Below are 72089 nucleotides of genomic sequence, written 5' to 3' on the forward strand. Positions count from 1 at the left end.
AGGCAAACACTGCTACCAGCTAACAGGCTGACCTCAGATAAGTAAACATCAACTTTCTTGCCTCAGATTCCCCATATGCAAAACAAATGCTGACAGTACCTGTCTCCTTAAGCTCCTGTGAAAACCAATATACGTCTATCAGTAAGTCAAGAAAATATAAAGGTAGATCAAAGACCTGAAATATGATGTAAAAGATTGGTTTAAGCAAATGAAAAACCTATATCCTACAATTAAAAGTATACATGTTATGTCTACACGTTTAGGTACTAGTTGTAAAACTCACCAATGATCAGGTATATGGGGTCCAGGCAGAATCCAGCTGCGTGTAGAGCCCCCCTCCCACCCATAAATAAATTAAATAGAAAAACAAGCCAGATGTGGTGGCACATGCCTGTATTCTCACCTGTTTAGGAGACTGATGCAGGAAGATTGTTTGAGCCCAGGAGTTTGAGTCTAGCCTAGGCAACACAGCGAGACCCCCATCTCAAAATAAATAAACTTAAAAGAAAAACAATGAAATATCAATAGCAGCTTAAACCAATAATCAGTTTTATTTTTTCTCATGTGATAGAAGTCTGGAAGTAACAAGTCCAGGGCTGGTGCCGACACTCAAAGGACCCACAGGGGAGGCCAGGGTCGCTGTGGGCTTTCTGCAGTCACTTCCTTAGACTATGGCTTTTACCTGCATGGTCATAAGGTGGATCTTCCGATACGAGGTACTGGATCTCCTTGCAAGGTGAGAAGTAGGGGGTAAAGCAAAGAGCCAAACATACAGGGAAAAATTCAGGTTTAAGGACGACCCCTGTTCAAGAGCTTTCTCGGAAGCCCATGCAGTGACATCTGCTGATTTGTAGTGGCCAGGGCTGTGGGACATGGATGGTACTAGTTGCAAGAAAACCTGCAAGATATTTTAAAAAATAGTACACCTTACTAATCTGACAGAACCCGGATTCTTTTGATATTGGAAGAAGATGAGAGTGGATACTGGGGAAGCCACTAGAAGTATCTGCCACTCTTGGCTGGACAGCAGGCTGCAAATATACCACCACTTGATGACCATCATGCTGTGGTCATAATGCATGTGAATTAGGTACCAGTAACAATCCAGTACTGAGAAATACCCACATGTCACAGATCTAAATATGTGATTGGTCAAGCAGGTTGTCCAAAAGGAAATCAGGATGCTATCAAGGATGAAGCTATATATACAAACCTTTCGTGATGAGGCTTCAGGTTTATTTAGAGGAGTGTAATGTTAAAAATAAAGATGAAAAATTTATGAGTGGGGGTCTGTTTTCATGATGAGAGAGTAAGTGCAATCCCGTATTCACTGGAAAACCCTGCTGGGGCTTCTCTCCCAGTGACAATATTCACATGCACAAGTGAGGGGACCATGGCTAGAATCATTTCCACATACAAATTATCAGCACTGATTGTATTTTACAAGTTTTGTAAAAGACACTTCTCCCAGTGTAAGTGCTCACAAGATGCAGAAAACGGAGGGATTGTTACAGACAATAATTGAGAAATGACTGCATGATTATTTCCAACCTCAGCAACAGAGACATTTGGGGGCACATAACTCTTTGTTGTCGGGGGCTCCTGTGCACTGGAGGGTTCTTAGCAGCATCCCTGATGTCTCCCTACTACAAGTCAGGAGCACTTTCCCCCAGTTCTAACACCAAAAATGTCTCCAGATACTGCCAAATGATGCCTGGACAGCAAAATTGCCACCTGGCTGAGAACCCCTGCTGTAGATGAAGGGTTAGCCAAGTTTCTCTGGAAAGGGACAGATGACAGGAATTATTTCAGACTTCACTGGCCACATATGTTCTCTATCACACATTCGTCCTCTTTAAAGATGGAACAACTATTGTTAGCTTGCAAGCCATATGATTGCCAGCCAGCCATGGTTTGTGGACCTGTTCATGACCTTCCCACATTCCTTACATCACTGATTTCTCTCTTCAGCGTGATTTCTGTCATGAGGAATCGAGTGGGACCAGGAAGGGTTTCCCCAGCCCAGCATTACAGAGATTCTCACTAGTGTGCTTATTATTACTCGTGGGCCCCGAGGCTAGAAGTCGAGCTGAAGTCATTTTGACATTAAATGCCAAGCTGGGGTTTCTCGCCTCCTGTGTTTGTAAAGAGCTGAATGTATCCTGAAGGCTTCTCCATGCTACAGATGTACACTTTCATCCCCGGTGTGAGTTCTCACAAATCTCCTATGGGATGAGAACACCTTGTCTTCCCACAGTTTTTTTTTTTTTTTGAGATGGAGTTTCGCTCTTGTTACCCAGGCTGGAGTGCAATGGCGTGATCTCGGCTCACTGCAATCTCCGCCTCCTGGGTTCAGGCAATTCTCCTGCCTCAGCCTCCTGAGTAGCTGAGATTACAGGCACGCACCACCTTCCCCAGCTAATTTTTTGTATCTTTAGTAGAGACGGGGTTTCACCATGTTGACCTGGATGGTCTCGATCTCTTGATCTCGTGATCCACCCGCCTTGGCCTCCCAAAGTGCTGGGATTACAGGCTTGAGCCACCATGCCTGGCCTTTTTTTTTTTTTTTTTTTTTTTTTTTTTTTTTTTTTTGAGATGGAGTTTTGCTCTTGTTGCCCAGGCTGGAGTGCAATGGCGCGATCTTGGCTCACTGCAGTCTCTGCCCATCCCCCCCAGGTTCAGGTGATTCTCCTGCCTCAGCCTCCTGAGTAGCTGGGATTACAGGTATGTGCCACCACAGCCAGCTAATTTTGTATTTTAAGTAGAGATGGGGTTTCTCTATGTTGGTCAGGCTGGTCTCAAACTCCCGACCTCAGGTGATCCACCCACCTCGGCCTCCCAAAGTGCTTAGGTTACAGGTGTGAGCCACCGTGCCTGGCCCTTCCCACAGTTTTTACAGGAATTGGGCTTCTCCCCAGTTACACAGATTCTTTTGCACCCAGGAAGGTGTGGGCTTACAGAGGCTTCCTTTTACACCATGAGGTCTGTTTTTGGTCTGAGTAATCCTGTGTCTCTCAAGCAGACAGCTCACTGGAGCCTTTTCCACATGGATGAAACAAAGAGCTTCTCTCCCTGGTGAGTTTTCACATGGCTCCTGAGGGATGAATGATCGCTGAAGGCTTTCCTACAGACAAGGCATTCGTAGGGCATTTCCCTGGTATGGAGACTCCTGTCCATGTTCAGGTTGGAGCTGATGCTGAAGGCTTTTGCACAGTGATCGTATTCCTACGGTTTCTCCCTTGTGTGGCTTCGCATGTTCATCTTCAGCATTGACTGGTTCCTGAAGGCTTTGCACACTGCCTACATTCCACACATTTCTTTGCAAGCGAATGCCCATGTACTTCCTCCAATATAAACAATCACTGAAGACTTTCCTACAGGCGGTGCATTCATTATGTTTCTCTTGAGTGTGTATTTTCCTGTGTGTGGTGAGGTTTGAGCAAGCAGCCGAAGGCTTTCCCACAAAGATCACACCCGTACACTTTCTCTCCAGTGTGAGAGTTCATGTGAGTCTTAAGGATGGACTGGTTTCAGAGGGTTTTCCTACACTGCTGACATTCCACAGGTTTCTTGACAATATGAATCTCATGTGTTTCCTCTGGGACACGAGATCGCCAAAGGATTTCCCACATTCTTTGCATTTGTAGGTCTTCTTCACCATGTGGTTCTTCTTGTGCAAATTAAAGTTTGACTTCCAGCAGAAAGCTTTGCCCCACTGTGTGCATTCATAAGGCTTCTCCCCTGTGTGATTCCTCACATGTCCTTTGAGGTGGGAGGGGCACTGGGAAGCTTTCCCACAGTCGTGACACTTGTAGGGCCTCTCTCTGGTGTGTGTTCTCTTGTGTGTGATGAGGTGGCAGCTCTGGTTGTACAGCTTCCCACACTGATCACACTTATACGGCCTCTTGCCAGTGTGAACTCTCTTGTGGATTTTCAGGGCTGAGAGTGTCCAGAATGTATTTCCACACTGACTGCAGTCAGAGGATTTCTCTTTGTGGTGAGTTCCTCACCTCATTGGCTCCTAGGGGCTGAAGGGCTGTTAAGGCTTTCCTGCGGTTGCTGCATTTGTAAGTCTTCTCCCTGGTGTGTACTCTCCTAAACCATCCATGAGAAATCCACCTCTACAATCCAATCACCTCCCACCAGGCCCCACCTCCAACATTGGGAATTACATTTCCATATGAGAGTTGCATGGGGATATACATGCAGACTATATTAGAGGGTCTCAAAGCAATGGTGGCCCTGAATACAAATGCAAAAGATTTCAGTATCTAAGTGACCCTGGCAGGTTGTGGAGCAGGGAGTCTAGAACAGCTGTAGGATCTATGAACTCAGAGACATTCTGTCCCGTTTCTATGTGATACATGAAACAAAACCAGGATGATCAGAATGCTGTCACCATAAATGAGTTAGAATAGATAGGTTAATTTTTCACAGCTGTTAAGGCTGCTTAATTTCTCTTTTATTTTCTCTGCAGCATGGCAAAAACAGTTCTATCTGTCTATTTCTACAAATCTTACTCTATTCTTATTGGGATCTGTTTTTCCTCTCACCAGGGCCAGGACTGGGATGAGGTAGCCCAGGCTGCTCGGTAAGTGTGTACATTTAAGAAGGCACTTTTGGTGTCTGACAAACCCAGGGCAGGCTCAGAGTGAGTGGCTGTTCCCTGGCTCTGCACTCACAAACCTCACCCTCACCCAGCCCTGCTCCTCAGTTTTAGAAGATCTGCCTCCTCCATCAAGTTTGTGGTCCAAAACAGATGTTACTCAAAACTGTTCCATTATGAGCTGTCTTGTGACCATAATTCTCCCAATATTTGATTTTATCCCTATATTCAGCTTAATTACAGTGTCCCAGGATATTCAGATTTCACAGATGTAAATATTTACAGAGAGAATAATTCTCTTTGTTACTTATATTGACTGGTATTTCTGCCCTTGCCAGGACTATTTTTACCACTGTTATTTACATAAACATAGGCCCAGCATGGTGGCTCATGCCTGTAATCCCAGCAATTTGGGAGGCTGAGGCAGGAAGATCATTTGAGGTCAGGAGTTCGAGACCAGCCTGGCCAACTTGATAAAACCCTATCTTTACTAAAAAAAAAAAAAAAAAATTAGCTGAGGGAGAGGACTCAAGATGGCGCTGTGAGAACAACCCAGGATTGAAGCTCTCTCTGGATGCACGGAGAGGGTGAGTTGGGGACGCATTTCCAGACGGATCTTAGTTGCCCACAGAACGGGGAAATTCCCAGGTATAAAAGAGTCGCGGGATGCCAAGCAGAGGTTTTGGCTGGTGTAGGCGGCAGCCGGTGTGGCTGCGGCCCACGCCGGAGTGCAGAGGCGCTCCACAGTGCTCCATACAAAAGCGCACTGTTACAGGTGCCCTGTTGAACTGGCAAACTGAGACCTGAGAGGGCTGAACTTGAGACTGAACAGGACTTGGACAGTAAGCCAGCCCAGGAAATCCCAGGTACACAGCATTTGGGGTAGCACAGTGCGACAAACAAAACGGCGATTTCAAAAGCTCCCGGTGAGGAGGTTCCCTTAAAATGCAGCTCCATGGGAGAGGGGCGTCCGCCATTACTGAGGCAATCAGCCCCTACTGAGATACACGCCCATTGCTGACGCAGCCTGCCATTGCCGAGGCAACCCGGTACAACAGAGAGACTCTGCCGCAGGGCATAGCCCATGGCAGCAGGGTGGAGACTGCAGCAGAAGGGCAGAGCCTGCAGCAACAGGGCGAACCTCACACCAGCAGGGCAGAGCTTCGGCAGGCAAATAGTGACTAGACTACCTCCTAGCTGGGCAGTACAGCACAGCGGACACTCAAAAATAAAGCCCCAACCCCTTCAGAAAGAGCAGCTGGGAAAAAAAGGGGTTTTTTTTTTTATGAGTTCTGTTGCAGCAGAATTAAACATAGCAGCCTAACAGCCCTGAATGAACAATAGAGCTCACAGCTCAGCAATTGAGCTCCTATAAAGTACAGACTGTCTCCGCAAGCAGCTCCCTGACCCCTCTATATCCAAAAGACTGACATTTGGCAGGCATCATTCTAGGACAAAGATAGGAGAAAAAGAAACTGGTAGCACCCCTCACTGTTCCGCAGCTGCTATAGGTGCACCCCAGACAAGCAGGGCCTGGAGTGGACCTCAGCAGTCGTACAGCAAAGGGGGTAGACTGGTAGAAGGAAAACCAAGTAACAGAAATACTTCATCATCAACAATCTGGGTGTCCATTCAGAGACCCAATCGAAAAGTCAGCAACTACACAGATGACAGGCGGATAAATCCACAAATATGGGAAGAAACCAGTGCAAAAAGGAGGAAAACACCCGAAACCAGAACACCTCGCCTCCTAGAAAGGACCAAAACTCCTCACCAGCAAGGGAACAAAGCTGGACGGAGAATGACTGTGACGAAATGACGGAATTAGACTTCAGAAGGTGGATAATGAGAAACTTTTGTGAGCTAAAAGAACATGTTTTAAATCAATGCAAAGAGACTATGAACCTTGAAAAAAGATATGAAAAAAGATTCGAGGAAATGATAACAAGGATGGATAACTTAGAGAGGAATATGAATGAATTAAAGGAGCTAAAAAACACAATACGAGAACTTCGCGAAACATGCACAAGTTTCAACAGCCGAATTGACCAAGCAGAAGAAAGAATATCAGAAGTCGAAGATCAACTCAATGAAATAAAACGAGAAACCAAGATCCGAGAAAAAAGCGCAAAAAGGAATGAACAAAGTCTCCAAGAAATGTGGGACTATGTGAAGAGACCTAACCTACGTTTGATAGGTATACCAGAATGTGACAAAGAGAATGAATCCCAGCTGGAAAATACTCTTCAGGACATTATCCAGGAAAATTTCCCCCACCTAGCAAGACAGGCCAACACTCAATTACAGGAAATACAGAGAACACCACAAAGATATTCCGCAAGAAGAGCAACCCCAAGGCACATAATCGTCAGATTGAACAAGGTTGAAATAAAGGAGAAAATACTAAGGGCAGCCAGGGAGAAAGGTCGGGTCACCCACAAAGGGACGCCCATCAGACTCACAGCAGATCTCTCGGCAGAAACTCTACAAGCCAGAAGAGAGTGGGGGACAATATTCAACATCCTTAAAAAAAAGAATTTTCAACCCAGAATTTCATATCCAGCCAAACTGAGCTTCAGAAGTGAAGGAAAAATAAAATCCTTTGCAAACAAGCAAGTACTCAGAGATTTTGTCACCACCAGGCCTGCTTTACAAGAGCTCCTGAAAGAGGCACTACACATAGAAAGGAATAACCAGTACCAGACATTCCAAAATCACACTAAACGCTAAAGAGCATCAACATAATGAAGAATCTACAACAACTAATGGGCAAAACAGCCAGCTAGCATCAAAATGGCAGTATCAAATTCACACATAACAATATTAACCCTAAATGTAAATGGACAAAATGCACCAATCAAAAGACACAGACTGGCAAATTGGATAAAAAGCCAAAACCCATCATTGTACTGTATCCAGGAAACCCATCTCACATGCAAGGATACACAAAGGCTCAAAATAAAGGGATGGAGGAAGATTTACCAAGCAAATGGAGAGCAAAAAAAAAAAAGCAGGAGTTGCAATTGTCATCTCTGATAAAATAGACTTTAAAGCAACAAAGATTGAAAGAGACAAAGAAGGCCATTACATAATGGTAAAAGGATCGATACAACAAGAAGAGCTAACGATCCTAAACATATATGGACCCAATACAGGAGCACCCAGATACATAAGGCAAGTTCTTAATGACTTACAAAGAGACTTCAACTCCCACACAATAACAGTGGGAGACTTTAACACTCCACTGTCAATATTAGACAGATCAACCAGACAGAAAATCAACAAGGATATCCAGGGCTTGAACTCAGACCTGGAGCAAGCAAACCTGATAGACATTTACAGAACTCTCCACCCCAAATCCACAGAATATACATTCTTCTCAGCCCCACATCACACCTACTCTAAAATTGACCACATAATTGGAAGTAAAGCACTGCTCAGCAAATGCAAAACAACTGAAATCATAACAAACAGTCTCTCAGACCATAATGCAATCAAGTTAGAACTCAGAATTCAGAAACCAACCCAGAACCACACAGCTTCATGGAAACTGAACAACTGGCTCTTGAATGTCGACTGGATAAACAATGAAATGAAGGCAGAAATAAAGAAGTTCTTCGAAACCAATGAGAACGAGGACACAACATGCCAGAATCTCTGGGACACATTTAAAGCAGCCTCTAGAGGAAAATATATAGCAATAAGTGCCCATATGAGAAGAATGGAGAGATCCAAAATTGACACCCTATCGTCAAAATTGAAAGAGCTAGAGGAGCAAGATCAAAAAAACTCAAAACCCAGCAGAAGACAAGAAATAACTAAGATCAGAGCTGAACTGAAGGAGATTGAGACACGAAAAACCCTCCAAAAAATCAATAAATCCAAGAGCTGGTTTATTGAAAAGATCAACAAAATAGACAGACCACTAGCCAGATTGATTAAAAAGAAAAGAGAGAACAACCAAATAGATGCAATAAAAAATGATAAAGGGGAAATCACCACAGATTCCACAGAAATTCAAACCATCATCAGAGAATATTACAAACAACTCTATGCACATAAACTAGTAAACCTGGAAGAAATGGATAAATTCCTGGACTCCTGTGTCCTCCCAAGCCTAAACCAGGAGGAAGCTGAAACTATGAATAGACCAATAACAAGGTCTGAAGTCGAGGCAGCAATTAAGAGCCTACCACACAAAAAAAGCCCAGGTCCAGATGGGTTCACAGCCGAATTCTACCAGACACACAAAGAGGAGCTGGTACCATTTCTTCTGAAACTATTCCAAATAATCCAAAAAGAAGGAATCCTTCCCAAATCATTCTATGAGACCAATATCATCCTGATACCAAAACCCGGCAGAGACCCAACAAGAAAAGAAAACTTCAGGCCAATATCCATGATGAACATAGATGCAAAAATCTTCAATAAAATATTGGCAAGCCGATTGCAACAGCAAATCAAAAAACTTATTCATCATGATCAAGTAGGATTTATCCCAGGGATGCAAGGCTGGTTCAACATACACAAGTCTATAAATGTAATTCACCACATAAACAGAACCAAAAACAAAAATCACATGATTATCTCAATCGATGCAGAGAGGGCATTTGACAAAATTCAACAGCCCTTTATGCTAAAAACCCTCAATAAACTCGGTATCAATGGAACGTATCTCAAAGCAATAAAAGCTATTGATGACAAACCAACAGCCAATATCATACTTAATGGGCAAAAACTGGAAGCATTCCCTTTGAAATCTGGCACTAGACAAGGATGCCCTCTGTCACCACTCCTATTCAATATAGTACTGGAAGTTCTAGCCAGAGCAAGCAGGCAAGAAAAAGAAATAAAGGGTATTCAAATAGGAAAGGTGGAAGCCAAATTGTCTCTATTTGCAGACGACATGATAGTATACCTAGCCCATCGCCTCAGCCCAAAAACTCCTGAAACTGATAAGCAACTTCAGCAAAGTCTCAGGATATAAAATCAATGTGCAAAAATCACAAGCCTTCCTCTACACCAATAACAGACTTAAAGACAGCCAAATCAAGAACGAACTGCCATTCACAATTGCTACAAAAAGAATAAAATACCTTGGAATACAACTCACAAGGAACGTAAGGGACCTCTTCAAGGAAAACTACAAACCACTGCTCAACGAAATCAGAGAGGACACAAACAGATGGAGAAACATTCCATGTTCATGGTTAGGAAGAATTAATATCGTAAAAATGGCTATACTGCCCAAAGTAATTTACAGAATCAATGCTATACCCATCAAGCTACCATTGACTTTCTTCACAGAACTGGAAAAAACCACCATGAACTTCACATGGAACCAAAAGAGAGCCCGCATAGCCAAGTCAATTCTAAGCAAAAAGAACACAGCAGGGGGCATCACACTACCAGATTTCAAACTATACTACAAGGCTACAGTAATCAAAACAGCATGGTACTGGTACCAAAACAGAGATATAGACCAATGGAACAGAACAGAGGCATTAGAGGCAACACAACCTATTTATCTACAACCGTACAATCTTTGATAAACCCGACAAAAACAAGCAATGGGGAAAGGATTCCCTGTTCAACAAATGGTGCTGGGAAAACTGGCTAGCCATGTGCAGAAAGCAGAAACTGGACCCCTTCCTGACACCTTACACCAAAATTAACTGCAGATGGATTAAAGACTTAAACATAAGACCTGGCACCATAAAAACCCTAGAAGGAAATCTAGGCAAAACCATCCAGGACATACTGGGTATATATCCAAAGGGCTATAAATCGTTCTACTATAAGGACACATGCACACGAATGTTCATTGCAGCACTGTTTACAATAGCAAAGACCTGGAATCAACCCAAATACCCATTGATGATAGACTGGATTGGGAAAATGTGGCACATATACACCATGGAATATTATGCAGCAATCAGAAATGATGAGTTTGTGTTGTTTGTAGGGACATGGATGAATCTGGAGAACATCATTCTCAGCAAACTGACACAAGAACAGAAAATGAAACATCGCATATTCTCACTCATAGGCGGGTGATGAAAAATGAGAACACATGGACACAGAAAGGGGAGTACTAAACACTGGGGTCTATTGGGGGAAAAGGGGAGGGCCTATGGGAGGGGGAGGTGGGGAGGGATAGCCTGGGGAGAAATGCCAAATGTGGGTGAAGAGGAGAAAGCAAACAAAACACACTGCCATGTGTGTACCTATGCAACTGTATTGCATGCTCTGCACATGTACCCCCAAACCTAAAATGCAATAAAAAATAAAAAAAAATTAGCTGAGCGTGATGGCACATGCCAGTATTTTCAGCTACTTGGGAGGCTGAGGTGGGAGGATCTCTTGAATCTGAGAGATGGAGGTTGCAGTGTGCTGAGATTGTGCCACTGCACTGCCAGCCTGGGTGAAAGAATGAGACCCTGTCTCAAACCACTGATATATAATATATAAAAATATAGAAATCAATACATAAATTAAAAATGTATGATTTCTACAGGACAATTACAATTGCTAAAATAAAAGCAAAATGGAAACCCGCAACAAAAGTCCTAAGTAAATAGCTTTTAGATTACATACAACCAAAAAGAAAAAAAAAATTTGTTTCTTGAATACTATCTGCTGCATAAACATCCCCTGGAGCACTTTAAGTAATTATGATACCCAGATCATACCACAATTCAATTAAGGAAGACTCTTTGGGGTGGGCTGACGAGTCAGCACTGAGACAAACTCTACATGAAATTTTTATGAAAGCGGAAGTTTAAAAGCTAGTTGTAGCAATAAATGCAAGGGAAGCAGAAAAAGAGTTGAGGAGCATAAATATGGCTAAGAACCATGGGGGTGGGGGGGCAGAAGATAAAGAACTGAACCATTTCTTACTGGAGTTACGGATGAGAGACAGAGAAGGATCCGGGGCAATTACTGCAAAATGTAGTGGCTGTAGATTTCTCATTTCATACGGAAAATATAAACAGATTGAAGAGATAAAAAGAAATCTTAGGCACAATGAACCAAAGAATACCAATAGTAAAAAGAATATCTTAGCAGCAGTCAGAGGAAAAAAGACAGGTTACCTTTTAAGCAGCAGTTCTCAAACTTTGAGTTACATCAGAGTCACCTGGAGGTCTTGTTAAAATACGCTGTTAATATCTCTCTATTAAGAAACAAACGAAATCCAGGTTTGCTAGTTCTAACAAGTTCCCAGGTGTTGCTGATGCTGCTGGTCAGGAGACCACACCCCAAGAACAACTGCTTTAAAGAAACAGACGTTAGACTGACAGCCGACTTCTCATTAGCAATGGTGGAAGACAGAAGGTAGTGGAACAATTTCTGAAATAAAATATAAAATCTTCTAACCACCAAACATGTCCATGAGAAAGAGAAAAAACCCAGTATCTTTGGGCTTACAACCTGCAGAAGAGAGACATCATTAAAGATGTGTTTGAGGGGCAAAGAAGTAATCCTTTGATTACTTAACCAAAGCGAAGAATGTAAGAATTACATCAGTGTAAGAATCAAATAAAGCACAGACAGTGGCAAATGTGTAAGTATAATGAAACGAAATGACAGCATGCAACAACAATACAAATTTCTTCTGAAATTTAAAAAGACAGAACTAAATATGTGCAACTATGACATATCAATAAAAAAGAATGAAAATGCATGATTTAAAAAAACCATGTAAATCAGGAGAGTAACATATATCCAAATCTAGATTTAATGAACAAACACAGCTAAGAATTGTTTAGAAGAACCACTGAAATAATAGAGTTAATAAATTCAAAATGTACAGAAATTAAAAAAGAATGACAAAAATATGCAAAAGAAGCTAGAGAAAAAAATAGAAGAAAAATGTAACATTCAAATACATTAATCCAGAAGATGTTAATGGAATAAATGCTTTAACTAAAATATTAATATTCACAGAATAGATTAATCCAATTTTGTGCTATGTACAAGAGACATCTAAAATAGGCAAGTAAAAAGAAAAGAAAGCTGCTTTGAATGTTAGTATCAGACAGAATAGATTAAGGCAAAAAGGCACATAGAAAAAAAATTAAGTATTACATAATAAAAAGAGTTATAAATCAAGAAAGAGGGGTGTGTGTGTGTGTGTGTGTGTGTGTGTAAAACATAGCCTCAAAAAAAAAAAAAAAAAAAAAAAGGGACAGAACTCTGGGGAGAAATGATGAAGCCACCACCAGAACTCTCACAAATATAGTTCAAGCAGGCAATTAACTACATGCAGATTGAACATGATGAAACAGCATTTCCTCACCATAAAATCCAGCCATACATGGGAACATGTTTGTCTCAGACAATGCTTAACCACAGAGCAATGAAGTTAGCAGTGACCAAAAGATAACCAGAAAAAAAGGCATAGAAATAAAAATTAAAAAATAATTCAATTCTAAATCTGCATGCCAAAGAAGCTATATTTGATATTTAGAATTAAAATAAAGTATGATACTGCAATTCTTTGCAAAAGTAATTTTTTTCTTAGTTTTATTGAAAGATAAGGAATCTTTTTACAGCCAGGGGGCAGCAAACGATTGCTTTTGAACTATGTAAAGGGCAAATGAAAATTGTAGAGGTAGCTTTTCTGTTTAATTACAATTAACAAGCCCCCAAATAAGACAATGGAAATCTTCCTTGTTTTTTTCTTTATTCTTTTAGAATAAAATTACTTTCACGATAAAAGTAAAAGTCAGAGGAAAAAATAGAGGTTACTTCTTAGGCAATATTTCTCAAATTTTAAGTTACATCAGAGTTACCTGGAGGTCTTGTTAAAACACACTATAAATATCTCTCTATTAAGAAACAAACCAAGCCCAGATTTGTTCGTTCTAACAAGTTCCCGGGTGATGCTGATGCTGCTGGTCAGGAGACCACACCCAAAGAACAACTGCTTTAAAGAAACAAACGTTAGATGGACAGCTGTTTTATTTTATTGCTTTAAATATTAAATTTACAAAAATGAAATGTGCTATCATCTTGATATAAATCAATATAATGTCAGCATCACTAATATTTTTTCACTTTGAGTTATGACATATTAATATGCCAAGTCTTGGATATTCTTTAAAAATATTTTAATTGCTTTTTTTTTTTTTTTTTAGGGCAGGGATAAATACAGTGCATGTCTGCTTCAGTTAATTGCTTTTATCACAACTAGAGAATGTACTAAAATGGGTATGTATTTATGCTGATATATTTAATTAACAATGCAATTTAAAATTCATGGTCTGGTACTGGGGCTCATGCCACTAATGGCAGCCCTTTGGGAGGCCGAGGTGAGAGGATCCTTTCAGACCAGGAGTGTTTTTTTTTTTGAGATGGAATCTCACACTGTCACCCAGGCTGTAGTCCAGTGGCGCGATCTTGGCTCACTGCAGTCTCCGCTTCCTGGGTTGAAGCAATTCTGCCTCAGCCTCCTGAGTAGCTGGGACCACAGATGTGTGCCGCCACGCCCAGCTAATTTTTTTGTATTTTTAGTAGAGACAGGGTGTCACCATGTTGGCCTTGATCTCCTGACCTTGTGATTCACCCGCCTCATTCTCCCAAAGTGCTGGGATTACAGGTGTGAGCAACCTGGAGGCCAGAATTTTGAGACTTAGTTTGGGCAACATAGCAAGACCTTGTCTTTACAAAAATAAAAATTATCTGGGCATGGTGCCACATGCCTGTAGTCCCAGCTATGCAGGAGGCAGAGGGAGGAGGATCATTTGAGCCCAGAAGTTTGAGGTTGCAGTGAACTATGATCTTACCACTGCACTCCAGCCTGTGACAGAGCAAGACCTTGTCTCGTTAAAAAAAAAAAAAAATCGGCCGGACGTGGTGGCTCAAGCCTGTAATCCCAGCACTTTGGGAGGCCGAGGCGGGTGGATCACGAGGTCAAGAGATCGAAACCATCTTGGTCAACATGGCGAAACCCCGTCTCTACTAAAAATACAAAAAATTAGCTGGGCATGGTGGCGCGTGCCTGTAATCCCAGCTACTCAGGAGGCTGAGGCAGGAGAATTGCCTGAACCCAGGAGGCGGAGGTTGCGGTGAGCCGAGATCGCGCCATTGCACTCCAGCCTGGGTAACAAGAGTGAAACTCCATCTTAAAAAAAACAAAAACAAAAAAAACAAAAAAAAACCTCATGTATTGTCTGGGCGTGGTGATTCATGCCTATAATCTCAGCACTTTGGGGAGGCTGAAGTGGGAGGATCACTTGAGCCCAGGAGTTCAAAACCAGCCGGGGCAACATAGCGAGATCCCTGTCTCTCTCTATAAAAAAATTCATGTATGTAAAAATATTTTTCAAATATTAAAGAAAGAAGTATAAAAAGTGACCACCAACTTAAGTATTAATTTAGGTTTTCTAAGCTGTAAAAAAATATATTTGCCACATACTATAAATAAAGATTTAGGGGGTATCTTTAGAGCATTTTAAAAGATAATACATAGAATAGTATTATCTCTGTTTAGTCTTAGAGAACTTAAAATAGCAACAAATAGAAACTTATTAAGTTTCTTTTTTACAGTTTTTTATTATTATATTTTGTGGGTACATAGAGGTGCATATATTTGTGGGGTACATGAGATATTTTGATATGGGCATGCAATGCATGGTAATCACATCAGGGTAAGTAGGGTATCCGTCTTCTCAAGCATTCATTCTTTTTTATGTTACAAACAATCCAATTATACTTTTAGTTACTTAAAAATGTACAATAAATTATTGTTGACTGTGGTCACCCTGTTGTTCTATCAATTACTAGATTTTATCACTAATTCTTCGATAACCTTACGGGAAAACTGAGGCTTAAATCTAATTTCCTTAAATCAAATGGAAGAATTGGAACTGAGACACAAGATCCCTAGCATTCGAATGGAGTTGAATTTTAAAGCTGAGGAAATCCACAGTTCTCTATTAACCACTGTGCAGACACTAATCCAAAGTGAGGAGGGTAGGCATTACTCTGGAAGAAGAGTAGGGGTGCCTGAGCCCAGCCAGTCAGTGCTGCAGGAAGGGTGGAGAGGGGGCCAGGCTGCTGGGTGATGGGAGAGGTCCAAGTCCTGCCAAAGCTCTTTTTCGGGCTGGGTTATTGACAGCACGAGTAACCGAGAGCCTTATGCTAGGAGGGGGCCTCCTGCTACTCTCTAAATATCTTATTCCAAAATGTCTCCTTTCACAGAGCCACCACCCAGGGTGCATTTCTTTTATTTAGAATACTCTCATACTAGCTGTTTTTCATGATTTTAAAAGAGTAGCTACTACTCTTTAAAAATAAGAAATGTGCAAAACACCAGAAAGGACGTCCAGAGAACCCCACTTGTGACTATCCCAGCCAAACCATTTGCCTTGCAAAAAGAAAAGAAAAAAGTAAACATACCCGAAGAAAAATGCATTATCCTACCATTCATCATGAACACTTTAGGAGGCTGATTTTCTTGGGCCAGCTTCTTCAGATTAGGAAAAAGAGTTCTCTTTCCTTCCAGGACTCATCCCCCACGTCTTGGCTTGTAAATCCCTTGCTCTGGGGGCCTGCGTCTCTCCTCTCCTATGCTTCCACAGCTCGGTAGGTGGCGTTGTTGTAGTTCTGCGTTGTCATTACTGTCGCACCAGGTTGCAGTTGCCTGTTTACTTGTCTTGGCCCCCACCTTGTTGAGGCCAATAATTATTTCTCGTTCATAATTAAATTCCCTAGACCCTAGCAAATGCTTGGCACAGATAACTGAAGGAAAAGGAACCCACGAGCGTGAGGAGGGAGAGAGATTTTTTTTTTTGCCAAGGGAGAGAAGGTATAGATTCTGGACGTAAGAAAGCATGGTTGTGGTAAAGTCAGAGGTCTGTAGTTGGTATGGAGGGAGGTATACATTTCCTGGTACTGCTCAATAGTTGTCTTATTTATTTATTTATTTTTGAGACGGAGTTTCGCTCTTGTTACCCAGGCTGGAGTGCAATGACGCGATCTCGGCTCACCGCAACCTCCACCTCCTGGGTTCAGGCAATTCTCCTGCCTCAGCCTCCTGAGTAGCTGGGATTACAGGCATGTGCCACCATGCCCAGCTAATTTTTTGTATGTTTAGTAGAGACGGGGTTTCACCATGTTGACCAGGATGGTCTCGATCACTTGACCTCGTGATCCACCTGCCTCGGCCTCCCAAAGTTCTGGGATTACAGGCGTGAGCCACAGCGCTCAGCCCTCTCAATAGTTGTCTTTGGCCAAAGGGAGAGAAAATAATTATCTGGATTCTTGGTTTCCAAATTAAGAACTGGATTCCATTTTCTTGGCCCCCTCTCACCCGCCACTTATAGGACTTTATTTTTTTATTTTTTGTGAGACAGGATCTTACTCTGTCACCCAGGCTGGAGTGCAGTGGCTCAGTCTCGGCTCACTGCAACCTCCACCTCCCAGGATCAAGTGGTTTTTGTGCCTCAGCCTCCTGAATAGCGGAGATTGTAGGCATGCACCACCACACTCAGCTAAGTTTTGTATTTTTAGTCTTGCCATGTTGGCCAGGCTGCTCTCGAACTCCTGGCCTCAAGTGATCCTCCTGCCTTGGCTTCCCAATGTACTGGGATTATAGGTGTAAGCCACTGCCCTTGGCGAGGACTTTATATGTGACTAAGAACTTTCCACCTCTTTTTCTCAATTAACAAATGTAAGAAGAAGCCCTACTCATAACACATTTGAGGTACCAAGGAAAGTTCTATGCATGGGGAAATAGTATATATTGAATATATGGCCACACATTTTGTATGTAATATAAATATTACATAACATTTAGATTACAGGTAATATTTGTACATTTATATATCTGCATAATATTTAAAGTTTATATGTGTTTCCCTTTTTTGATTCTGACCCTAGTGGGACCCTGGGTGCCACTTCATTGACTCACATGCTTTGTAAAGACTCTTTTCAAACTTAAGTTCCTATGGAGTGTTGAAATAAATATTAATTTTGTTTTTTTAACTTTTTTGAGACTGAGTCTCGCTCTGTTGCAGGTGTGATCATATTTCACTGCAGCCTCAATCTCCTGGGCTCAAGTGTCCTCCTACCTCAGCCGCCTAAGGCTCTGGGACTACAGTTGTGGGACACCATGCCTGGCTAATTTTTAATTTTTTTGTAGAGATGGGGTCTTGCTATGTTGCTCAGGCTGGTCTCGATCTCCTTGGCTCAAGCAAACCTCTTGCCTCAGCCTCCCAAAGTGTTGGGATTACAGGTGTGAACCACTGCGCCCGGCCCCTCTATGGAGTGTTTTTAACTCCCAATCCCACCTTGCCCTACCAGCTAAGCCTTCTCAACAATATGATTGTTTCCTTTTCTGAACTGCTATGGAGTCATGTTTGCATCTTTCTTTTAACTCTTAAAAGGTCTGGCCAGGTGCGGTGGCTCACGCCAGTAATCTCAGTACTTTGGGAGGCCAAGGTGGGCAGATCATGAGGTCAGGAGATCAAGACCATCCTGGCCAACATGGTGAAACCCTGTGTCTACTAAAAATACAAAAATTAGCCAGGGGTGGTGGCAGGAACCTGTAGTCCCAGCTGCTCGAGAGGCTGAGACCAGAGGATCGCTTGCACTCAGGAGGTTGAGGCTGCAGTGAGCTGTGATCGTTCCACTACACTCCAGCCTGGGTGACAAAGTGAGATCCTATCTGAAAAAAAAAAAAAAGTTCACCGTTTCAGTGACTAAAATCACCCTGTGCCACAACATTATGCAGCTCCTTTTTCTGCTTTATTACTATTTTTTCCTTAGCACATCATACATCTAGCATTCTGTATTGTAAAAATTCATCTAGTTTATTTCCTGTCTAGATTGCAAGTTCCATGAGGACAGAGATTTTTGTCTATTTTGTTCACAACTGTATCCCTAGTGCTTAGCACATAGTAGGAGGCCTATAAATATTTAACAAATAAAGGAATAAATAGATCACAGCACTGAATAAATACAGTAGAAATGAATCAGAGTATATAGGCATTGGATCTGAGCCTAGAACTAATGTCAAGGGAAATGAATGATTCCTTCCAACATGTGTAGAAAGGCACTGGCTAAATTAATTCACATTTACCTAGACCAGACCAGTTAAGTTTATGAAAAGCCAACTAATTGTCTCATTGGTGTTTGCAATCTTTTTCAAATGAAGAGTGAGTGTACAAAGATTTCCAACCTATTCTGCAGACCAAAGGGTCTTTGTCTCCTGGATTGCCAGAGAAATGATTATGTTTCAAAGACATCTGTTCAGCTCATCATTTTTGTTTCCTCCTGTGGTTTATACAATTGAGCCCATTGGTACATATTTGTTTACATAATGTGGCATATGGTATTGGTCAGTTCTGGACATAGAAGTGTCCTGAAGATTTGCGGCAGCACTAGGTGTGACAGTGTGGTTTTTGTCCTTGAAAAATTAGATTTCTTTTCCCGTAAACCACTGAGAACTAAGCCTGTTGACAGGACTTTTGAATGAAGGTATTTAGACTTCTCATGCTATTGCAAAAGAGTGAGTTGCAAGAAGTTCTAGGGAGCTTATGTTAAAGAAGCAGTTCTTTCATTCATTGAAGGTAAACTCGGATCTGGGCAGATGTGGCGAACTTGATAGACCAGGATGACACTGGGAAAATACTGAGAGTTTTAGTCGAATTTGTAAAAAAAAAAAAGAAAAAAAAATTAATGTCACCTTTTATTCATCTGAATGCAAATATTTTCCATAAAGCCTTGCCCTTGAAAAATTTTGCAATTTTATTTTGGAGTAAAGAAAAAAATTACAAGAAATAGGAATAGTCTTAGGAACATTATATAGTTTTGCTTCTAGAGGAAGAAGACTTTATCTTATTAAACTCTGATTTATTTAGTCGATTTTATTCAGTTTAAATTCGAATTCTTTGTTTCGTCAAATAAAAAACAAATCCAGGGTTAGTAAAGAGATGGTTTATTCAAAAGGATTATTGCAAGGAGGGAACAGACTATTGCGGTAGGGGGAGGGAAACTGTTGGAATGAGGAGAATGCTGAGACATAAAATCTTCTGCTATTTCAATAATGAGGTTAAAACGGTGTTTTCTCCTGCTTATTGTAATCTCTGCCTCCCAGGTTCAAGGGATTTTTCTGCCTCATCCTCCTGAGTATCTGGGATTATAGGCAACTGCCACCATCCCTGGCTAATTTTTGTATTTTTAGTAGAGACAAGGTTTCACCATATTGGCCAGGCTGGTCTTGAATTCCTGACCTCAGGTGATCTGCCTGCCTCAGCCTCTCAAAGTGCTGGGATTACAGGTGTGAGCCACCACACCCAGCCTTAAAAAGGATGTTTTTAAATAAGAAGAGAGAATGAGGCAAGAAAGAGCCGGTGTGAGGAAGTGGGTTGAAAGCAGTGTATAGGACAGTGGAACAGGGAGCATTTTATCCTGATCCAGCCTATTTTCTAGTAGGGCTGAGACGCTGGCCAAGGCGGAGGGTGGGCTGAAGGATCAGGGACCTCGAGGAAGGATTAGGAACAATCATTTTTTTCCTATTGATCAATAGGGACAAGAAGTTCTTTTATTGTAAGCTTATCATTTATAAGCCAAAGAAAGATACTTTAAAGTGTCTGATCTTGTCGTAGGTGAAAAAGGGGTGCCTGCAAGTCTTACCTATGTCCCATAGAAAGTGTGGTTCTCTGCAGCAAACCATTTTATGGAACACAAAAGGGTGGGGCATTAATCATTTAACCTTTGATGTCTTCTAGGAGGACAGGGCTCAGGTAAAATTCAACATTGTTAGCTTCTAAACCTCGAATGAATTAGAATAATATTCTGGCCTTGTTAACTCTAAATTATACTTTAAGTTATGTGGTACATGTGCAGAATGTACAGATTTGTTACATAGGTATACACGTGCCATGGTGGTTTGTTGCACCCATCAACCTGTCAGCTACATTAGGTATTTCTCCTAAGCTATCCCTCCCCTAGCCCCTCACCCTGTACTATCCCTCCCCTAGCCGCCCCCCTCCACTGACAGGCCTTGGTGTGTGATAACCCCTCCCTGTGTCCATGTGTTCTCATTGCTCAACTCCCACTTATGAGTGATACATGTGGTGTTTGATTTTCTGTTCCTGTGTTAGTTTGCTGAGAATGATGGTTTCCAGCTTCATTCATGTCCCTGCAAAGGACATGAACTCATCCTTTTTTATGGCTGTATAGTATTCCATCGCATATATGTGCCACCTTTTCTTTATCCAGTCTGTCATTGATGAGCATTTGGGTTTGTTCCAAGTCTTTGCTATTGTGAATAGTGCCACAATAAACATACACGTGCATGTGTCTTTATAGTAGAATGATTTATAATCTTTTGGATATATACCCAGTAATGGGATTGCTGGGTCAAATGGTATTTCTAGTTCTAGATCCTTGAGAAATTGCCACTGTCTTCCACAATGGTTGAACAAATTTACAATAAAAAAGTGTTAAAAAAGGAAAAAAAGGTTTGTTTAGAGTTTTATACTTGCAGATAAAGTATATATTAAGGGATACATTAGGTCTTTAGAACACTGATTAATTAAAAGTAATACTTAGAAACTTTATCATAAAGCCAAGCACCCAGCCCATCCTAAGCTACTTGCTTTTAAAAAATAATGAAGGCTATTTCCTGATCATCTGGCAAATTTCATTCGACAATGAGTGACAATGTTATGACAGAAAGTTGCGTAAAGAAGGAAATAAAGATACAAAGCTAGATGTTTCCTTTTGCTGTGTGTGTTGAAAAGAGATTATAAAAACTTAAAATGTAGATTTATTTTATTCTTTTCAGAAATATATCATATTATATACATTGACTTAGAGATAACTGCCATTTTATCTTCTTTCTAAGCTACGTGTTCATATTAAATTCTGATTTACCTCAAAATAGCTCAAAGAAAATGAGGAAGGTGTGTATGAAGAAAATGTACAATTCTATTGAGCTTCTGAAATTCCAAACATATGCAAAAAAAAAAAAAAATAGAACAGAGTGGGGCGAGAAAACTTTTGAGGACTCTTTTGTAGGGATGGCCGCCTTGCAGGGACATTTATTCTTACTGGGCCCAGTTGGTGAGGAAATCTGGTGTCTAGACTGGGTTTTGTCACTCACCAGCAGGTGAGTGACCTAAATTTCTTTAGCTTGTTTCTTTATCTGTTAGATGTCCTACAAGGACGGGTCTAGCTGTAGATGTTCACTGTATTATCTTAAAGCTAGAAATTCCTTGATTTATGAAGCAATTTAAAAAACTTCAGATCATCAACAGTTTTCAGTTCAAAAAGATTTGCAGGAGATACAGTTGGGGAGGAGAGTGGGAAAGGAGAGAACAGAGAGATAAAAAGTAAACGGCACAGGAGAGAGATTTTCTCTGAAACGAGCTAAGTGCTCAGAGAAAAAATAATACTCCTGGTGATACTCTCCTGAGCACCCTGGCTTCCTCCTTGCTTAGTACCTTTGCAGGTTCACTGCTTATGCTAAGTAACTCTTCCTCTTTCTGTTTTTATTTTCTTCCTCCTCTTCAGTCTGCAGAGTACTCTCACCAGCCAGGCTCACTCTGCTTTGCATCTTAGCTGCACCTGTGACAACGCACCGCCTTTTCCCAGTGCCCCATGCATACAGTGTAGGAAATGCCTTCCATTGCTATTTCCATTTCCAGACAGTAGATGTTGCTGGTTTACCATCAAAAAGGTCTTCCTGGTTGTCCATTTATAAGTGTTCTGAAGTCTCATATAACAAATCTGATGTTGAACTACCTGAGAGTTACATGTGCTGAGTTTTTAGTTGTTTGTAATCACATCTTCTGGGCAGTAACTTCACAAATTTATGTAAAGTTTGCCAATAGTTCTTCCACATTTTGGGTGTTTCTGAGGAAGAATTATTTTCTGATTCTGATGCCAAGTGGTAGGGAAAAGCAGCTCTCTGCCTTAGAGATTTTCACTAAATCATCCCACCCCCCATGAGTTGCCTTTTGGAATTGTTGTTTTTCTTTTTTTAAATCTGTATAATTAACAATATCTTCCAGCTAAAATTTTGCAATTCTGGTTCCAATAATAGTTTTTGAAGAAACTTCAAATTGTATCACCCATTTGATTTTTATGTCTTTGTATATTTCCCTTTCGTTTTAAGCCAGAAGACATGCTTTAAAGGATGCAATTGAGAATCAGTTTTCTGGAACAGTTTGCCATTTTCTTTCTAATGTTATGCCAATAAGCTAAAGAGAGTGTTATAGAGCAGATATATATATTTGCAGAGTAGACAAACAAAATGATGCACCACCATCAGAAATATCTGTCTAACTTTTGTCAAAATTCCAAAGATGACTTCATGAGAAGTGTTTTAAGCATTTTCGTGAAATCGTGAAAAACAAAATTGTGAAGAAAATTTGTCATTAATAAACTTGTAATTTTTGTAACTCTAGTAACTGATGATTCTAATATATAATTTTATTTGTTTTACTAAATGTAGGTTTAAGTTAAATCTACTGTAGTAGGTTTGTTTCTTAGTTAAATATAAAAGTATTATGTTTACATAAATATGAATCTGTGTATTTAAAATACAAGTTCTCTTTTGGGAGGGGCGGTATTTGACCAAATGATATTTATAGCCCCAAACTTAAATGCATAAATTAGAATAAAGAGGGTTTAACTTCCATGAAAAAGTTTAAAAAATTCCATCATTTTTCCCAAAACCTCGAACCATATTGGTTTTTCTTAAAAATGTCTAATTAAAAAAATCAATCAATCAATCAATCAGTTCTTGATGCCCTTGTTTAAGAGGGTAAATTAAGTCTATTTTAGTAGCTAAGTTGAATTTTTGATGATTTCAGTTATTAGCATTAAAAAAAAACACTTAAAAGTGTCCCATACGTTCTCAAATCTAGTGATTCTGAATAGATTGTAATCTAAAAATGATCTCTGACATCTCTTCCAACAGCAGAGAGGCTATTCCTATTTTCCTATTGGTTTCCTGTTATCTGACTGCCTGGGCACCGAGCACAGTGACTCCCTGACGTATGATGGAATCGTGTAGCTGTCAATTCTAGATTCATTGCTTAGTTTGGGAATGAGCCGTTTCAGTAGCGCATGCCCTGGAGATCCTTCAGAACTAGCAAAAGCTTCATCTGAGGCAGACTATTAGTCTACCTCACAAGTCTGCAATTCTAGGTTAATGCAGGGTTATTTTTTCTGAATAAAGTTAAAACTCCAAAACGACAACACAAATTTTTTAACTTCATCCTAACTCTGTGATATTGCTCTCTGGCAAGAGCCACAGCCAAACCCATGATTTAGGTTTCAAACTTAGTAAGTGAGAAATCATCTTCAAGAGCCAGAATACACAAAGCAGCAATTGCAACAATATCCTTCTACAACGTAAGTTAGAAAGAACATCAAAAACACATTGCCAGTATTATTAATTTTCTAGAGGAAAAACACATGAAGCAAATCTGCTTGTAGAACCAATACAGTTGCATGCCTTGAAAAGTGCTTTAACTAGCAATTATACAGTTATTGAATTATATGCTCAAGACATTGGAATTCTTGTTAATTTATACTTTAGCTGTTTCATAACTCAACTTGAAGAAACCAAATATCTTTAAAAGCTGAAGTTCTGAGGACTCACAATATTTTCCGGAGCCAGATTCAGTGTCTCATACCTAAGAATGAGACAAGGAAGGGTAAGGGTGCAGGCATTATATTATTTCCTCTTCCCTTCTCCTTCTCAGAACCAGTCACTATTGTACAGAACAGTTTTGCTCAGAAGTTCTGTTTTTAATTTCAATATTGGAGACATTAACCAATCTTTCTCTCTTCCAAACGATAGTATTTTTAATAAAACGTATTTCTGTTTCTTCAATCAGGTTCAAAAATCAGTGGCCATTTGAAATCTTTCCTCTCCTTTGTTCTCCCTGTAAACCTTCACTACATTCTTTCTCTAAAATGTTTCCTCTTTGGGATCATTAAAATAAAAGTCACTCTCTCTCTCTCACATTGGATTTTGGCCGCTCAGATTCAACTTAGTCTATCTACAACATCGCTTTTTATCTTTTCCCTCAACTTTTCTAGAACTTATAGTTTAGACCCTATTGCTGATAAGAGCAAATACTGACTTTGCTGGGAGACTGTTTTTTTAGACAGGATCTCACTCTGTTGCCCAGGCTGGAGTGTGGTGGCATGATCATCGCTCACTGCAGCCTCAATCTCCCAGGCTTAAGTGATCCTCCTACCTTGGCCTCCCGAGTAGCTGCTACTACAGGACTGCACCACCATGCCTGGCTAATTTCTTTTGTTTTTTGTAGAGATGAGATTTTGCCATGTTGTTCGAACTGGTCTCAAACTTTTGGGTTCAAGTGATCTGCTCGCTTCAGCCTCCCAAAGTGCTGGGATTACAGGTGTGAGTGAGTCACTGCACCTGGCCTTGCTGGTATAGTTTTGAGACCCTGACATGACTGGCATGTCACGTCTTAGTCTTCCTTCCACAGTGGTAAGGCTGCTCCTGACACAGCCCCTCCTCCCTGCCTTGCACCTCCTTCCGCGATTATTAGTTCACGCCGTCTCTGCTTAGCCTTAGTTCACGCTGTCTCTGCTCAAGTTATCTTTTTGCCTATTCAGATTCAGTACATTCTTCATTCCAGTCACAGTGCAAGTCCCAATGCTGCATTGTTCCCACAAGAGTGCCCAACTGGCTCTTTTCCTGTTGGAAGTTCTTTGCTGGCATCACGAATGGACATTCCGTGGCTTTCCTTGCATTCTTCCTATGGCCTCCCATGACCGCTGTTAGGTGTCCAAGAATATTTCAGATTTGCAAAGGCTGAGACTATTGATAATCTTTCAAGTTGCCCACCCTGTTTTTGTTGTGGTTGTTGATGGTATTTGTTTTCTCCCTCAGGATTCCAAGTACTGCTCCCTGGAGCACTCTTCACATAGGAGAAGGTGGTGGCTGTTCATTTGCAGGTTCCTTCCTTTTGAAGAAAGAAAGAGGACTGGTGTGTGATTGGAAACATAGCTTCCCTCTGCTCAGAGCTTGGCTCAATTTCCTGCCAATCTCCCCACACATTTAATGTTCTAAGAACACTTTACTGCTGTATGCTTCTCTGCAGTGGTTGTCCTTCCATCTTTCTTTCCATAGGTAATTTTGATTTTTTTTTCAAGACAATCCAAGTGTCATTTTTTTCAGAAAGTCTTTCCTTGACCACAGGTTAGGTGAAGACCCCTCTTCTGTACTCCCATGAGACCCCTTGCTCACCTCTATGCCATCACTCATCTCATCATTTTGAATGAATTTGGGTGTGTGTCCCCTCACTGGTATGCACATTTCTTGGTGGCAGGGAGCATGTTTTAATCATTTTTGCATTCCCAGTGTCTGGTCAGCAGTAGGTACTTCATAAAGGTTTGCTGCCCTGGTGCGAACTCTATTGAATAACTGACTACATTTCTTGGTTCCTGGATCATTTCTGGGTTTTATTTATTTATTTATTTTTTGGTGCCCTTCCTCTAGATGTTTGTTCATCTCAGCTTTGTCACCCTAATTTGCAACCAGTGTTTTCTAGAATCTAATGGGTATAAAACCTTTTAAAATGGTATTTATGGGGGTAAATTAAGCTGATCTTAGGATGAAAAATGGTAGGTGAAGGTCTGCGTAGTATTTCTTAAAAGAACCATAATAGCCCTGAGTCAAAAATGCTCGCAGATAGTTTTAGTGTCAACCTGATGGTAACTCTTCATAGCCTTACATTTATTTGTTGATTAGACATTTTCTAGCCTGAAAGTTAGATAACTGATAATGACTTATTATGATAGTTATCATTTCATCATGGATCAGGCACTTACTCTAGGCCAGCCTCTGTACAAGGCACCTCACATTTAGTATATTTAAACATTCTATCAACAAATGAAGAAAAAATTATTAGTCTCATTTTACATCCAGGGAGACTGGATTTTACATGCAGGAGACATTTTACGTCCTGGGTCTCAGAAAGATTAAGTTTCCCAAAATTACACAGCAATGGGCTGCATAGCCAGGATTCAAATCCAGTGACATTGGACTCTAAATCCCACGTCTTTTCCACTGAGGCCCAGTGACTCCTGGAAAGGCAATTTTTGGAAGAATGAGCCAGAAAGTAATTATGAGTAAGGAGGTGGAGAGTGAGCAAGTCACAGTCAGGCACCTCTTGAAGAGGACAAGTCTTGAAGTAATAGGTCATAAGCAAGGTTGGGGTGGAGAGGGTGTCCCTGGGGAGAAGCAGGGGCCTCCTTCAGCTGTGAAGAGGACCCTAGGAAGGGAGCTGCAGGATTGCTAAGGACAGCACTCTCAGGTTCCGGGTTGCAGCCTGCTGGTTCTGACAGGAAATGTCCTGGCGCTTATTACTCAGCACACGAACCAGGAAAACTACGCATTGATGAATGCTTCCCCTGCCCCTAATTCCCCTTGTATCCTCCCAGGAAACAATGAAAAAGCTGGAAAAGAAAGAATTTAAAGCACAAGAAGGAAAAGTATGTACACATTGGCAAGGATATAAAAATAAAGATATAAAGAGCTAAGAAATACTTATAACAGAGTTGGGACTGGCCACCAGATACTTTTCTTTTTTCTTTTTGAGACGGAATCTTGCTCTGCTGCCAGGCTGGAGTGTAGTGGCGTGATCTTGGCTCACTGCAACCTCTACCTCCCGGGTTCAAGAGATTCTCCTGCCTCAGCTTCCCGTGTTGCTGGAATTACAGGCAAATGCCACCACGCCCAGCTAATTTTTGTATTTTTAGTAGAGATGGGGTTTCACCATGTTGGCCAGATGGTTTCCATCCCTTGACCTTGTGGTTTACCTGCCTCAGACTCCCAAAGTGCTGGGATTATAGGCGTGAGCCACCGCGCCTGGCCCAACAGATACTTTTCTATGCAAACATCAGGTCCTCTTGAATAAATTGTTCCTCTCCAAAGTATTTTGGGGGCTAAATTATATATGCCACAAATTATTTTTCAAGAAAATATGTTTGGTTTCATCTTAGCTTCAGTATTTAAAATACCTCAATCATCAATCTATTTTATACTTCATGATTTTTTCAGATTCCATTTTCTCAACATTTGTTCAGATTATTGAAACAGAAATGAAAAAACGTGGGTTTCTTCCAAATGGCCTGAGCATTGCTTTATAATTTGGTCCGTAGCTTGTGGAGGTGAAGGAAGGCTCTATAGTTTTGTTATAAAATCTGGATGTGGACTTTCAATTTTAAAACGAACGTTATTTGTGCAGGTTGTAATATCAGTTGGCACTAGAATGTTTACAATAGATCTTTTTCATCTTTCTTTTTCTCCTGAGCTGAGTCTTTCTGGTAGGTGAATTTCTGCCCAGTATGAATGATGGCAGACTTGAATTAACAACCTTTTTGAAACGGAAAAAATAGTAAGTGTGTTGATAAATTGTGTGTGAGGAGAAACCTTGACATTGCATGGTGAATTACAATTTAAAATGACTTAATTTTCGTAATATGTGTATATATTCTTATGAGACTCAATCACATGCCCTTGTCTCTAACCACATATCTATAAAAAATAGCACATTTAAAAATAGTTTATTTTTAAATGAGACAAAATTAAAAAATTTGACTCAGAAGAAAATTGAATAATGGTGAAAATGAACTTCCTTTGACCTGGGATAAATGAAAAAGTGATTTCAACCAAAAATAACATTTCTCCCTGCAGAGCAGGAAGGTAATATATGGAGATAACTTTGCAGCATCCAGACATGTGATTTCAGGATGCTGCCAGATGTTATATGTGTTCCAGGAGACCTCACAGAATTGGGTAAGAATATGCTGCCTAAGCCACACACAAGGAGGGACCACGGACCAATAAGGAAAGATTGCTGCATAAATCAAGCCTGCCGAAAGCTGCCGTAGGAGGAGGCTTGGGAGCACCCCGGATGCTTGTGTTAGTTTGCCCCATCAAATAGGAGGGAAGGCTACTCAGGATGGGCAGAACCAGATCCAAAGCTCACTCCCAATTCCTTTCAATGTCCTCTTCCCTGAGGATGTGGGAGGAAAGGACACGCAAAGAAATTGTTCAGATTATGTAGAATTCAATTCAATTTTAAATTTCAGGCCCTAATGACGTCACTGAATAGTTAGGCCTGCCTGTTATATAGATGTCATTCTTTTTATTTTAGTTATTTATTAGGTTTTTAGAGATAGGGTTTCACTCTGTTGCCCAGGCTAAAGTGTAGTGGCACTATCATAGTTCACTGCAGCCTCAAACTCCTGGCATTTTCTCATTTTCTCAACATTTGATCAAGTTGCTGAAACAGGAATGGAAACACATGAATTTCTTCCAAAGGGCCTGAGCGTTGCTTTACGATTTGGTCAGCCTGTGGAGGTGAAGGAAGGCTCGACAGTTTTGAGCAATGTCTGCATCTTAGCCTCCTAAGTAGCTAGGACTATAGGCATGCGTCATCATGCCCAGCTAATTAAAAAAAAAATTTTTTTTTTGAAGTGACAGGGCCTCAATATGTTGCCGAGGCTAGTCTCCCACTCCCAGCCTCAAGCACTTCTTCCACCTCCACCTCTTAAAGTGCTGGGATTACAGGTGTGAGCTACCCCACTCAGCCTACGTCCTCCTTTTTAGCATTCATTACAAATGGGCTGATTTGTTCATTCATTTCTTCATTTCTTCTTTCATTCAGCTGTCAAATGTTAATTGCATTATAATTTTGCTAGAAGCTAAGGATTAAAAAAGGTCCAGCCCATGAGGGACTTGTAAATAGGAGTTAGTATCCGTGGTTTCAAATGTGCATGGTGGTCAGGGATAGCCTCTTTGAGGAAGGGACATAGTGGCTCAACCTGAAGATGGGGAGAAGCCAGCCATGCAGGGAAGGAGGAAGAAAACATTCCAAGCAGATGGACTACCAGGGGTAAAAGTCTTGAGCACTGAAATCTTTGAGGTACAAAGGAGTTTGATACATTCAAGGCACAGAAAATGACTTTTTTACACAGTTGAAGCTTTTTCAAGTAAGGGAGAGTGACACAAACCAGGAGGATGAATAGGTGCTTGCAGATCATACAGGGTCTTTTTTTTTTTGATGCAGAGTCTCACTCTGTCACCCAGGCTGGAGTGCAGTGGTGCTATCTTGGCTCACTACAACCTCTGCCTCCTAGGTTCAAGCAATTCTCCTGCCTCAGCCTCCCAAGTAGCTGGGATTACAGGTGACCACTATGATGCCTGGCTATTTTTTTGTATTTTTAGTAGAGATGAGGTTTTATGTTGACCAGGCTGGTCTCCAACTCCTGACCTCAAGTGATCTGCCCATCTCAGCCTCCCAAAGTACTGGGATTATAGGCGTGAGTGACTGCGCCTGGCCAGTCTTTTTCATTTTTAGAGACAGAGTTTCGTTCTTTCACCCATGCTGGAGTGCAATGGCATAATAATAGCTCACAGCAGCTTCAAACTCCTGGGCTCAAGGAATCCTTCCACCTTGGCCTCCTGAGGAACTGGGACTACAGGTGTTCGCCACCACCCCCGGCTAATTAAAAAAAATTTTTTTTGGAGAGATGGGGGTCTTGCTATGTTGCCTAGGCTGGTCTTGAACTCCTGGCCTTAACCATCCTCCCACTTCAGCCCCCCAAAAAGTGCTGAGATTATAGATGTAAGCCACTGTGCCCAGGACTATAGGGTCTTTCAAGGTGAGGCAAGGAGTTTGGAGTTTCTTTGAAATGAATTCAGAGGTGGTTCAAGAAGCTTAGGTAGGATGAGAAATATAAGCTTACTTATGTTTTTAAAAGAATATGGGGCTACTGTGTGAAGAATGGATGGAGGCAGCAAGAGAAGAGGCAAGGAAGGCAGTAAGGAGGCTCCTGTAGTGGTCTGCATGAAAGGACAGTGGCTTGTAGTGGGCATGACAGGACAGAGTGGGGAGGGGGCTGACTGTGCCCATAGAATTGGCGGGGCTGAGTTTGGGAGTAGTTCACTGCTGCGGAGCCCTTTGCTCTGAGAATTCAGTATGAAAATCATTAATTCATAGCGTGCAAGATGAGGTTGACTGCAAGTTTTAGACATGTAACAATAATTTGACTGAACTGATCACTTTACCTGGTGGTTAGATCTGCAGTTCTAAAGCTAAAATTCTAGTTTGTCATATTCAAAATTTACAAGACAGTTTTTGATGACGGACGTGCATTTTCTGAGGTACCTAAAAACTGTTTACCACATGTTTTATTTAAAGTGTTGTGTGGAGGAAATAATTTCTAAATCCTGACTTTTCGGCCTCATGATTGACATCTCGTGATTGAAAGTCAAGATCGAGGGAGCAGCATAAACAAGGGAAAAGGCCATCAGGAGGAAAAAAGAGCAGAGATTGTTGGAGTCTATGATTTAATGGCACAAAGAGAAATAAAACCCAATCATGTTGCTGTGCTTGATCCCCATTTTTTTTTCTAATGCTGCTCCTTCTTCCGATGAACGGTATTTGGAAGGTTAAAACAACGGCTTTGTGTCTCTTAGGCCTTAGGCAGGGTGTGCTCCTGTGTTTAATTTTGCTGCAGTAACACATGCCCTGATGGAGCACAGGCTTGATCATTGTAATTCTCTTTTAGTAGGACTTCCAGCAGGGCTTTTCTGTCACTTGCTGCTCATGCAGAATGCAGCAGCACATCTGCTGGCTGATTTGAGAATGGGCAATCACATTACCCCATCCTGTATAATTTGATATGTGTGGGTCACTGAGGACTCCGGCAATGTTTCTTTGTTTCTTTCGTCTCTCTCCCTTTAAAAAAAAGATGAAAATTACATTTCCTTTGTATCCACGCCTCTCTATTTCCACAATCATTTATCTTTTCTTAGGGAGAATTGTGTGACATTTTACCTACTCCCAAGTCATGTCATTTAAGGCTAAAGATATCTATGCTGTTTGTAACATGAATGACAAGGAAAAAAAGAATATATGACAAGATTATAAGGCATTATTTTAACATATTTTATTTCTACTTAATAAAAGAGGCTTATATGTCTGGCAGGGTGAAAATATTCTGTTCTGTTCAATTTTATTCTATATTTCTAATTCCACTCCACTCTACTCCATTCCATTCTATTTCATTCTTCTGGTCACCAAATTTTAAGCCTGGCAATGGCCTGCAGGAGAGGCGCAGCCACTCCTAATGTTGCAGCTTTGCCTGGAGTTGGTAATATGGCCTTTGACCCACATGGTTAGTGAATGCTAAAAATGCTTTGGATGCAGAAACAGAGAAGTCAGAAATCACGACCCTGCAAGCCCCCCTGGACCATGGGTAGTTTCTGTTTATTTTCCCATGAGCATCCTAGTTTAAGATTGTTCAGAATGGTGGGAAATTGGATTTGAAGATCAGTAATTTGTGTGCACCACTGTGGGTTTCCATCCCGTGGGTAATGCATGACAAGGTATACAGGTAGGGGAGACACATCTTGCCTTCAAAGCAGGCATTGGATGTCTGATTCCCTTCTCTGATGTTCTCTTTCTGATGTCAAGCGCATCTCTTAACATCTGATGTTAAGAGATATTAAGGGCATGGGGGAACAGGAAGAGGCAGGAAAGGGTGGTAGGGAGCTCAAATAAAGTATTCCACCCACCTCTGGTACCCTAGGAAACAGAGATGGGCTGATCCTAGAGAGAGTATCTAAATGGCTCTATTCATAACAAACCATTTCTCAGTTACAACCAATCTTTCTTATGGTCTTCTACAACATTTGCTGCATTTATTTTTAAAATTTTTTAGACACTAGGTCAATGCTAGTCTAACCTTTCAAAAGACAAGGACAAACTTGAGGAAGAAGAGATCATGTGCAAACTGTAATTGCCATTATTAGACACTGGTGTAATTTACTCAAGGTGATGACTGAGGTGTCTCCAGGATGATATGGTTGGAGGCTGGAGTGAAAATCCTAGCTTTGAGTCACTATTCTCGTTCTCATTAGTGTCTCTGTAGGCAGGTGACTTTATGTGTCAGCTCCTCACTTCCTTCATGCGTAAAATGTGGGTAAGTGTATCATCTTTAAAGTGTTGCTACGAGGATTAAATGAGATAAGGTCGTGTAGCTCCTACCAGCACCTTTTTCTGCCTCCTTCAAGGTTAATCTTGAGTTCTGTCTGTGTTGGAGACCACTTCCTGACTGATCACGTTCACAGTGGGGTGCATGTTTACTTTATGTTGCTATGTACTACTAGTTAAGTATGTATCTTATGTTCCTAACTAGTCCTGGTGGTTTCTAATGTGTTTGAGAACAGAGCCCGTGCCTTATATTTTGTGTGTGTGTGTGTGTTTGTGTGTTTGGGGGAAGGCTATTGATTCTAGTATGGTGAGTTGTATATGAGGAACACTTAACAGAGATTTGTCCACTGATAACTGGAGTGACTTGCTGACTTTCTAAATTCAGTAGCATCCCTAGTAATATTCTTAGGGATCACTATATAAATCACTGTGTCGTGTCTACAGATATTCTCCAGAGGATTCGGTGCTTCTCTTTGAGACAGGAACCAACCTATACACTTGGAGAATTTACCTGTCTCAAGACAGTGTAGCAGAGGGCAGGAAGCCATGGAGAAGAATTTCCCTGGAAGATTTTTCTTAAACACACCACTCTCTTTGGTTGGTAGTCTAGGTTCTAACTGTAGTCGGATGATGATGACAATGATGACGATGATGGCTAGCACTTACAATCCTAACTACTTGCCAGCACGGGGCCAGCATTGTCTCCTAGGTCCTCACAATGACTCATGAGCTAGGAATAACTATCATCTTTTTTTTTTCTTCAAGAGGCAGAATCTTGCTCTGTCACCCAGGCTGGAGTATAGTGGCATGATCATAGTGCACTGTAATCTTGAAATCCTGGGCTCAAACAATCCTCCCATATTGGCCTTCTAAATAGCTGGGACTACAGACATGTACTACTGTGCCAGGATAATTTTTTTTTTTAACAGATAAGGAAATTGAAGTTCAGAGATACTAACTTATTGTCAAGGTCACAAGTAACTTACTCAAGGTCACAGAACTGGTAGATCTTAGTAGGTATGAAATATGAAGGATGACTCCAATGCCTTGCTTTCGATTGTGCCTACAGTATAGAGAAAACTGGAATGTGTGTATACACGCACATGTGCACACATACATACTTATATATGTTTTTTGTGTACTGTTATTTGTGATATGGAAAGAAACTCCTCATTAATTTTGATTGGTATATTTAATTCTATCTATAGAACAACTTTTAACCCAGCACATTAGTTTTTTTCTGTTGTCTGGGTTTGACTTTTCTGTTTTGGGACATATTTTTGTCTTGGGAAAATAGCTTTATTTCAGCAGGTTTCTACTTCTCTTTCTCCCTTCTTTCCTTCCTTCTAAAGAAGCATAAAAGTAAACACTAAGACATTCTTTCTTAATTGGGATAGAGGCCAGATTAGTGATTATGTGGTTATAGTAAATGAATCGAGTTGTATGAGAAAGTTGTGAAAAAGTTCACTTTAACACCATTTGTATTTTTCTTGTTTTGTTTGTAGAAAGTGATATAATTAGAGAGAGAAAAAGGAGAAGGAGAGAGTAAGAAACAGCTAATTCTCACACTGAGTGAGAGAATCCAGAAAGGTGGAATCCAGGAGAGGAAAGTAGCTTCCACACTGAGTGGAAGGGAATAGAGAGAGATGGAGTTTAGGAGGGGAAGACAGGCTTCCAGGAGAGAGTGTGGAAGGGGAATTCAGAGGGGAAATCCAGGATAAAGATGGCTTGCAGGAAGTGAGTGTTCGTGGAAGAGGACCCATACATGGAGTCCAAAGAGGTGTGGAAGAAGGGGACTTTTAATCTGGGAGGAACTCCCACCTTCTCTAAGACCCCTGGCCAATGAAAGGAGTTCCTCAGAACTTCTGCTGGAGTGATTTACTTTCTTCCAGAGCCCATGAAGTTTAAATATAAACCGTTTTATCTCCCGGGTGAAGACGGATGGGAGGGGGAGAAAATATGGCTCTGGGAATTTCTTGCCCTTAAAGCTACGCCCTCTTGTGGACCTGGAAAGAGAACACATTTCCTCATTCCCCCGACTCTGAACTGGAAAGCCCAGCTTCTGTTGGAACACAGGCTTCAATTCTCTTTACTTCCTGCTGAAATGGGGCATAGGAGGGGCCCTGCAGTTGAGGTTTCCTCCAGAGGGGAGCCTTTCGGGGTGCAGGTTGATCCTGAGGTCCGAGATAGAGCACAGGAGCCAAGGACATCCGGGGTTCCAATGGCAGGATTATTTGCGACCTTATGGTTCTATTAGAAACGAATGTGATGAGCTGGTTAAAGATAAGAGGCCCGGAGGCCAACAATCATAGAATGATTATAAACGAGCCTAGAAGAGAATAGAGGCAGGACAGTCAGTTGCTAAACAAGCTTCACAATACTGTTTCTGGATTTTTAGTTCAAAATCCAGAAACTGGATTTTGTGTTCAAAATGACACTTAACTGGTTTACAAAACAGCAGCATTTTTCCTAGAAAGAGACAGGTTCCTTTCCCACTATGAAAAGGATAATTGGAGTTTGAGAGATAGCAAAGTTGAGGGTTATAGATAGTCCTATTAATGCCAGGATATAAATTAGACTTATGAGTGGTTACTTCCCTGAGATCTTGTTGGAAAAGCAGGTGTAGATCTTCTAACGGCTCGCAGGTGAATGAAGGGTCGTCTCCTGGAACTTCAGCCGGAGGAGTGGAGGGTCTACGACTTTCCTCAAGAGGTATCCAAGGCTTCAGCCAAGTGTGATGAAATCCGTGAGTTAATTCCCCCCACCCTAACTGCTGTTTGGGTAGACAGAATAACTGAAAATGGTCCTTCCCAAGATGGGCCTAGAGATGGAGAGTCTGAGGGGAGAGAATTAACAAGCACCAACTCTCCAGGTCAGGAGAGAAATACTGAGAAAGCCATGAGAAGATTAACTTCCTGGACCTCTATGGTCAGCTTTCCCCGGGGCTCTGTGATGGTGATGGCTCATGCTGGCACTTGCTCCAGGCACCCTCAGTCCTGCCTGGTCAGACACCTCAGGCCCTGGGAACCTTCATCCCCTGGGACAGTATGCTTTCCAGTGATTCCCTTGGCACAGCAGGCATGGTCCATTCCTCTGGAGACAATTTCTTACAAAATGTCCCTTCAGATCGCACTGGCAACAAGTTCTGCCAGACTGGTGGCTAACCCAAGCCTTTCCCTCATTTGAGCCCTCAGGGTCTGCTTGCCTGAAAGCCATGACTAAGGCTGGTCTGTTCCTTTCAGCCTGTTCCTTCTGGCCTCTATTATAAAACACCGAGGTTGCCTGCTTCAATGATTCTAGACTCTGCTCTGGCCCCAAGGCCAGTTTCTGGAGCTTCCACTTGATATCTGCAATTGACTGAGTAATAAACTTGTCCTTTAGTATCAACTGATTCTCAAGGGAGTCTGGTGACAGTGGGGTGTACTTTCTTAAGGCCTCCTGCAATTGCTCAAGGAAAGCTGTTGGGTTTTCTTCCCCTCCCTTGTGGGCTAGATTTTCCACTCGGCAGAGGGTAATTTGGCGCTTCTTCCTTGAAGACTGTGTGTCAAAGTGGTCCCAGTTTTCTAGGATACAATTTAATTTTGACTTAAGCTTGGGAATATAAGCACCCATCTGAAATTGAACACAAGAAATGCCAGCATTCCCAGTTAAAGAAATTACAGCCACTTTGACCTAAGGCATCCCTTAGGTAAAATGAGTACTGAAATGAAACGTCTTTCAGTCAGTACGCTGAAATTTCATGTGCCCAAGATGCATGGTCCATCTTATCAGAGGGCCTCTTATGTACTGGATTTCAACCACAACCTACCAGTGTCATAGGACCACTCACTGCATGACCTCCACTGACCACCGTAGAGGCATTAAGGGACTGTTGGGTTGAGGGGTTCACACCGACAAGTCCTTGAACCAGGCCAGTGAGGCTCAGGAGATGAATACCAGTATTTTCCAGCAAAAGTCCAATTTACACAGGCCAATTTATAAAACTGTCCTGGAAGTATAAACTTCTAGGGAGGATCCATTAGAGCACACAGTTCAAAGAAGGCAGGCTGGGCGTGGCTGAGGCCCAAACAATACCCTCAGGACCTGGGCCTACTCTCCCCTAACCCATTTTCCATTGTAGGAAAATGCTCTTAAGGTTGTGAGACATGCCATTTGGGGCCTGGAACCGGTTTAACTATGATCTTCTAGATGGAAAAGTTCTGCCGTAGAGAGAGAGCCAATCCTAAGCAAGACAAATTATACACCAAATACAAAGTCCCATAGCCTTCAGCTTCTGAATTTCTCCAAAAGATTTCTCCAAATTCAAGACTGACTTTTCCAGGGATCTGAACTAGTAACCCAGCAGCTGCCAGCCCTAAACCTAAACCACCTAAACCAACTGTGCAAACAGGTCATTTGTGTTAAGGGAAGGCAGAAAGCTTTCCTAAGCCGTATTTTGAATGAGAATGCTGCATCCTGAGGCCCTGTGGCCTGCCTAAAAGCCGGGCGGGGCTGACAGCCAGCAGCCACTTCTTTTCTTTCAGCCTGCGCACCCAGAGAAAAATCTGCTTGCTGCTTTGGGTTTAAAAGTTAAAAGCTGCGTTTGCAGCCACTGCTGGCTGGCTGTGAGTTCCCCCCGCCCCCGCCAGAACCACGTGAGTGCTTGGGCCACTCCCCGAGCTGCTGCCCACACAGGAACCTGTGGCCTACAGGCCACGCCCTAGGGAGCTTTTTTACCCTGCTGCCTGGGACCGGGGAACTCCGGAGGGGCCTGTCAGAACCATGTGCCGGGCCCCTGGTCCCCTGCAGGCTCAGGCTGTACCTCACCCCTCCCCACTGTTTTTCTCTGGCCCTTGGTGCTGGTGGCTACGGCTTGCTGCACGCATCCGGGCCCACCCATGGGACTGAGCCGTGGAATCCTCGGTCCCTGTTTCCCAGCCAGCAAGGAGCGAAAGCGGGGGTGCTCATCCTTTCTACCCCTCAGGCTCCCACAGGTTTTGGTCCCAGAGATAATATCCAAAGGATAGAGAAGGAGAGGGAAAGCAGAGAGAGAGCTTGGAGGTAAAAAAACTGCGCTTTTAATTCTGGCTGGGCCTCTGAGGCTGTGGCTTGGCAGTGCTGCTCAGGTGTTCTTAAAGAGACAGGACAGAATGGGGCTGGTTTTACTCATGATTTTGAAGTCTTCTTCTCTGGCTGGTACCCCTTTCTTGGATGTACCCCTCTTCTGGTGTACCCCTATTTCTGGTGTACCCCTCTCCTGGCTGGCTCACCAAAATGTAATATTGGGGTTCAGGGGTTCAGGGTGCCCTCAGCTACCCTGAGAGGACATTTCTCCAGGTTCATGGTCTCCTGCCCTCTCAAGAATGAGTGAGGGGACCACAGCACAGTGTGCAGTAAATGCAGGACTCAAAAGTGTTTGTAGAAAGTGATTTAGAGAGAGAAAAAGGAGAAGGAGAGAGAAACAGCTAATTCTCACACTGAATGAGAGAATCCAGAAAGATGGAGTCCAGGAGAGGAAAGCAGCTTCCACACTGAGTGGAAGGGACTAGAGAGAGATGGAGTTAAGGAGGGGAAGACAGGCTTCCAGGAGAGAGTGTGGAAGGGGACTCCAGAGGGAAAATCCAGGAGACAGAAAGATGGCTTCCACGAAGTGAGTGTTCATGGAAAGGGATCCAAACATGGAGTCCCTATTTGTATTTTTTAATTAAAACCTTTTTGTAGAGACTTTTTGTCTTTTAAAAGATAGAATACTATATCTGAAGATTTTATCTTACACAAATACAGTGGAAGCAATGTGTAAGAGACTAAAGCACACTTCATTAGGATAAGAAGGGGGAATCTAAGAAAAAAGCATTTTAATAGATGTATAGTTCGACCAAGACCAGGGTGGCTCACAGAAAGAAGTATGAAGATGTATTAGTCTGTTTTCATACTACTATGAATAACTGACTGAGACTGGGTAATTTATAAAGGAAGGAGGTTTGTTTGACTCACAGTTCAGCATGGCTGGGAGGGCCTCATGGCAGAAGGTGAAGGGGAAGCAAGGCACCTTCTTCACAAGGCAGCAGGAGGGAGAAGAGCAGAGTGAAGTGGGAAGAGCCCCTCATAAAACCATCAGAGCTCATGAGAACTCACTCATTATCATGAGAACAGCATGGGGGAAACGATCCCATGATTCAATTATCTCCACCTGGTCTCTCCTTTGACACGTGGGCATTATAGGGATTATGGGGATTACAATTCAAGATGAGATTTAGGTGGCAACATGGGGAGCCTAAATATATCAGATGCTACAATTAATGCTAGATGAAAATAGTAAAAGCAAGGAGGTTATTTCATATGGCACTGAAAGCCAGCCTTGTTGTGTAACTATCATCACTTCTAAAATAAACTGCACAGTGTTAGTCTCAGGTTGGTGACTGGAGAACCTAATCCTTGGGACATTTCTCAACCAAAGAGTACTAAAGCTCTTGAGATAATATGGCTGTCCAAGGTTGCCATTGGCTTTACAGGCTTACAGTAATATATTGTGGGGCTCTGTTAGGTAATAGAATTGGTTACTTGCTTTTGGAGGGCATTCTGTTTAAATTTGGAATCTCCAAATTAAGAATGGAGTCCCCTCCTCACTCTTCATTATAACATAAATAAGTCTCCAGTGAAGTTATTTCCTTTGTCAGAGCCTGCAGAGGCAGGGAGCCCATCAATGAATGCATTGTTTCTTGTGGATGAAGGGCTTGTGAAAACTGAATGCTACTTTATGGTATTTTTTTTTTTAAACAGTTCAATAAAATTACCCTACAGTGCATACTTGGAAGTAACAAAGAAAATGTTTTAGGAGCATATAGTAGAATGAGTCACTTCATGAATTTTGAGTGTGCAAAAAGATTACGCAATGCCTCAGCCTATAGCTTCTGCAGGATATACCCATGGCAGAGTCTCAATAGATTCCGACAGACACTGATGTAAATGAAGGAGACAGTTTTGCATACCAACCTTGAAGGTAAAAACAGACTGCAAGTGCTGGGGGGAACTGAGAAAATTGCTTTCTTTTTGGGATCTGGAAAGGAGATGCCAGGCTTGGAAGGGCCAAGGTGAACTCAGAGCATCATCCTAGACAAGTTTCTAGATTGTTGTGATTAATACGCTCCTCACTTTTTTTTTTTCAAAAACACCTCTGATGATCTGTAAGGGATTTATGTATATAACATGGGGAGAGTTCTTAAAAATATGTCTAATAAATTGTCTTCTAACAATATCCTAGATTGATGATGTTCATAAGACCTTTCAAGTGACCGTCAGAACCTTTTAAAATAGCTGGACTCATAGTTTTTGCTTTGAGAGTTTATACATATTTTCATGAATGTTTGTGATTAATTTTATTTTTTTTTTACCTTTTAAAAGTGTGTATATTTGTATTTTTATTTAGGGAAATAGCCAAATATCTTATTGAAAAACAAAGAGTACAAGGTGGCTTAGGTTTTAGCTCAGCTTTGACCTGACCTTCTTGTGGCCATGGGCAAGTCAGTTGACTTCCCTGGTCCTCAGTTGCTTCATTCTTGAAGTGAGAGAGCTGACATAGGTGCTTAGATTTGTATGGATACACAAAAATACATTATGCTTCTTGCATGTAAATATGCTTTCAATGTACATAGACTGTTGCATATCTTTTCCACTTATCACCATGAAGTGGATACTTATGCAGGTGAATGGAATACAGTGTGGATCAGGACTTATGTGGGTGAGTGGAATAGAGTGTGGATCAGGGATGACGGGGAAATATAATATAGGACAGGGAGCGTTGTGTTCACTGATGACAACAGAGTGCTGTGAGCCCAGGAGTGTTACAAACTCAACTCTCTTTACTCACGGCTGCCCCCTTTTCTTTTCTTTTTTTCTTTCTTTTTTTTTTTTTGAGAAAGGGTCTCCATCTTTGACCCAGGCTGGAGTGCAGTGCTGTGATCATGGGTCACTGCAGCCTCCATCTTCTGGGCTCAAGTGATCCTCTCACCTCAGCCTCCTGAGTAGATGGGACTTCAGGCATACACCACCATGTTAATTTATTTATTTATTGTAGAGATAGAATCTCACTATGTTGCCCTGGCTGGCCCCAATTTTTTTTTTTTTTTTTAACGTGAAGAACCAAAAAAAGAGAGCTGGACAAAACAAGCAGTTCCAAGTCTTTTAAATCTCAACTAGTCACATGCAAGAACAATGTTCGAGAATGGACAAATTGTATTTAGTAAGGACACAAACAATCTAATATATTACCTTTATTTTATACGTAAAATGACATTCAAATACATAAAATATGAGAAGCATATATCATTAGAAAAAAGACAGTTCTTTGAATTCAAAAAGTCTATCTCTGGAAAACTCATCACGCTGTCCTTATTTTTCTTGTTTTTTTCTTAGGCTGATAAAAAGAGTCATTTTATATGGTCGTGGGTCCTAGGACTGGCATTTGGAAACCAATGAGTCTTTTCCGGAATCACATTCTATGAGTCTTACCTGTGTTTTCTGGGAGAAAGCAATTGGGCAATGCTCTCCTAGGCTTTTGTAAAATCCTGAGGCTAATGTCTAGGGTATTATCAATCCAGGGTGGGGAGGGGAAGAAGCAGTCTCTGTTTGTTGTCTTCTAGGGAGACTAGCTGAGCTGCTCTTTGTGTCAGAGGGAAGGCGTGTATGAGCACATGTGCCTTTGGAAACAGTGGGGAGCACTCAGATGGAACCTTTGTAACCCTGCTGGGATTATCATCTTTAGATCGAGTTTTACAATTAGAATGGTATGAATAACATAAATAAACTGATGGTGATTTACCTTGTCTTTTTATTTCATTTCCTGGAGTTTTATGACTTGAATTTTGTGAAAATCTCTATTATCAGTCGGCGGGTAGTCCACCCATCTAAAATTATATGTCGATTGTCTGAGAAATAATTTTTCCCCAAGGAAGACAAGCATTGACATAGCACTGATTTAATTGTTAAACCATTCTGCTTCTTTTCCCATAGCTTTGTGGCCATGGGTAGGTAGCCTTTCTGTGTTCTGAGGGCACTCAATAACATTGAACTAGTCGTACTGTCTGTGTGAATCAGGCTACACTTGAGTGTGAAAGCCTGCAGGATGGGGCTCAGTTTTCTGCTTTGTGTATGGGAGGATGATAAAACCAGGCAGTTATCTCCTGGCGGCATGGATGAGAGCCTCCTTCTGCTCTGTCACGATTCTCTGATGTCACTGAGCTCACTACCAAAGTATATTTACTATAGGAGTTTCTTATTAGCTGAAGCCAGAATTTCTTCTGCAAAGTCGTAGTATGTATAGTGGTATAATAATAAATGTTCCTTAAGAGAAACTAGAAAGCACCTTGGATTATTGCTGTTAGCACATGTTAGTCCTCAGAGCTTTGGACTTTTCCTGTTCAGTCTGTTTTGGCAGGCAAAAGGCCAAAATTAGTCTTGACTCATAGGCACAGTGCAGTGGGGAGAAGTTGGGTAAGAGACATGTCTCCCTTTGTTTAAAGTCACAGAGGAGGCTTAAAAGTCATCCTTCTCATGTTTATACTAGGTTACTCTTGCCCTCAAAGAAGGATGTTAAGTTCATTAAGTGGACATTTTATTCTACTTTCCTCCAATTGAATGTTACATATAATTAAGCTTATTGTCTTTTTTTTTAAAGTTTTGTCTTGGTAATGGATTAACTTTAAAAAATAGCCTCTTTGGTGAAGACAGGACCCTTTAAAGGCTGGAAAACAAAGAAAAGGGACGTGTAATAGATGGAGAAAGTGGCACCCTAGAAAACGATGTGTATTTGTTCAGCCAAGTCCTCTAACTTCTGCTCTTGTGTTGTGTGCTTCCTTCTTCCTAGAAATAGAAACCCAGTTTCACTCAAATTAGCACTCTTAAAAATTTTTATCCTGCAGATCCCTAGGCCTTAAATGATGAGACTGTCTAATTTCAGCCACCCATAGCACACATTTTAATCCATAAAAAATCTATCCATGCTCCCAACTTTTCACAATCATTTACTAAGTGTAGGGTAAAGTAAAGTGTAAATTCTTTCCAAATATTTCTCTCCATTCTTATCATAATTCCATAACCTAGGTCCTTATAACTTCTTGACTGGACTCAGGCATGATCCTCCTAGTTTGCTTCGTCAGCCTTGGTCTCTTTCCCTTACAGTTTATGTGTTTGTTTTTGGATTTATATTTTCTCCACCCCCATCATATCATCATCTTCCCTAAATTAACTGGTATCCAGTGCATTAAGTCTCAACTCTAATACTTGGCTTCTCCATGGTGCGTCTCCACCACATGCACTTACTGAGAATCAGCAATTCATCAGGCATGGTGCATTGACCTGGATATAGAATACAAGCCTTGGCAGGGCGCGGTGGTTCACGCCTGTAATCCCAGCACTTTGGGAGGCTGAGGCAGGCAGATCACCTGAGCTCAGGAGTTTGAGACCAGCCTGGCCAACACAATGAAATTCCATCTCTACTAAAAGACACAAATTGGGCGGGGGTGTGGTGGCAGCCACCTATAATCCCAGCTACTCGGGAGGCTGAGGCGGGAGAATTGCTTGAACCTGGGAGGTGGAGGTTGCAGGTGAGCCGAGATCAAACCACTGTACTCCAACTTGGGTGACGGTGCAAGACTCTGTCTTGAAAAAAAAAGAAGGTTAAAAAAAAAAAAAGTGAAGCTTGTATGATTTTCTTTTCTTTTTTTTTTTTGAGAGAGGGTTTTGCTATGTTGTGCAGGCTGGAGTGCAGTGACATGATCACAGCTCATTGATTGCAGCCTTAACTTCCTGGGCTCAAGTGATCCTCCCACCTCAGCCAGCAAAATAGCTGGGACTACAGGCCCATGCCACCACACCCAGCTAATTTTTCTATTTTTGGTATAGATGGGGTTTCACCAAGTTGCCCAGGTTGGTTTCTAACTCCTGGTCTCAAGTGATCCCCCCACCCCACCGCCTCAGCCTTCTAAAGTGCTGGGATAACAGGTGTGAGCCACCGTGCCCGGCTACAAGCCTCAGTTTTGACAAGCACCGATTCCTGTTGAGAAAACAGATACGTAATATGGGAAGAAGTTCCAGAATCAGGGAAGGCTTTGTAAAGGAGGTGCCCTTGGAACCTGGTCTTGAGGGAGTAGAATTCATCAGGTAAAGGGGGTTTTTCCAAGAAGAAGGAAGTGTGTGAAGATAGACAAAAGGCCACCTCTTTGAGAGCTGGCATGATTTTAGAAGTTAGCTCAGGAAGACTTGAATAGGAGGGGTTGCAAGTGAGAAGGGTAGGAAAGAGGGGTGGCTGGAGCATGGCTGAGCAGGTTCTTATCTTCCCAGTAGAGGACCTCAGCTCCCACCAAGACCATGTCCTGCTGTCTTGCTCCTCTGGCACCTGGGATCTCCCTCAGATTTCCCTCACTTGGAATGTGCCGTTTCCCCAGATCTTCCTACTTTTTAAGGTGTAATTCTCATGCCACCTGCTCTAAACATCCTGCCTAGTTTTCTCTGGTTCTCTTTACAGTGCCTCTATTTCTATAATTTGTTTTAGATAATAAAATTGACAAAAGATAAAATGTATTATTGTAATCATTTTAAAGTGTACAGTCAGTGGCATCAAGTACAGCCACAGTGTCGTACAACCTTGACCATCATCCATATCATGCACTTTTTTATTTTCTGCAACTGAAGCTCTGTAGCCATTAAATAAGAACTTTGTGTTTTCCCCTTCTCCCAGCCCCTGGCAACCACTTTTTTTTTTTTCCTGTGGTTGTTGTTGGTTTTTTGAGATGAAATCTCACCCTTGTCGCCCAGGCTGGAGTGCAATGGTGTGATCTCAGCTCACTGCAACATCTGCCTCCCAGGTTCAAGCAATTCTCCTGCCTCAGCCTCCTGAGTAGCTGGGATTACAGGTGCCCACCACCATGCCTGGCTAATTTTTATATATTTTTTTTAGTAGACATGGGGTTTCACCATGTTGGCCAGGCTGGTCTTGAACTCCTGACCTCAGGTGATCCACTCGCCTTGGCCTCCCAGAGTACTGGGGTTACAGGCATGAAACTGCACCTGGCCAGCAACCACTGTTCTACTTTCTGTCTCTATGACTACTCTAGGTATGACTCTAGTCATATGAGTGGAAACATACAATATTTGCCCTTTCGTGACTGGCTTCTTTCACTTAGCATAATGTCTTCAAGGTTCATCTATGTTCAAGCATCTATGTTGCAGAATTCCCTTCCTTTTCAAGACTGAATAATAATCCATTGTATGCACTACCTTCACCTATGAACATGGGTGTTACACATACCTGTTTGAGTCCCTGCCTTCACTTTTTTGGGGGTGATTTTAAACTTTTGAAAGATTTTTCAGGCCAGAAGTGATGGCTCACATCTGTAATCCCAGCACTTTGGGAGGCCAAGGCAGAAGGATCACTTGAGCCCAGGAGTTTGAAACTAGCCTGGGCAACATAGTGAGACCTCGTCTTTGCTAAGAATTTGGTATGAAATTATTAATTGTCTCATTTATTGCTGATATTATTTTATAATGCTATTGAATACCTACTAAGTGGTATAGAATAGGCACTTCATGTATAGCAACAACCATGGCCACTAGCACTTAATGAGTGCTATGTACTAGGCACTGTTCTGAAGGCTTTACATGTAGTAACACATCTAATCCTGAGAATGACTTCATGAAATGAACACTTATCCCCAGAGGAGAAAATGGAGGCACTGGGCAGTTGTGCAATGTACCCAAGGACACATGGGTTGTAAGAGGCACGTTTCATCAACTCTCATGGCAACCCAGAAAGACAAATATTACCATTTTTATTTATTCAGATGCGAAAATTATTATCAGAGAAACTAAGTGGCTTGTCTGATACCACACAGTTCAGAAACAGCAGAATTCAAATGCACCCTTGCTTCACCTGAGTCCAGTTCCCATGCTCTTGCCCCTGCCAAGTATCTTTATTTCATTTTATTTCTTCTACTGGATCACACATTCTTGAGAGAAGAAAACTTCCTTCTGATTGCTGTGCGTTTCTAAGCACATAGCCAATGATCATTAAATATCTGATTTTTCGTAGTTAGGTTAATAACTGGATGAATGTATAGAGTTCAGGGAAAGGACAGCATACTTCTGAATGGAGACTTGAGGACTTTGAGGACAGGGAAATGGAAAGAAATGATTTAAAATAATCCTTTAACAAAGAAATCAGTGCTCAATTCTTATTGTTTTTCCAAGTCTGTATATCATAATACATGGAATGTTAAATATGCTGCATTCCTTGTAAAGGAACTATTGATTATTCACAAGAATTATATTGTTCTTGTGAATTATTAAAATTTGCTAATGAGATGACAAGCAGACCAAAACTCCCATCAGGCTGCTGTTTCTGTCCGGCCATGGATGGACCTTTTCTGTGAAGAGGGGAGAGTTTGCAGGGAGTCAGGCTGGGAGGGGATGGCTGACAGGGCAAGTCAGTGTGTGGATGGATGGCCCCAGTGGGAGGAGGGCACGTGTGAATTAAGAAGTAGGATCCATCCATTATATAAAAATAAACAATAAGCAACTTTTGAATCGCGGTGCTGTATTTCCTTCTGGGATTCAAATGACTACACAAACCACTTGAGCTTCATTTTTATGGTTTATGAAGCTCAAGGGAATTATACACTCATAATTTATAGTTGCTGGTTCCACATAGTGTTTATGGCTCCGTATGCTATGTATGATGATATCGTGTGCATGCCTGTACACAGGGTTTAATTAATGACCTAGAGATTATCCTTGGTCTGACTTATTGATGTCTGTGTGTTGGAAAGCATGTGCTCACATGCTGAAGAGTAAGAGCAATTTAGGGCTGAGAGCAGCAGCCTTGGAATTGCAGAGCTGACTTTTGGAATTCTGCATGTGTTGTGACCTTTCCAGCTCATCCTCTAAGCTTTTGCAAAAAGTGAAACAATTAAAAGTTAAATTAGATTTTGAATCCCTTTGATTCTGTTTCTTTTCTATATTTTTTGGAAAGTGTAATGGACATAAAAGCTGCAATTTATTTTTTTGAGCTACTCTTTCTTTCAGAAGGAATTAGCTTTCTCCTTTCCTGTAGCTGGGGGCGAGTCTCCTGTAGTGGACCCTTGCAAGGTTGTCTTTTGGGATGTGAAGAGAAGAGGGAAGGTCAGGGATGCAGGTTGTAATCCCATTAATTTTTTTCCCTTAGAGTAGCTCTTGTTAGAAGGAGATTTTAGAATGTAAAAGTAGAAAGTGACTTAATTAGATTGAGTTCAGTCATTTTCAAACTTTTGAAAATCCACATATCCTTTCTTTACAGGTGTATGTAGAGGCCAAGAGATGAAACAGATCAAATAGTAGCCACTTTAGTCTCTCTGGTCAGGTGAGTGGCAGTGTGGTACAGTGGTTAAAAGACTAAACTGTGGTGTCAGGCGGCTTGGGTTCTGGTCCCAAGTTTTTCCTCCTTATAGAACTAGGCAAGTCATTTAACCTCCTTGTGAGTCAATTTATCCATCTTATGTTGACGATTATAATAGAAGCTACCTCATAGGGTTTTCCTGAGCATTAAAGGAAGGACTTGATATAAGTTAAGCTTCGAATAATGTTTTGGATGTGGTGCTTTCTATCAGCTACTGCTATTATTATTTGACCTACGTAAGGACCCAGTGAAGCAGCTTGAAAACCTCTGAATTATTCAAATATTTATTGAATACCTACTATGTGCTGGGCACAGTTCTAAGTGCTGGTGACATGGTGTGAACAAACACAGTCTCTATTTTTTTTCTCTTATAGCCCTGTGCTCTAGCCCAGAGGTTGGCAAACTTTTTTTGTAAAGGGCCAGATGGTAAATATTTTACGCTTTGTGAACCATCGGGGGCTCTATCACCACTTCCCAGCTCTGCTGCTGGAGCACTTAAGCAGTTGTAAACAATATGTAAATGAGCGGACATGATTGTGTTCTAACAAAATTTTATTTACAACACCAGGAAGTGGTAGGGATTTGGCCTGAGTGCAGAGGTTTGCCTCTTGGTCCTACCTCACCATTCTTCTTATAAATAAGACAGCCGAGGCTCAGATCACATAGTAGTGGCAAAATCCACCTGGGAATCCTGTTTCAGACATCCTGTGTAGTACCATCTCCATTCTACCATGCTGTGTGATGTGCTGGCTTTGCTAGAGCCTTGGCCTTTTCCCATCTTGTTTCTCAAGTTGTACAGTTGGATGGAGAAAGGGATAGAGGACAGATCCTGGATATGTATTTTAAATGTAGCACCAATAAATATTTCTGTTGGATTGAAGATGAAGTATGAAGAATGAGAGGAGTCAAGGATGACTGTCTGCTCATAGGGTTCGTAGTGTTACCATGCTAATCACGTAGCTGAAGAACCTTCTTTGAAGTGGGAGAACTAAGTGGAGTGACTTGTTTCAGGTCCCAGCAGCAAGGAATGGCTGCACCTGGTCTAGAAGGCACAGCTGTATCTATCTCCCTTTTCCATTTACTGTCCTTTGCTTTTTTGAGTTAATCTGCTTGCTTCTCTGAGTCCACAGAGCTATGTGCCTGCCAAGGTTTGAATGTGTGCTCCCAAAACCATGCGCTGAACATGGAATCCCCCGGCAACACTGTTGGGATGTGGGGTCTAATGGGAGGTGTGTAGGCCATGAGGGCTCTGCCTTCAGGAATAAATTAACGCTGATTATAAAAGGGCTTGAGGCTGGGAGTTTGATCTTCTGCTCTCTCTTCCTCTTTTACTTTCTGCCATGGGATGAAGCAACAGAAGGTCCTCATCAGATGCCAGTCCCTTAATCTTGGACTTCACAGCCTCCAGAACTGTGAGTCGATACCTTTCTGTTCGTTATCAATTACCCAGTTGGTGTCACTCTATTATAGCAACATAAAATGGGTTTGACAGTGTTCCTCCACCCCTGACTCTTGCCACATCATCCTGTTTTTACTTATCCTTGACACAAAATTTCCCATTCTTTTTTTATAATTGCCTGTTTTCTGTCTCCTCTACTAGGGGAGCTTTTTGAGGACTCCTAGCATAGTGCTTGACACATAGTACATGTTTAATAAATTTGCTGTATGAAGAAATAACCAGTTTTTCAAATTGCCTTTCTTCTCTCAATTACAGTCATTCTATAAAATCTCATTGTTGTTCCTTTACAGTTTTTCTTTTTTCACTGAACTTCTGTTTGGTGTTTTCTTTATATCTTTTTTTTCTCTTAGACTCTTTACTTGGGTTTGCTTCATGTTTTTTACTTAAGAATTCCTCCAGAGCCTGTCATAGTGAAGGGAAAAGTCCTTGATTTTCATTTTAAATTACATCCATTAAACAATAACGCAACAAGTAGTGAGGTATTTGATATTTTAAATTTCTCTTTTCACTTTCTTTTAGTTCCTCAACAGGTCTCTGGGGGGCATGTACATTCAGAGCTTCTTGAACTTATATGCACCCCGAGGACTGGACAGAGTTGCAGTGGTGTGGCTCCTACTTGAATGTGTAGAGTGCAGCCGGAAAATGTGGGGTCTTTGCGTGCCCAGTGCAACGCATCTGCCTAAACCCACTCTTCTCTTTTGGCATTACTCTTAGTTGAGAATTTGCTGTAAAAAACACCAGGTGTCAGCAATCTAGGCAACCATGCCCCGACTAAATCTTCTCAGGATGAGGGTGCACCTGCTGGAAGCATCTTCTAGAACTGCTAGTTGCTGAAGCTGCAAATTCACATAACCCTTGCTTTTAGCTAAATCATGGCTCTGTCTCCTGCAAGCTGTAAAAAGACAGAATCAGGCTAGAGGACATAATGGGTAAAATATCTACTTGTTACTCTGACCTGAAAGATGTATTTTTATTCTTTTTTTTTTTTCTTTTTTTGAGACAGAATTTCGCTCTTGTTACCCAGGCTGGAGTGCAATGGCATGATCTCGGCTCACCGCAACCTCCACCTCCTGGGTTCAGGCAATTCTCCTGCCTCAGCCTCCCGAGTAGCTGGGATTACAGGCACGTGCCACCATGCCCAGCTAATTTTTGTATTTTTAGTAGAGACGGTGTTTCACCATGCTGACCAGGATGGTCTCGAGCTCTTGACCTTGTGATCCACCCACCTCAGCCTCCCAAAGTGCTGGGATTACAGGCTTGAGCCACCGCGCCCGGCGTATTTTTATTCTTATTTATTCTCTTGCATATTAGCTTTTGGGAGGTATGAGTCTTTTCATTGTCTTAAGAAGGGCTGTGAGCTAGAAGTAGACGCTTTGTTGTCATCTTTTTGACCTTATGATCATAACATCATTCAATTCAGTGAGAAAATAATAGATAATACTTATCAGCCTGGCATTGTTCTGAGTATTCCACATGTACTCTTATTTAATCCTCACAGTAATTCTAAAATAGGTGCCATTATTATTCCCATTTTACAGATGAGGAATGAAGTTAAGTAACTGATCCTGTGATGGTTAATTTTATGTGTCAATTTGACTGTGCAAAGGAATACTTAGATTTCAGGTAAAACTTCATTTCTGGGTGTGTTTGAGAGGGTATCTCTGGAAGACATTAGCATTTGCACTGCTAGCCTGAGTATAGATCACCCTCACCATTGTGGGCAGGCATCATCCAATCCGTTGAAGGCCCCAATAGAAATAGAAAAGGGAGAGGAGGCCAGGTGCAGTGGCTCACATATGTAATATTAGCACTTTGGGAGGCTGAGGCAGGCAGATCATGAGGTCAGGAGATCAAGACCATCCTGGCTAATATGGTGAAACCTCACCTCCACTAAAAATACAAAAAAAATTAGCCGGGCATGGTGACACGTGCCTGTAATCCCAGCTACTCAGGAGGCTGAGGCAGGAGAATCACTTGAACCCAGGAGGCTGAGGTTTCAGTGAGCTGAGATCGCGTCACTGCATTCCAGCCTGGGTGACAGAGTGGAAAAAAAAAGGCAGAGGAAGAAGGAAATTTACTCTCTGCTTTAGCTGGGACAGCCATCTTGCTATCTTTTCCTGCTCTTAGACATCCTGGTTCTTGGGCCTTTGGGCGTGGACACTGGGAGTTTCACCATTGGCTCCCCTGGTGCTCAGGCCTTTGGGCTTGGAATTACACTACTGGCATTTCTGGTTCTCCAGATTGCAGACAGCAGATCCTGGGACTTCTCTCTCTCCATCATCATGTGAGCCAATCCCTCATAATAAATCTCTTTCTATAAATCTACATATATCCTATTGATTTTGTTTCTCTGGAGAACCCTGACTACTTCAGGCCCTGTGACAATATCTCTACATCCCAGGGCATAATCATTGTCATCAAATGATATTTGCATGTCTATGGTACTGTGCTACCTTACATTCCATTTTTACTGATAAATATTTTAAATTATGAGTCTTTTTTTTAACTGTTTAAGGAATTTTTATTAAAGCAAGAATGTTATAATCCAAATTATGTTTCCTTGCTCAGTTTTCAATTCTGTTACTTAAAACAGAACTGACATTTTGAGCTATTCCACAGTAAAGAATTACAAAATTAAAGAAAGGAATGCTTTAAATGTTTGTACTTTGCTGAAAATTCTTTTTCCCTGGGTCTATAAAACAATAATTTGTTTTTAATAAGTAATCTAGGACTAGCATCATGTTTGCTAGACCTGGCATTTGCTCGGTACATAAGGTTCAAAGTTTCCTTTCCTTTATTTATTTATTTTATATTTTGCAATTTTTTTTCCCCATAATATTTAAGTTTTTTGATGTTTAGATATTTTTCTTCGGTGAAGCACAAGTTTCTTTTCGTGGTCCCTGATCAATTTTAAACAGCTGGAACACCGGTGGCACTGTTAGCGGCTTTCTGGGCAGCCTCTTTAGCTTGGTGGGCCTGTAGTACAGCTACAGCTTCATCAACCTTAGAACGGAGTGACTCTGGAGACTCAAGGATATGAAGAAGTTCTGAATTATCAATCTCCAACAACATACCAGTGATTTTACCAGCAAGAGAAGGGTGCATGGCTTGAATAAGAGGAAACAGCCATTCACCCAACATTTGCTTTTGCTCTTGAGGAGGGGCAGATGCCAACATGGAAGCAGTCAAAGGTTCTTGACCTTGTACATGAACAGCAGGCTGTTGCATTGTAACTTGTGGCTGTGCATTAAGATGTTGCTGAGGATTGCGAACTCCCACAGCATATTTATACTGTGGAACGGTGCGGACAGCAGGAGTAGCTGCAGCAGCTGCAGGACGTGGACCCTTTGTCTGTGTTGATGTGTCAGCAACACGCTGTGTTGACATGACTCGTGGAACCTGTGAAGAAGCTGGTCTCATAGTACTAAATGGTGGTCTAGGAGCAGCTGGGTGGATAGCACCAGGCATATTTTGGAATGGATGAGGTCTGGCACCCTGAGCAGTCCAGCGAGGACTTGGTCTTAGTTGAGCAATTTGTCTAGGAGGATAGTATGCAGCACGGTTCTGAGTCTGTGGGATAGCTGCCATGAAGTAAGCTGAAGGAGGTGCTGGCTGGTAGGGGTTGATTAGAGGGTTGGGCACAGCTCGTACACTTGCCATTCTCTGCATATACAGGTTAGTGAGGTGAGCCTGGCGCTCTTCTTTGCGCTGAGCTAAAGCTACATACAATGGCTTTGTGGCCACAATTCTACCGTTCATTTCTGTAACAGCTTTAGTAGCTTCTTCTGGGGAGGAGAAACATACAAAACCAAACCCTTTGCTGCGACCACCCTCCATCATAACCTTTGCACTAGTGATTGTACCAAATGGAGAAAACTCTTTACGGAGACGTTCATCATCAATACCATCATCAAGATTTTTCACGTAAAGATTAACACCCTGGTATCTGGTGATCCTATCTTGCTTCATCTGTTCAAATTTGCGTTTAAGTTCCGTCTGCCGTTCCACCTTTTTCTGAGCTCGACCAACATAAATTTGTTTTCCATTGAGCTCCTTTCCATTCATCACATCCACAGCTTTCTGTGCATCTTCATGCCTTTCAAAGCTTACAAATCCAAATCCTTTGGATTTTCCACTTTCATCAGTCATTACTTTCACACTTAAGGCAGGCCCAAACTTGCCAAAGAGATCCTTAAGGTGCTCGTCATCCATGTCTTCTCCAAAATTCTTGATGTAAACATTGGTGAACTCTTTTGCCCTAGCTCCAAGTTCAGCTTCTCTTTCTTTACGAGACTTAAATGGTCCAACAAATACTTTGCGATCATTTAGGAGCATTCCATTCATTTTTTCAATAGCTCTTTCAGCGGCTTCCTGTGTCTCAAAGTGTACAAATCCATAGCCCTTGGGACCATTTTCATCACAAACCACCTTACATGAAAGGATGGTACCAAAAGCAGAAAATATATTATACAATGCTTTATTATCAATGGATTTGTCCAGATTTTTAATGAATATGTTGCCCACTCCACTTTTTCGAAGTGATGGATCACGCTGAGACCACATGATGCGTACTGGCTTGCCCTTTATAACATCAAAATTCATGGTGTCCAAAGCACGCTCGGCGTCAGCCGGCTGCTGGAAGTTCACGTACGCATAGCCCAAGGAGCGGTGGGTGATCATGTCCCTGCAGACCCGGATGGAAAGGATGGGCCCGGCCGGGCTGAACTTCTCGAAGAGCATCGCCTCGGTCACGTAGGGGTGGAGGTCCCCCACGTAGAGCGAAGCCATGGGGTAGCTGGGGGTGCTGGGGTTCATCTCGGCACCGCTGCCCTCAGAGCCACAGGCCGCGACCTTTCCGTGAGAAGAAGAGAGCGAGTGCCGGGGCCGGGGGCCGGAGCCGGGGGGAGGGGAGCGGGGGCAAGCGCAGAGGGACAAAAATCAGCCAGAATCGAAAACTACTCAACGGCCGCAGAACAGGGTCGATCTGCTGCCGCTGACTGCCGGCTGCGGGCAGGGACCGAGGGTGGCGATGTTGGGTCCGGGCAGCGGGAAGGCCTCGGTCTCTTGGTTCCTTCTTGGAGCTGCTGCGGGGCCGTGGGTGGGCGGGTCGGTCTCCGCTGCTTCACCAGGTTATTTTATAAAAGAGGAAGAAAAAAAAAAAAGTCTCCGGCGGGGGAGACGCGGATTTTTTGTAAATTTTTTTGGGTTTTTAAAAACATTTTTTTTTGGATTTTTTTTTTTTTTTTTTCTGAGACAGAGTTTCGCTCCTGTTACCCAGGCTGGAGTGCAATGGCGCGATCTCGGCTCACTGCAACCTCCGCCTCCTGGGTTCAGGCAATTCTCCTGCCTCAGGCTCCTGAGTAGCTGGGATTACAGGCACGCGCCACCATGCCCAGCTAATTTTTTGTATCTTTAGTAGAGACGGGGTTTCACCATGTTGACCAGGATGGTCTCGATCTCTTGACCTCGTGATCCACCTGCCTCAGCCTCCCAAAGTGCTGGGATTACAGGCTTGAGTGGATTTTTTAAAATAATAAATGTGTGTTCCGAGCCTGTAGCACACACTACGCACTCTCAGCACTAATCGCCGGGGAGAAGGGGCAAATTATGAGTCTTTTCTGAGTACAGACTAAATCTCAAAAAACCTTAACATTGGCCAGGTGGAGTGGCTCACACCTGTAATGCCAGCATTTTGGGAGGCCAAGGTGGGTAGGATTTCTTGAGCTCAGGAGTTCAAGACCAGCCTGGGCAATATAGTGAAACATTGTCTCTACTAAAAATTGAAAAAGAAAATCAGCCAGATGTGGTAGTGCATGCCTGTAATTCCAGCTAGTCAAGACACTGAAGTGGGAAGATTTGCTGTTGAGCCTGAGATATTGAGGCTGCAGCGAGCCATGATCATGCCACCGCACTCCAGCCTGGGCAACAGATAAGACCCTGTTTCACACACACACAAAAGCCTTAAGGTTAATTTGCGTTTAATATGGCACATAATATTTTATAACAATTCTCAGCATTTATATGCCACTGTAGCATTCACAAAGTGCTTTTATAGGCAATGTCTCTCTTAATTTTAGTGTTCTGTTGACACTCAACCTACTCTATTACCAGAATCATACTGGTCATCTTAAGTGAAGAGAAATCTCTTGTCCTTCCTTTTATTTTTTAATTTCTCCCAATTCCCACCTTCCCCACATCTATTGCTTTAGAATATTCAGATAATTTCATATCACTTACTCCATGTAATCCTCAAACCAATCATCTGAGGTAAATGTTTATTTTTTCCATTTGCTATTGAAGAAGTTAAGACTTAGAGAAATGATGTGACCATTGGTGGGATGAGGCAGAAGGATAAATCAGAAAGATTGAAGGTGTGGGACGGACTCAACTCACTGCCACTAGTTTTGAAGATAAAGGGGCCACAAGTCAGGGAATATGGCTTCTAGAAGTTAAGAACAACCCCTGAATTCTGCCAACCGCCAGATGAACCTAGAAGCATATTCTCTCCTAGAATCTCCAGAAAGGAATCCACCCCTGCTGACAGCTTGATTTCAGCCCTCTAAGAGTCTTACCAGAAGACCATCTGAGCCACGTTGTGCCTGGACTCCTGATCCATGGACATTGTGAGATAGTAAATTTATTGTTTTAAGCCACTAAGTTGGTGGTATTTATAACAGTGGAAATAGAAAGAGAGTGTAATCACAAAGCTGTTCAGTGGTGATGCAGGTGGTGGCCGATTCCACACTGTTTCCACTGGCTGCCTGGGACAACATCCTGTGCTGTGATCTTCTAAGGGAGGCAGGGGCATCAGGTCCAAGGTTGCACCATATGATCCGTTGAGATAAAAAATATATATGGAATCTCAACTTTTAAACTTATAGTTCTTTTAAAGTTTTGGCATGTAATTAATGTGTTAGCTCAGTAGAATATTATGTAATTTGCACATAGCATGCTTTCCATTTTTTCTTTACTAATAGGATTGCATGATCAAAGTCATGATCAAATGACTGACTGTTCACAGTGACCTAGAGGAGAGCAGAGCATGGAGTCGGCTTGCTATAGTAGAAAGCTCACTGTGTTTGGAGTTGGAACCATGATTTTTTTCCATCTGTGATGATAATTGGTATGGTGGCTTTGGCTAAGCCACTTGATATCTTTGGCTTGCATTTCCGAATGGAGCTTGAGGTAGGCATCATGTATGTTCCCTGAGCTTTCCTTAAGAATGTGGAGACGCCACACGGACCTCTAAATCATTAACTACCGTCTCTGAACTATATCGCTGTTCTGAACCTCTGTTCACGTCTTTGCTGTTCCCCAGCATCCTAACTTGGAAACCTCACACCTGTATCCAAACAATTGCCAAGCTCTGTTGGGTCTACCTCTATCAAGTCAGTAGAATTGATGTTGCTCTCTGTTTTCTTATGGCTGAGGATTTAGTTCAGGTCCTCATCGGCAGGCTTGGATGATAGGTACAGCCTTTTAACTCCTCTCTGTAGCTCTCACCTCCACACTGCTGCTGGTTATTTGTCCAAAACATAAACTGAAATATTTTTTCTAATGAAAACTCCCTTTGCCTTTATACCGCTTTTAGCAAGGCCCTATGGAACCGTACCCTTTTCATCATTGCATTCTGTCTAAGGAACAAGATGTGCACTTGGTGGCGGTAATCTTGTGTTATCTCTGGAGTACGTGAGTACGCTGTTGGCGCTGGATAGGGTGTACTAACACCTGGGCAAGGCAGCCCCCGGCACTGAGGTTACTCAGAACAACTGGTCAGAGATTGAAAGGGACTAGAATATCACTCCCCAGGACCATTAATTTCTGCTTCCTTTCCACTTTTCACCTCTTAAACATTCCATTTTTATCAGCACTTCCACCGAGGTGTGCACAGAAGGAAAGAAAGCAAAGCGTTGAGGATTTGCAGTGATCCACAGAGGGACTCTGGAGAAATTCTCTCTGTGAAGATACTGTGAGACACCATGGATATAAGCTTTGGTTTCCAAATACATGATTTATAGGCCTGTGATCTGCTAGGTTATTAAGCTATCACATAGTGTATTTAAAAGGAGTGTCTTAATGGTTATCTTTGTGACTTCTGAAATATAAGAGCATAATCTATGTCACCATTTTATTTACTACCCAAAAGTGTATTTAAATGTTAATTTATTTTCATTTAATATTTAGGATCCAATCAGGTATTCTCTTTTTCATTTCTTCCCATTCTTTAGGCAAAAAACTTTATTCATTAAATTTAAAAAAACATTTCTATAACCCTTATCGTGTATCAGGCATTGTTCTAAGAACTTTGCAAGTTTTAACTTGTCTACCTCTGTGAGATAGCTACTATTACAATTAGCCCCATTTTGCAGATGAGAAAACCAAGGCACAGGAAAGTGAAATAACTCGTCCACACAGCTGGTTTGCCTTTCAGGTCAGATCCTATGTTACAGACCTGATCTCATTGCTCCCTGTTGGTCTCTTTCTGGTCTTCTTTGCATCTCATGACCTTGTACAAGAATGCTGGGTCTAGCATATATTATTCTCTGTTCTTCACTTGTTTGTTCCCAATGGGAGCAGTATTATGTTATGAATATATTTCGGACTGGCAGAATTCTAATAGCCACAATTTCTTTAACAGTGGGAACTGATACATTTTAATGCAAAGGCCTATTTTCCTCCCCTTCCTCTGTGCTTCCTGGGGTGTCTTCCCCATCTCTGTTGGGAGAACCACCACCCATCCTTGCGTTCAGGCTACTCTGTCTCTTTGGGAAGATACCGCTCATCCCTGTTTTAAGGCCTACTAGCTTGGAATTTTTCCTGACTCCTCTCTTGCTCCCTTAATTCACATCTCTTCTCTGCAGATCCCGTCAGCTCTACCTTCCTAGCCTGCCCTGATTCAAACAGTTTCTCTTTTCCTTTTCCAATCCCAGGCAGGTCCTTACCGCAGCTGCTTCTTGCCTGGACCACTACAAGAGCCTCTTTTCACTCTCTTCCTCTCTTGCTCCTTCCAGTGTGTTCTCCACAGGCAGCCAGAGTGATCATGCCATTGCTCTTACTCACCTCCAGCAGCTTTCTGTCACCTTCAGGACACAGCCTGGTGGCTCACTTGGTCTCTAAGGCTTCTCATAGCCAGGTCCCTGGCTGCCTCCCCATTGCCGTTCCTTCATCCCTCCGCTGCCTGCTGTCTCATGTCCACTGGCCTCCTCCCTCCTGCTACAGCCTCACTCCCAGCCACCTCCCACCTCAGAGACTCCCTGTTCACCACTTCTCCTGCAGCCTGGAATACTCTTCTCCCAGAACTGCCCATGGCTGCTCCTCCTTATTCTTCAAGTCTCTGCTATCTTCTAACCCTGTTTGTTTTCCTTCAAGACACCTGACTTTTTTTGCTATACATTTATTTGGTTTTCTGTTGTCTGTCTGGACTATGAGCTCCATGACATCAGGAATTCAGCACCTGAAAAAAAATAGCTGCACATATTAAGGCTTTGTTAGATATTTGGAATCAATGAATGAATGCATTTTTTTTTTTGAGACTAAGTCACACTCTTGTCCCCTAGGCTGGAGTTCAATGGTGCTATCTTAGCTCACTGCAACCTCTGCCCCCTGGGTTCAAGAGATTCCCCTGCCACAGCCCCCCAAGTAGCTGGGATTACAGGCACCTGCTACCGTGCCTGGGTAATTTTTATATTTTTAGTAGAGACAGAGTTTCACCATGTTGGCCAGGTGGGTCTCAAAGTCCTCACCTTAGGTGATTTGCCTGCCTTGGCTTCCCAAAGTGCTGGGATTAAAGACATGAGCCATCGCACGTGGCTGATTGAATGCGTTTTTTAAGAATTAAAAATGAATATGGGAGAAGGCAGTTGATATTTCCAAAAAAAAAAAAAAAACTTCTGGTGAGAGAAGCAAGGGAGCTGGAAGGCAGTATCTAGGAGTGAGTCCCTTCCCTGGATAGCAAAAGGAAATTTACCTCCCTCATGGAACAAAGCAAGCCTGAGTTGAGGGAGCCCTCCCTGCCTTGTTCTGTCTTACCCAATTCTGTCTTACTCACCTATTGCCTGCCTGTGGAACCCCTAGTCTATGGGTTGCAGGCTTCGGGGAAAGAACCTGATTGGCCATCACTGAGCAAAGCAGCGCTGCTTTTTTGCAGTTCCGCTCTGCAAAGGGTCTCACTAAAAAAGGGCTTACAGGAGCTTGGTGCATGGGATGAATTTCCCTCCCTGGGATGGGTTAGCAGGCACTGGGAGCCTATTTGTCACTTGGAACCTTTAGGAGAAACTTAATACTTTGGTTGAATAGCAGAGCTTTTCTCAGGGAAACTCTCCAAGGAGTTTCTGCCCAGGCCTCCCAGGGCAGAGCAGTGATTTGTAGCAGTCTTTGGCCTCTTTATATTCTAGTTTCATCTCCTCATTGATTTTGCCATTTGCGGCTCATAATGGAACTGAGGATAGCAGGTGCAGACAGAGCAGTTACCAGACTCTCCTCCTGTCTTGAGGCTGACGCACTCCTGGGTAATCAGAAAAATGGGTATTTGCTTCCCTCACTCTTCTCCAGGTTTCACCAAGTTGGGGTCACTTGGAAGATGGACATCAATTCTGTGGATTGTTTCATATTGTACAGTGAGAAAACAGATGAAAGGATTAGGACCACCTCCCAGCATAAAACCTTAAAAGAGAATATGTTATAGATTGTGGCAATTTATACCTTGTAGGAGTTTTAGGAATACACTGCTAATACAGGATGAAGAATATATTTTGTTAAGACATGTTCCCTTCACCCAGGTCTTAGGGGGCAATGAAATGTTTACTGTAGCTTGATTATAATGCTGGTGTCATTAGTAATGCCAGTAGGTATTTGCTTTAAGAAAACCCAAGGTAAATATGATAGCATCTCCTGCATATAGAGGTCAGTCTGGAAGATTTCAGCTTTGATCGGAAACAATAAGTGAAAAAGGCCTCAGAGACACAAAGCATTGTCCCTGCATTAAAGCCAAGCTCCTTAGCACTTCCTAGGATCCTCACTGATTCCCATTTTGTATTCTATTTTCAGCCTTTCCAATTGTCTTGTTTCCCAGCCCAGAGAAGCTAAGAAGCAGCAAACTGGAAGAGGGCAGAGGAGGTTGCAAGTCGGAATCGCTCTGATGGAAGAGAGAAATGACAGCTGACAGCCTGACAGCTAGGGAGGTGACAGCAAAGCTTTCACCAGAAATGAGGGGCTGCTGCCACTAGCTTGGAATTGTCGGATTTGTCTGCAAGGCCAGGACAGACTCAGTGGGGACTGCCTGCAGATGCAACACATGGAAAGGGACAGTAGAGGGTATGGCTTAAACTGGGAGAATGTTAATCTCTAAAAGTTGTTTATGAATTCGCCATGTTAAAGTGCTCTGCCTGGGGAAGAAGCCAGGATAGGGAAACTGAGTAAATGTTGTTCGACTTAAACTGGATGCTGGAAGACCAAAAGATATGCTTTCCAAGGTAGGTGGGCATGAATGCTAGTAAGTAGATCAAGGTGATTGTGAGTGCCTGGGTTGTTTAGAAACTAAATTAGGAGGGTTTGGGGCTTGCACAGTGGCTCATGCCTGTATGCCTGTAATCTCAGCACTTTGGGAGGCTAAGACAGGAGAATCACTTGAGTCCAGGAGTTCAAGACCAGTCTGGGCAACATAGAGAGACCCTGTCCCTACAGTTATAAAAAAAAAAGAGTTTGGGTTTTTGTGGCAGGGTTTTTAAAATATAGCTATTTAAAAAAATTTGGCATAGACTAGTACTTTCAACATGGAGAATGTACCCTCTAGGAAGGGCACGTGATAATCTTAGGTAAGTGATATGTATAGTGTTTAGTGCCTTTTTATACAAATGTAAAAAAAATTAAGCTTTAGTTAAATAAAAATTGACAGCATTTGCTTGAAACTTATAAATAAATATACATATATTTGGGGGTGTGCTCAACTCAAGTACTAAATAAACAGTGTTTGGAAATGACTGGCCTACAGGATAACATAGGCTGATCCGAACCTGCATGAATTCTTTCAATTTCTTTCCTCCAACTTTATGTGCAAATGTATCTGTATCCATAACCTTGTTTTCCCCCTTCATTCCTTTTCTATGGAAAAGAGGTGTTTTAATGGAAGGGGTGACCTGTTGCCCTCCTTCCGAGGGTGGTTCCTCCACTTGCATTCAGGGTCCCAGCCCACCAGTTTAATTTGGAAGCCTTCTTAAATCTGTTCTCTCTCCCTCACTTGCATGTTACCCGCTTTTTGGCTCCACGTATGAATAGTTTCACAACTCTTGTTTCTTAAGAAACACTCTCCAACTCTCATCCTGAATCTCTTGTCCTTTTCTCCCACAGCACCCTGCCAAGTTTTGCAAGTGGAGCCCGAGTTCCCTGTCTACACTTTCTTCCTTCCTTTTACTTCTCTTCCCTTGCAATCTGAGTTCTGCCCTCTAATGTCCCTTCCTGTGTCGCATCTGCAGGCAGTTCCCACTGAGTCTGTCCTGGTCTTGCAGACAAACCCGACAATTCCAAGCTAGTGGCAGCAGCTCTGCATTTTTGGTGAAAGCTTTGCTGTCACCTACCTAGCTGTCAGCCAGTCAGCTGTCATTTCTCTCTTCCATCAGAAGATTTCCAAACATTCAGTTTTGCGTGGAAGCTGCCCTGGCTTTAGTGCTCTGGCTCTAATGACCAACAGTCACCTAATGCCAAATCTGGAGCACACTTTCTACTGCTCCAGAAATGCAGAGCCGCTGCCACTAGCTTGGATGAGAGTTGCTAAGTGTTTCTCAACCTCTCTTTGGTGTCTTGACCATTCCATTTTTTTTTTTCTTTTTGAGATGGAGTTTCGCTCTTGTTGCCCAGGCTGGAGTGCAATGGCACAATCTTGGCTCACTACAACCTTTGCCTCCTGGGTTCAAAGGATTCTCCTGCCTCGGCCTCCTGAGTAGCTAGGATTATAGGCATGCACCACCATGCCCAGCTAATTTTGTATTTGTAGTAGAGATGGGTTTTTTCCATGTTGGTCACGTTGGTTTTGAAACCCCAATCTCAGGTGATCCACCCACCTTAGCCTCCCAAAGTGCTGGGACTACAGGTGTGAGCCACTATGCCCGGCCCATTCCTTTTTTTGCTAATATCTTCTTTCAGTTCACCTCTTTGTTGACACTCATGACCTATATCCACTTTGGAAACCATTTCTTTTCAGGTAAAAAAATAAAAAATAAAAGGAAAATGTCTTCTTTGATCTAAACCGGTTCCTCCCCCTATATTTCTCTATCTTGATAAAGCCTAGCACCATCTGCCCTATCACCTCCCTGAGAGTGAGACTCAGCTCTTCACTAGTCAGCTAGTGAAAGGCACTCTTCACTTCTGTTACTGTGTTTTTGATTTCTAGCATTTCCTTTAGATTCTTTCTTAGAATTTCCATCCCTCAACTTATAATGTCCATCTCATCTTGCATATTGCCTACCCACTTTTTCTCTTAGAGCCCTTAACAGAGTTCTTGTATGAAATAAATTCCTTGTATGATAATTTCAATATCTGTGTCGTATCTGAGTATGAATCTGATGATGGCCTTTTCTCTGTAGACTGTGTGTTTTTTCTTGCCTTTTGGCATGCCCTGGAATATTTTGTTGAAACTGGACACATTATATTGGGTAATAGGAAGTGTGGTAAATAGACCTTTGGTGGGAGGATTTATGTTAATCCGTCAAGGAATTGGGCTGTGTTTAGTGTTTATTTTAGTTGCAGATGCCATAGGATCCGTTTTCTCTAGTGTCCTTGTTTCTGTCCTCTGTCTTGGCTTTGAGGCTTCCCTATACAGTTCCTTGGAGACAGCCTGGGTCTTGCACTTCTTTCAGCTCCACTCTGTGGTTATGACACTGGAGCCTGTTGGTGTGGTGGTAGGGTATGGGGAAAGGAAGGGGAGCATTCTACAATCTTCTGATTAGGTCTCAGTATTTTGGGGGCCCGTGTCTTGAGGCTGTGGCCTTCACGTGTGTTTCTATCCCTCCTCCTGTGGCATAGCATTTCCTACCTTGTCCTTGGTCAATCCCTGGCTGCAGCTTTCCCACTCTATTCCCTTGAAGCCCTTGATGACTATGGGATTGCTTTTCCATCTTAAGTGAGAGGGAAAGGCTGGAGGGAGCTGGAGTGAGGAGAATTGCTTTCCTCTAGGTGAGATAAGGTTTTGGAATTAGACACTTTGGGTAAAGTCTTTTCCCTGGAGAATAGGCCTTTGTTTTGGAGAAGGCTCTGGGTGGGCTTCACGGCAGTTACTCTTCCCTTCCCCTTGCCAGGGGCAGGAGGAGATCTTGCTCAGGTCCTCACTGTGAAAACCTGGTGGGTTCCTGAAAGGGATCAGAAAGGAAAAGTCCAAGACAGTGTGACCCCCCCCCAAGACTGTGGCCCCCAGGAATTTCTCACTCTTACACTAGTTCACGCTCAGCCTCCAGCAATTCATCGAAGTTACCATTTAGGTGTTTCTACCAGTTTGCCCGCTAGTGCAGCTGCTGCTCGAAGTAAAGAGTTCTTGGTTGTTGTATCTTTGGGATGTAACCATTTTTCCAGGTTTTGGGATTGTTGTTTGATCTGCAGCCTTAGTTCTGTGATAGGTTCAGCAAAAGTTGTTGATTTTCAGTTTGTCTAGATTTTTCTTGTTTTAAGACTAGGAGTGGTGGTTTCCAAGATCTTTATGTGTCAGAGCTGAGATCTAAGTCTGCTTCAACTCCTAGTCTCATGTCTTCCATATCCAAATCCTATTGTGTCTATTTCCAAAATATCTCTTGAGACATCCTTGGCTTCAGTTCAGGGCATGGCGAGTTTTTGTCTGGATCATTGCAGTGGTTTCTTGACCATTCTCCTCATCTGCAGTAATTTGCTTGTTGAGGGGATCCTCTAGGTCTTGTCTTAGGACTGCCCAGCCCCCTTAGTACAGATATGGCATCCTGCTACTGCCCCTGTCCTTTAGTCCCTTACAATCTAGCAGAAAAGACAATGTTGTGAATGTATTTTATAAGAACTTTAATTGCTCTAATTTCCATTGCTTTAATTAATGATCTCTTTAAACCAGAACATGTTTAAAGATAAAAACAGATCAAAGAAGAATGAAATTCAGGTAGAACAAATTTTAATATATGGCCTTTCTATTTATTGATGTGAAATACATGTTTCTTTGTGATCACACGGACATACCCATAATATTTTGTATTGCGTACAGGAAGGGACTGGATCGAAATATCTTTAATTTGGGTCACGATTGCAATAAAGTTATGGGGCCTGTGATGTGACACACATTCTGTCTGAACACACATGAAGCTGGACATGGGTAAGCTGAAGGCCCGTGGTATAGGCATAGGCATTTGACCTATTTGCGACCTCAGGCACTCTTAATTCACTTCCGAAGACCAAATGAAGTGATAACCGTAATGTGTCAAAAGTCCAGAATTTAGCTGGCCCTGGAGATGCTGCATTAGTGTCCTATGGGCAAAGTCTAAATTAGATGGCAGTCAGGTATGTACACAGGATCGGTCATTACTGCAGGCAGATGTGCACAGCTAATGGCTGGCAGTGGGGATTGCTGCAGGGGGAATTCCCTGATAAAAATGAGTTAAAATGAGACAATGGATTATCCAGAAGGGTGCTTTTCCACAGACTACACTTTTATTGGTGAAAGCCATCAAAGGAAAAAAATGGAGCCATTGAAAAAGAGAGCTGCTATAATGTATTTATTTAATATGATTGGCATAGCACACAACTGTGTGCATAGATAGGAATTTATTTCTCTTAGTCTGAGTAAACTAAAGAAAAAATTGCTTATATTCTTTTCCAAATAAATGTAGATGGGAGGCTGGTGCATTAAAGCAATCTAGAAACCTAATGTACAGGGGCAGAGGGACTACTTGCAAAAGAGTGAAATCTTTATGCATATAAGCCAAACTGCCCATGATCTCATTATACCACAGAGAGCTTGCAAGCTTAGCTCCCAACTCACAAAGAAAAATCAGCGCACAAGTGACCTGTGTATTAGCATCTCTGCAAATCTCAGGCAGAAACTAAGATTTATATACACTTTACACACCCCTGAGGAAATACCCATTTGATGCCATTGATAGGCCAGATGTATTTTCCTCAGTGAAATGTGATCAGAATGTAGTTAGAAGAAAATATACTGTGTATTCAAAAACAAATAGATGGTATTTTTTAAAACTCCTTGGTAATTTAGCATGGGCAGCAGTATCAAATTAGTGGAGTGGTATGGAAGGGTTATTAGTGTGTGATTGGGCCTATGTGGTTATGTTTGCTGCAGTGCACTGATTTACTTCTGGAGCTGAATAGAAAATCTCACATGTCCAAAAAATCGTTTTCTCTGAATATAATTACTAATGTGATAAGATGTCTCACATTAGATAGTGTGATTCCTTGAAAATGCCAATGTGGATTTGAGTCTTTTTTTTTTCTGAACCAATTTTATATGGAAGGAAAGAAATAAAGATGTCTTTCATAAACAAATACAAGTATTTCTAATAGAACTTGCTAGAGTAATCACACAGACTGCTATTATTCTACTGTGTCTGTCCGTGCATTTTACTGTAACATAGTGATTAATGTGCTTCAGAATTTGAACTTACGGACTCAACTATTTTAGTGTCATATCATTAAAATACACAAAAACCTGACAAATCTAATTTCTATGTAATCCCAAGTAGTGAAAAATTATATGTGTATTTATAAAACTTAGGCATTTGAATGGATCGTGTGACATAAGCGTGGACAATTATATACAGGAACATGAATAAAACATGTTTAAATGCATAAACAAGGCAGACACCAGCCAAAATAATTGTATATGTGCATGATGAATTAGGATGAAAATTCATCCTTTAATCTCTTCTAAACTTTGGATCACAATATTTTATATAAGACTAAATACTTTATGGAAAATATCGGGGAAAAAAGGCATAATCTATAACCTGTGAACTACAAGGATTTTAATCCTTAGTTTTATGTGAACCAAAAAGATGAGTAAAACATCATTAGTGTTTTTAAACCTCTCTGAAGAGGTCCAAAGAGAGGATGGATTAGTGACAGTGTATTTAAAGACAGGATTAACAAGGGTTGCTCCTCAATTGAAGGCATTAGAAGCCAACTGTACAAAGAAGTGTATTCTCACAAGTGGATTTGGGCATAATTTGGGACTACTGATGGGTCCCAAGGAGCCAGTAACTCATAGCTTTGCTCTGGTATTTGTCAAAATCTTACAGAATTGAAAAATACTTAGAGAAAGACAAAGTTTGTAGGTGCTCACTAAGGATTTAATGTGACTGTTTATCTAAACAGCCCCAAATTCGTTGATACTCCACCCATTGAGAGGAGGGGTCTGTGATCCTTGCCTTTGAATCTAGGTGGGTGTGTGACTGCTTCAGCCCCTTAGAGGGGGTGGAAGTGGTGCCACTTGGTTAGAAAAGGCCATGTAGCTTCCATTCAGTTCTCTTGGGATGCTCACTCTGGAAGAAAACAGCTGCCATGTAAGGAAATCCTGTCACCATGAGACTGCCAGGCTAGAGAGACACATACAGGTGACTAGTTGACAGGCAGCATTGACTGCCAGCTGTTAGTGAGCCAACATGGACATCCAGTTGAGCCTCCAGATGGCTGCAGTATGCATTTTTGCAAATACCCAGGCATGGAGGTGCACAGACAAGCCATACTCTGTTTTCCTTATCCACATTTCAACCCATAGAAGGGTGAGAATAGGCCGGGAGCAGTGGCTCACGCCTGTAATCCCAGCATTTTGGGAGGCTGAGGCGGGTAGATCACCTGAGGCCAGGAATTTGAGACCAGCCTGGCCAACATGATGAAACTTTGTCTCTACTAAAAGTACAGAAATTAGCGGGACATAGTGGTGGGTGCCTGCCAGCTACTCAGGAGGCTGAGACAGGAGAATCATTTGAACCTGGGAGGTGGAAGTTGCAGTGAGCCGAGATGGCGCCACTGCACTCCAGCCTGGGTGACAAGAGTGAGACTCTATTGAAAAAAAAAAAAAAAGGAGGGTGAGAATAATAAAGTTGTTATTTCGGGTATTTGCTTAGTAACAGTAGTGAGTTGGGCAAACCAATATTTCCTCAACTTATTTTTTAATAATTATCACTTGGGGACCATGTTAAAAGCAAATTCCTATATTTCACCCATGGAAGTTATCGACTTAATAATCTTTCCTTTCCTTTCCCCTTCCCCTTCCCCTTCCCTTTCCTTTCCTTTCTTTTTCTTTCATATTCCATGCACCACTCTATGGAGAAATCTGTTCTTAACAAACAGTATGGAAAATTAACTGCAAGAAAATGACTCTAAGAGGCCACATGATTTGTTGGCCAATTTTGATCTATGAATTTTTTATGACAAACATATTTCTTTGATTACTTGGAATGGGTCCACGGGCCCATTGTTTTCCTTATTTTATGATTGTGCAGCACACTGCTTAAGGGGATATCTGTCTTTCTAGTCCCACTTGTGAAAAAGCAGCAAACAAGACAAGCGCACTCTCATTTAGCACTTAATCAGAGTAGTGAGAGGGAGGCCAGTGAGGCTTGGAATAGGCGGGGAGTTTTGTGGAGCAAGTGGCCCTGGAGTAAGGCCTTTGACACTGACGGCATTGGAGCTGGCTTAGGGGAGAAGAAAGATGTCGCAGGTGTCAGATGGCAGCAGAAGGACAGTAGAGAGTGAGTGGAGAGGCTGCTGGTCGGAGACTTGGTAGTAGGGCAGAGATGCTTGGTAGGATCCATCAGACAAAACCAGATGTCTTCTCTCCTGAGTTTCCAGCTTTCATCATAGCTCTAGGGGTACTTTATTGCACTTGTGTATTGTTACTGTGCTCTCTAACAACAGCAGCAAACTAAGCCATCTTTTACTATTTTCTGTGTGTGCATTGTCTTTGCTTTGCCCACATGTGTCTCTTGCCTTTCTAGTGCAAAAATAATGTCTTACTCCTCTTTATTCTGTGATTAGCTTGGTGCCTGGCACATGGTGGCCATGTGTATTAATCTTTGTGAAGTAATAAGAGAAAATAATAAGAGATCATATTTAGGGGGTACTTGCTGGGCACCAGACCATGTGCTAGGCACTTTAAATGGATTCTTCTATTTAATTGTAACAGTAAATCTATCATGCGTTAAGGTCTTTATTCCCATTTCACTGAATGGGGAATGAGGCTGATTGGCTACTTGCCCAAAGTCATGCGGATGCCGAATAGTGGTCCCTGCATTCTGACCTCGACAGTTGGATCTCAGAACTTGACTCAATGAATTAATGAATCTGTGAAAGAGAATGCATTGTCTGTCACTCTTGACTCCTCCTTCGACTCCTTTTGCCTGGGACACTCCTTTTGCCCTTCCTTCCCTAGCTAACACCAACTCATTTTGCACTGCTCTTTCCATGTGGGGGCCTATAATCACAGGGCCCGAGCTGTCCTCTCTCCTTCCCTTCCCTCTCTACCTCCTCTTTTATTGCTCACAATGAAGTTGAAATTACTGGTTTTATGTCTCCCCTTCTATCTAGACTGTAAGCATCATGAGGGAAGGGCTCGTGTCTGTCTTATCCCCTCACCACAGCTCCCCCAGCTCCCAGCATGGGGGCAGCAGATGGCTAGCTCTCAGTACAGTGTTTCTGCTTACTATTCTTTATGTGTATAGTGCATACTACATGGTAACAGGGTGGTATGTCGAATATTCTGGTGCACACAGTGTTAAATACTGGGGCTACAGAAATGAGGAAGCCACACTGTTGATTTCCAGAGAGCTCGATGTTTGTCTGGGAGACTGACAAGGAGACAAACAAATGTTAAGCCTCTGAATGGAGGCTGGGGTGGGGAAATTGTCAGAAAATGCTGGCAAGATGAGGAGATTCTTGAGCTGCCTTTGCAAGATAAGTACTGGTTAGTCAGGTGAGTGTGGAAAGCAGGATTGGAAGGGTACTCCAGGCAGAAGGAACAGTGTGGGTGGAGGTTCAGGGGTGTGAAAGGACAAAGTACGCTCATGTGATGGCATGAAGATTGGTGATGCTGGGGCCAGCACAGGACGTTAATCTGCCAGCAGCAATGGGGACAGGCCATGAAGGACTTGGCCAGGTGTGATGAGATTCGAACTCCCTCCTTAAGGAAATGGGAGTGTCCTTAGATAGCACTCATTCAACCACCATTTAGAATAGGTTCTTAAGAAGAGGCTTGAGTAATATATGGGGGTGCTCTGGGAGGTCACGCTGACTGGCTGCACCTCCAGCATTTGGTGGTGGACAGAAATTATGCTAAATGTGCTGCAGTGCATGGAACAATTCACATGATATGCCGTGAGAACTCCATTTGAGAAACACTGCATAAACCCCCTAACTAACTAAAAGCTTGAAGGAAAGCCTTCAAATATTTACGGGGCCCAAGAAGTAAATACTTTTATATATTTACCAAATCTTATTAATAAGGGAAGAAAATATTTTCTCTTGATCCCTTTTAAGTGTCAGACTTACAGGGAATAATTTATTTAAGGGTTGATTCTACAGAAACCTAAAATGGTAGCATTTTTAACTTTTGGATCTGAATCGGGGATATATTCATCTTTCTAGTTCTTTATACAATTTATTCATTTATTCTTATGATCATTCATTTGGTTAACAAATACTTATTGAACACTTTTTGTGGGCAGAGCACTGTTCTAGGCTTAGGAGACACAACATGTACAAGATAAGCCATAATTCTGTCCTCGTGTGAGAGGGAGTTTATAACCTTAAGGTTCCAAAAGGATATAAAACACGAGACAGATGACTTAATTGCTGCTTCTTTTTTTGCAGGCCGGAACTGTTTATGTGAGATTTCTGAAAATATAAGTAGGGCCACATTTCTTCATAACTAGACAAGCTTGTATCCCCACGGGCGTATGCATTGTCCGTGCCTTACAACAGAAGTAGATGCAGACAGTGTCATTACTGCCAACAGTGAACACATACCTTGGACCATTTGGGGACTAGGGGAATTGAGGACTTATTTAAAACTGGGAGAACAAGAGTTGGCACCTACAGGAAATCTTGCCACGCTAGTTATATTAACTGTCACAAATATTTAAGTATAAAACCCATGGCTAAAAGGACACTAGCATTGACATAACTGGTGGCAAATAAGGCAGAATCCAAAGGCTGCCAAGAATCCTTTCGAAGCAGACTTGGTTTCACTTTATTTCTCTTCATTTTTTCCACACCTCTTTGCTGGGGGCAGCCATGCATGAAGCAGAAATATACATAGGGTGTTTATTGTTATATCACCATCATTATTATTTTTTGTGTTTGTGGTACTTCAATTAATATTCTTCTTAATTTGATGGACCAGAAGCAAGAGAGCTGAGATAGTTTCCTAACCACTACCTCGATGTAATTGAGGGAGAGACCAAGGGAAATATTTCCTACTTACAACTAAAGCCAAAGACATGATAAAAGGTAAAGAGACGCCACGGGTAAACAAAAGTTAGCCACAGTTAATCACACCGAGTGCTTACTGCTGTGGCGGATAATTCGTTGAGCTATGACCCGTTTTGCTTTTCCTGTGCAGGGGGCCACTTTTGGGTCCACTTGCCTCAGGGAAAGTTTGGACCAGAAAGGAACTTCTCTTCTTGTCTTTGGTGAAAGCCTTCACTTGTTGAGATGATTATATTAATGTGGCCTGGCTGTCAGGAGAGAGATGTAAGAGGACAGGTAAAAGAAGGAATAACAGGAGAGAGATGGGATCCTCCAAGACTCACCAGATCTTGGAGTAGTGGATAGCTGGGCTCTGTTCCCATATAGTGGCAGGAGGTGGCAGGGCCTCAGAGGGGAATAGAAATATGGAAAGCTAGATCCTAAGCACAGAGTTTGCCAGTTAAGGCAAAGATTTCATTGTCTATTTTGACATAAGACCACTGGGGTCAATGTCCCTCTATGAACAAAGTGAGCCTGGGCTGTAAAAAACCAGCTGTCATCAGAGGGATGGAAATCTGAAAGCCTATCTCTACATTCTAGATGCCATGTAAGTCTCTCAGATTTCTGGAAGATTCTAGAGAGAGTAAGATGTCAAAAACTGTGAAGGGTCTGAGAGCTTACCCTACCTGCAAACTGATAAGTTAACTTATGACTGTTTCATAAATCTGGCAGATATGAGACTCTTGGGCTAGAGATGGAGGGTAGTTTATTACTTGCAGAAATACTAGCAGCCAGATTATTAGCATTTTTGCACTGATTCCTGGGCCTCAGTGCCCACAGGGTGATATGAATAGGGCTGGAAGATACCTGCGCATGTAATATGTTGCATGACAGGAGAGGACCTCTGAGTTTAGGGATCGCCAATCTTGTATCATGGGCAGTCAGTATGCTTGCCCTTTTCTCTGAAGGAGACACCATCGCTACCTTTCAAGGCTGTTTGCTACAGAAATATTTTTGAAAAGACCATCTGAGACAAAGGGCAGTGGTCAGTGCCTCACACGATGTACGGAAATGCAAAAAATCCATGGAGAATGATCTCCCAACAGAAGGGATCTTCAACACCGACTGAAGTTGAAATCCTGCCATGGAATAGGGACTTGAAATCAGATTTAGGTTGGTTTAAAGAAAATAAAGAAATATGACATTTCTTAAAAGTAGAGTCCGTGGAATAAGTGTTATACTGCAGGCTTCATGCGATTTATCTCTCTTAAGAGCATGCACTTTGGAGTCAGCCAGATCTGAGTCCAAATAATGGTCACCACTTCCTGGACAAGTCGTTTAACCCTTCAGCTTCTGTTTTTTTCACCTGTGAAATGGTAATAATAATTGCTGCCTCAAATATAATCAAGGAATCAGTGAGGTGATGCATGAAAACAGCGTGGACAAGCTTGTCCAATCTGCAGCCCATGGGCCCCTTGTGACTCAGGAGGGCTTTGAATGCAGCTCAACACAAATCTGTAAACATTCTTAAAACATTGTGAGATCATTATTGCATTTTTTGGTTTGTTTTTTAGCTTATCTGCTATTGTTAGTATATTTTATGTGTGGCCCAAGACAATTCTTTTTCCAGTGTGGCTCAGGAAAGCCAAAAGACAGGACACCACTGGCTTAGCATATTGTCTGGCATAGGGTAGGTGCAAAATATTTGGGAGTTATTTATATTATTTAAAAGCATAATAAATGTATATGGGAAATGTAATAAGTGTATGAGGGAAATAGGGCAATTGAAGAGAGGAAAAGACATTTTTCAAGTTTTCTGACTTATCTCTGAGATTCTCATTCTTTTGAATTAGAAAGCTTTTCTTTCTTTGCCTCTTTTTTTTAACCTTCTCTTCCATTTTCTTTCTTTTTTTTTTTAAGTTATACTTTAAGTTCTGGGGTACATGTGCAGATCATGGGTGTTGAACAATGAGAACACATGGACACTGGGAGGGGAACATCACACACTGGGTGCTGTTGGAAAGCTTTTCCACTGGCCAATTTAGGTTGGAAAAAAATTCAGATTTTCCCACCAGTACCCCTTATGCTTTTCTCTGAGTTGATATATGATATAAAAACATTATTACTTTACGTAGAAAATCGAGCCTAAAGAATAGGAAGGCCTCAAAATGCAGATTGACCCAAAGGCAGACA

General features: G+C 42.0%; 2 pseudogenes across 1 annotated transcript; both read right to left on the minus strand.

Moving 5' to 3' along the window:
• Positions 1-3027: 3027 nt before the first annotated feature.
• On the minus strand, positions 3028-25376 carry LOC100895030 (uncharacterized; annotated as a pseudogene).
• A 25037-nt stretch (positions 25377-50413) lies between these two features.
• On the minus strand, positions 50414-53386 carry LOC100411130 (polyadenylate-binding protein 1 pseudogene; annotated as a pseudogene). Its single transcript, XR_013528265.1, has one exon. The product of XR_013528265.1 is annotated as a polyadenylate-binding protein 1 pseudogene (transcript).
• Between the last annotated feature and the right edge of the window lie 18703 nt (positions 53387-72089).

The sequence above is a fragment of the Callithrix jacchus genome, chromosome 16, assembly GCF_049354715.1.
Source record: "Callithrix jacchus isolate 240 chromosome 16, calJac240_pri, whole genome shotgun sequence".
NCBI lineage: Eukaryota > Metazoa > Chordata > Mammalia > Primates > Cebidae > Callithrix > Callithrix jacchus.